Source organism: Mixophyes fleayi, chromosome 2 (assembly GCF_038048845.1).
Source record: "Mixophyes fleayi isolate aMixFle1 chromosome 2, aMixFle1.hap1, whole genome shotgun sequence".
NCBI classification, from domain to species: Eukaryota; Metazoa; Chordata; class Amphibia; order Anura; family Limnodynastidae; genus Mixophyes; species Mixophyes fleayi.
In genome coordinates, this window is record NC_134403.1 from 133,008,942 (window position 1) to 133,081,030 (window position 72,089).

At 41.0% G+C, this 72,089-nt stretch overlaps 2 protein-coding genes across 7 annotated transcripts; one reads left to right on the plus strand and one right to left on the minus strand.

The window, feature by feature from the left end:
- Positions 1 to 28,731: 28,731 nt before the first annotated feature.
- On the minus strand, positions 28,732 to 38,221 carry LIG4 (DNA ligase 4). The gene is made up of 3 exons (XM_075199992.1): positions 38,116 to 38,221; positions 33,648 to 33,715; positions 28,732 to 31,853 (listed from the first exon to the last, which is right to left on the minus strand). Exon 3 carries the CDS (start codon positions 31,843 to 31,845, stop codon positions 29,110 to 29,112), a length of 2,736 nt encoding a protein of 911 aa, XP_075056093.1. The 5' UTR covers positions 31,846 to 31,853; positions 33,648 to 33,715; positions 38,116 to 38,221; the 3' UTR covers positions 28,732 to 29,109.
- A 223-nt stretch (positions 38,222 to 38,444) lies between these two features.
- Positions 38,445 to 48,047, plus strand: ABHD13 (abhydrolase domain containing 13). Of its 6 annotated transcripts, XM_075199995.1 has the most exons (5): positions 38,445 to 38,553; positions 41,969 to 42,125; positions 43,585 to 43,672; positions 43,817 to 43,946; positions 44,613 to 48,047. In XM_075199995.1, exon 5 carries the CDS (start codon positions 44,640 to 44,642, stop codon positions 45,648 to 45,650), a length of 1,011 nt encoding a protein of 336 aa, XP_075056096.1. In that variant the 5' UTR covers positions 38,445 to 38,553; positions 41,969 to 42,125; positions 43,585 to 43,672; positions 43,817 to 43,946; positions 44,613 to 44,639; the 3' UTR covers positions 45,651 to 48,047. The 6 variants fall into 6 exon arrangements, with proteins under 6 accessions (XP_075056096.1, XP_075056095.1, XP_075056097.1 ...); XM_075199994.1 differs by lacking the exon at positions 43,817 to 43,946; XM_075199996.1 differs by lacking the exon at positions 43,585 to 43,672.
- The last annotated feature ends 24,042 nt before the right edge of the window (positions 48,048 to 72,089 follow it).

Here is a 72,089-nt window from a genome sequence, read left to right on the forward strand (position 1 = left end):
CACAGACTGTCTCATTGATTTATATATTAATGATCTGAGTTGTCTTTAGTGAATGTTATTTATATCTGTGTTCACCTATTAGGCTTGATACCAAGTGCAGAGGATTTAGTTTAACCATTTGTGTACAATTTATTATTATATGGGTATATATTATGTACTTATATAATTTTATTGATGTTTAATAACAATAAATTTTGATATATTCATTTACAACCTCACGTTTGTATTATTGGGAGCCCAGTGTTAACGATATCCAGCACTGTTTTTATTTTTGAAACTTACCAGTAGCTGCTGCATTTCCCACCCTAGGCTTATACTCGAGTCAATAAGTTTTCCCAGTTTTTTGTGGTAAAATTAAGTGCCTCGGCTTATATTCGGGTCGACTTATACTCGAGTATATACGGTACATCAAAATTAAGACTATACTAGATGTCTATATATTATTCTTACTATAAACTGTGATTGCTCAAATTAAATACTGGATTCAGTAAAATGTAGAACTTTCTCTCCCAACTTTACATCTTTTGTTTCTGGACATGTCTTTCCTTCCAATATATCCCTGTTTGTGTATACCATATTCCATACATTTTATCTGTAATTAAGGATGTTTACATAATCTCCAAAATACACCCCTTATAACAAAAGAAGATATCATCAAGCTTCTGCCTCTCTCTCTCAAGACTCATTTCCAATTTTTTCAAGCCCACCATGCATGCTGCTTAATACCTTGCTTTATACTACAGAGAGTTTTTACCTCATTGAGTACCTCAAAACAAGGGCAGATTGGAAACTTAAAGTGGCCATGGGAAAATGTCTTAAAGTGCCTTATGTAGGTGGGAACAAAACAACTGTAGGTGAGGCCTACACAAAGTAGACAGGCTTAGTACACCTTTAGCCATAACCATAGCCACAACGGTAGCAAGATGGAACAAGTACCACTGAGATACTTGTTAAATAGACTTGCCCATACAAAAGGCATTCGTCCCCCATTAGTGGTTATCATTGGTGAGAGCAGCATTATCGCCAGCATTAACCCTTTGAAGCAAGAAAACCCCCTTTAAAATATCAGCCCCCCCAGTGTGTGAATCGTCATTGAAGAATTCCTGACCAGCAATGTACACTAATAGGGTGATGAATAAGACCTATAAAATAGTTTGCTATTGAGACACTTAGCAGAAATGATTAAAATCAGATATTTTTGTTTAGGTCCAGTAATGTTGCATTGGAATTGGTTGTTCTTCTGTTCGTCCATGTTACTTCTGATCGGCAGCCATCAGTCCTTTACATTGCCTGCTACATCAAATTCAGCAGAAGCAGAGGAAGGAAAGGTGTGGAGAGGGGAGAAGTGGAAGACGAGGGGGAAAAATTGTGGTGCAAGTGGGTTGGTGGGGCAGATGGAAAAAAATGGTTGGCGGGGGTAAACCGATGGGCAGGGGGGGCTCTGTTTACAACAAACATGCCGAGAGGACGTCGTCGTGATGGAACTCTTACAGGTCACCCAAACCACACAGTTCAATCAAGAATATTATCATCACAATCAACATATAACAAAAACAACTGATATGTCGCTTGCATTGCACATGATGTATTCACTACAATGCTACTCTTTGGGTACTATTGAGGTGCAATGTGTGAACTGTGGTGCCCTGTACTTTTTCGTAGAGGAGATTAATGGCCATTTTTTAGATTCCTGTCACAATGAAAAGAATTTGCTGCCCGATGTGGTTGTTCCACCATATTTAGCAGAATTGTTTATGACAAACACCCTCAAATTGCGTTCTCTTCATAATATCCTCAGTTACAACTCTGCATTTGCCTTTGCATCATTCAAAGTTAATATTGCTGAGTTATCTGGCCACAGACCATACACCTTTAAAATACATGGGGGCATATTCAATTACTTTTCTGGTCTGCGGGATCGCACCGGAATGGTTAATCCACGGTACCGCAAAAACATGAATTTTCGTTCGCACCCCATAGGGTTGCGTATGAAAATCAGTGATAGTGCGGTACCGTATTACCGACAATACTGCACACTTTCTGCGGTAACGCGCGTTACCACGGACCGGAATCCTAATTGAATATGCCCCATGGTGTTGAATGAACATCACTTAATAGGAAGCTTGCTGCAATTACTATTAGTTGCAGTTATAGTTATTTATTAATTACACTCTGTTGTTAACATTTCTTCATGTAGTGTGGTGAATAAAAAAGTTATTGAATTCTGTTAATAAATAAAGTAATTTAGCCACTACATTTCAGTTTAATTTAAGGTTCAATTAGTTAGCTTTTAAGCATTGTAGTCCTTTAATAATTGGCCTTCCACCAGGGATGGGCTTGCAAACTATAGCCCGGGGGGCAAGACTCTTAGGAACATTTTTAAGGAAAATAAATGCATGCAGTCCAGTGATCCAGCCCAAGGTAGCCCACTATGGTACCGGCATGGGGGACATATGACCCCAGCCCAGCCAGCCCCAGCCTTCCACTTTTTTCACTAGAGGTCAAATTAAATGAGGCTTCTACACTAATTTCCTTACCAATTGGTTTACTTATAGTGCAAACCTTTGCTAGTCCTTGCGTTAGCCATGCGTTCCCATCAGGATTCAATGTAAAATTTTGGCACTTACCTTCAATTTTTCCAGGGCTATTCAAAAAGAATGAACCGATTTCATTATGCAATATTTTATTAAGGAAAAGTAGAACAAAACTCCAGCCAATTCACAAATATTCTACTAATTATCAAGTTTTATTTCCTGTATTACAAATGTTCAATGTGATTTCAGTTCTCAAGCTTCGCCATGAAATAAGTCATCGTCATGAAATAACTTAGAAACCTCCTCTTTCAAATGATCAGTGACTTATTTCATGATGATGCTTGAGAACTGAAATTACATTGAACATTGAATATTTGTGACTTGGCTGGAGTCTTGTTTTAATTTTCCTTAATAAAATATTGCTTAATGAAATTGGTTCATTCTTTTTATATAGCCCTGTATTATACCTTATTCTGTACCCCAGTGGCGGATCAAGGGGGGGGCGATCGGGGCATTCGCCTCCCCCCCTAGCAGCAAAAAGCTAGGTCCCAGCCGCCGATTAAAATGGGAGGGGCGGGGCTAAGCGCGAGCGGGGGCGGAGCTAAATGTGGGCCAGCCAATCAGAGTGGTCCCAGCCGGCGACCACAACGGGAGGGGACGGGGCCAATCACGGGCGGAAGGCGGGGTTAATGCAGGCCAGCCAATCAGAGCAAAGGAGGGGCGTGATTATGCAAAATTGCCCCCCCTAAACATAAAGTCTAGATCCGCCCCTGCTGTTCCCTCCCTTGTCTCCATATTTCCAGACAATCTCCATACCATTCTACTAAACTTCTATATACTCCAGTGATCTCTCAGAGCACTTTATTTCTGTGTCCAGACAAAAGACAGCTCTGTAGCCTGTCATTTCATTACTCTTGAGCACTTGATGTTACAACTAAGTGTTAATATATGTTTGGTCCATTGCACAATAAAATATGCATCTCCACTTTTTTGTGTCTGTTGTAAGCTGGTGTAAGCTGTTACAATCAGAACTTTCACTCCATTTGTCTTGAGTTGTTTCTTATTTCAATGTATTAATGCTTGTTTATTTCTTTAGCATATTGTACTGCAGAATATGTGTATACTTTAGAAATAAATGGTATTAAATATTTTATGTGTTAAACCTGGAAACATTATTGTCTATTATGATTGTTTACCCTGTAACGGTATGGTTGGCAATATTTATGTAACCAGTGATAAATACATGTACGTCACTTTAAGCAATTACTTACAGCTGAGTAAGGAAAAAACATATTACATATTTCAGGCAGAGAAGCAAGGTATTTATAGACATCAGCAACCCAAATAATAAAATAAAAGGGATGTCACCCAGTGACAGCTCTGCAGTAGATAGCAACAAAAAGATGTCAAACATGTCTAACGCATTAAACTGTGGCAATGTCTTCTCAACTAATGACAATCAGAGCTGCAAAACGTATTATGCTGATTTTAAAGGGTACATTTACATTACTAGCAAATAGGGCTGCCACCTATTGTACAATTGAAATCTGAAAACCAACGGGTAATGTGGGTTGTGCAATATTTTGTCTTTGTTTCCAAGCACTAGTATTTACACTTGACATTATTTAAACCGAATGTTCAAATATATCTTTTGTGCATTGGTTCTCACCAAAACTACATCAAACTAGCAGTGATAAAGAAATGAAATACCTGTACATCACTGGCATATGGTATTGAAAGGAAAAAAGTCTGACCCTGTAATCATTAATCACTAGAATGCTATATAACCTTAGTATACCTTAGTCCTACTTGTCTTCAGATTAAGCCTTTAGACAGTATAAAAATAATCTACATTTTGAAATGAAGCTATTTGATTAGCGAGTTTCATGCAAGTCATAAGCCACTTTATTTTTTGTAAACTGTTTTTTGAACGAATATCTTTGCATATATCAAAGTACAAAAGGAAGTTACATAGGGTAACAATCTGATATAGATACATATAAGAGTGTGGTGGTGTAAGGTATAAGAGTATGAGGTATGAAAAGGCACTTACCCTCCATCAGTGATAAGCTTTGGTTACTTACATTTTCATCATTAATGGGTAGGGCAAGTAAGAGGTCAAAGGCTGCAGCCTGAAGTAAACTTATTGTTTTTTAATAATATTTTATTACATTTTTAATACAATACAACAAGGGTGGAGGAACAGAATGGTGATGGGGGAAGTGAGGGAGCATCACAACAACACAAAAATTTAGACTATATCAGCCTTAAGATTTAAGTTATTGTTAGGGTTCTGTTCAAAACCAAGTCCTTAATTACAGCCATGGAGCCAGACACGTGATGTAAATGTTTTAAACTGTTTATTGCAGAAAAGTATAGTCCAGGGTAGGCAAAATAAACAGTAAGCAGTTCAGGCTGAATGGAACAATGGATTTCCAGATCTTGGCAAACAACAGGTAAATAATAATGAAATGCAGCAAATAACTTAACTGAAACCAGGAACAGAGACACATGCAGGTAATCCAGGAACAGAGACAAATGAGCAGGCTAGGAACTTCAAAGACCAGCAAAGGATTCTGGAAAAGGCAGGCATATATAGGCCACAGACAGGTGTGGATAATTAACTATCAGTGCTAGTTAACCCCTGATAGTAAGAACGGCCGAACAGCAGCTGCTCTGGAGAATCACAGATACTGCAGGGTAATGTGCACACAGGGTAACAAGGAAAATCATAACACAGGGTAAAATGCACACAAAGAAACAAGGCAGATCATAACAGTTATAGTATATTAAAATCAAGGTAAATTCTAATCTGTTAGGCATTGGAGAGATGAAGGGGAGGGATAAAGAAATGACAATATACACTAATAGTCTAGGAGAGATGTGACCTTTACCAGTCAAAATGGTCAGTCCATGCACTCTACACTGATAAAATTGGTTGGGTTGGTCATGAATTATACTTGTGTTTGAGTTTATATATATGCCAAACTTTGGTAATAAGAGCAGGCATTGTGGATGAGCAAGGTCAGGTTTCTACCAAGGACTATCCGACATCTAGCTTCTATAATTATATAGCGAGCTTCCAAATCCGCTTTGGGATTTTCGGAGTTTGTGGAGGAAGGAGATAAAAGGAGAGCTCTGGGGGGAGCCGAATCTGGGTGATTTTATTTGTTAGATCCTTAACATCTCTCCAGAATATCTCAATTTTGTGAGTTCCACCATATGCGGGAGAAAGTAGTCGGAACTTACTAGTTTTCGTAAGGTGGGAGGTATTCAAAAAGCCACCATTTTGTCCTCAAGAATTCATAATAATTTTGTTATTATGTCTTTGAGAATGTACTTATATACTCTCTTCCAATAAAAGACAATTCTAACATTTCAGTCTTGGCAGAGAACGTTAGTATTTAGGAAGAGAAAAAGAAAGAATATATCTTTAATGGAGCACTCTGAGATGTTTGTTATAATTAAAATGTATTCAATCTTTATTAAGTCTCATGAAAACTTTTTTTAATCCTGATTACATGGACAGTAGCAAAATATTAAAATGTATAAAACCAAATAAATTATGTGATACGTGCTATAATCGTGCAATAGAGTGAGTTAAAAATACAATAAAAAAATGCCCATGTTTTGTTGTTTGTATTCATGATTTTATTAATACAGACTTTAATTTTTGTATCATTCAAGGTTCTATATGGTTTCTCACCTATATGCTTAGCTAGACTTGGTGAGAATTATAGATTGTTCCTCTAATTTAAAACTGGTATATTGGTCTCTCTGTATAATTTCCTTAAGGGGTAATAGTGACTAAATGGTCTGCTATTGTATACCCTAATTTATTATTATAGAAGGGATAGGGGATGTTATGCAGTATGACCCTATTCACTGCAGACAATACATGTCGTATTTGAATGCCCTGGTTGCTACAGTATCGTTAAGGTTGTAGTTTTATTCATACATATAGCAAATAACTGACCCTCCTGTCTTGAATAGGCAGATTCTATTCCCTAAAATATGACTGAATTCATTCATATACTATATTGTGAGCCAACAGATAAACAATGCTAAACGCTGACACAGTTTTGTCAAGGCAAGCTAAGGGAATGCTATATTTGGCTTTAAATAGCGCTTCCTGTCAAGAAACATTAATGATGTCACTACCCATCAACCTATCATTGTTCTCCATTCACATCTATGTGGATATTCAAGACTAGAATTCTTATTGGCCAATCATAATGTTTGGTGTGTTATGTCGCTCCCTTCTTGGTATCCTATTGAGATATGAATGCAGTACAACAATAGGTTAATACCAATGTGATACCAAGAAGGGTGTGACTATAACATGCCAAGCATTATGATTGGCCGAGAATAATGCCAGTCTAAATTTGACTACAGTGCTGTGTGCATCAGCTCAGTTATTTAGTTTATCTATATGTATGATTTGACAACCTCGCTATGAACATTTATGGTTTGGTCCTCTCATTTATACAAGCATAGATTATGTGATTAATAAACCTAAATGGATAGTGAGTAAATCAACTTTGCTATACTTTTATATTTCATAAAACTTGCACATAATGACAAGTGAGGCTATTAGGACGAACGCACTTAAAGGGCGACAGGGTTTGTAACAAGGTGAATGATAACCTGGTGTGTTTTAACATGGGGTGGGGACCGACCAATGGGGGCCCATGTGGGAGGGACCTTGATAGAATATAGCAGGATGTACTTCCTGCTTTACTTCACTTGCAGCACGAGATCCAGAGGGAGACCCAGCAGCGAGGAAAACGGATAAGTCCCATTTTGTGGTTTATTCTTTGTTTTATTGTGTTCTTTTGCCCATTTCCATTTGCCTTTAACGTTCCCCCTCCCGTTATATTTTAAATCCAGCCTTATTCTTTTTCCCTTGTCCTTACCTGCCTCACATTCGGCCTGCCCCCTCTCTCCCTTCAGCCCCTCATTCACCGTTCCCGCTGTCACCCCCTCCCCCAGTTTGCCATTAGTTTCTTTCCCTCCAGCCTCCAGCATAATGCCCCGTCCCAAGAGAAATGCTCCTCGCCCGGCATGCCTCAGGTCCCCCTCTCCCACCCCCTCCCGCCGCCATCTTACAGCCTCAGCCTCAGCCTCTTCCCTCCAAACCCCCGCCCTCACTCCAGACATGCCGCTAAGCGGCGATAATGCACGGCCCCCCCTGGGATCCTCTCCTGGGCACTTCCCAGCATTTCGCGCCACTAGGCGCAGCGGCGCCCCCTCCCCTCTCCCCCCGGCCGGTTCGCGCATGCGCAGAACGCGCGCTCCATCGCGCCCGGCCGGATCCAGCAGCGCAGCCAGTCTAGATGACATGGCTGCAGGGGCAGCCAGCGTTGCTGTTAGGGAGCTTAGCGGGCAGCCTCAGCGGTCCCAGCAAGTAGCTGTCACCCCCCCTCCCCAGGCTAACACATCAGGTGCCATTTCAGCCAGCCCCGTTGAGGATAGGAGCCATTCCCATTTTAGATTATGCCCCATCACCCCTCCTGTGGCAGCCCAGGGCTTCAGGTCACGAGGTCATAACCCTCCAGCACCCCACCAATTGCATTTCCCTCCCAGCCCATTCCTGCCCCATAGTAGTGGTGGATCAGCATGGGGGTCACAACATGGCAGAGGTCAAGAGTTCAGCATGTCCCAAGGTCATACCTCGGGTCACGGGGAATACCGGCACCATGCGGGTGGGTGGGACACACTTCCTGCCAGGGCCTCAATGGATTTCAGAGACCGGTCCGAGGCGCCTGTATGGCCCTCTTTACGCCGGCAACGCCTGTCACCTCCAGCGTCTCGCCCATACACGTCACGAAGGGTCTCTTCCCCGGGGAACGTGGCGGGTGGGTTCACCCATGGGGGTCACGGGGTCAGGTCTGATAATATTATAGTCGAGTATCACCACTCCAGCGGCGGTAATTTAAGTCCAGGGCCTCTCCCCCTAGGGGGGCGGGCTACCTCCGGGTTTAGCGATCGGATGCGGGAGGAATTTTCTACGTTCCCTAGCCCTGACCATTTAGCGGCTCCTAACCCGTTTAACGTAGATAGAGACATCAACGCGGCGCAGCGGCGCTTGGACTATTTGCCCAGATCTCGGCTGACTGTTCCCCTTCCCGTTTCAGAGACTACAGTTACAAATCCGGAGACGAGGGTCGGTCGGAACGATCGTTCGGGGTCCGAGTCTCGTGACATGAGGTCGGCAGGGACCAGGGAGGATGCGGTCCGGGACACGTCTGGAGGACAGGTCGCGGCAACTGCACTCGGGGAGACGTCTGTCGGTGCTGGGAATACTGCTCTTGTCGGTGAGTCCATTTCCGTTAACACACATAAATCACACTTGTTGGCATCACCTGTCTTATCTACCAGCAGTGGGTCCTCCGGCTCGGGGGACAGGCCCAGAAAATTAATTAAGTTGTTAGAAACAGAATTGTTAGGAAAACGGAGTAAGCACACACCCCAATCAGGAGACACAGACCAACCAGCGGCTCGTAGCGAATTGGGGCAGGTAGAATCCCTGGAAATTACACACGGCATAAGGCCTAGCGTACGGGATAGAATTAGGAGGGGTAAGTACGTGGATATGTACGCGTTAACCGGCGAAGATAGGAAGGCGCTGGCGGCCGCCTGTGAGAGGTCGGGAATGGGGGAGGAGAAATACAGATCCTTCTCTAGATGGGTTAATGCCTTCTCCATTTTCGCTACAATATATGTAGAGACCCGTCCCAACGAACAAGCGGAGGTATGGAGGTATATGCACCTTATTAGTGGGATGTACGTAAAGGACGGCCCGGTAATTTGGAGGGCATATGACGAGCTTTTCAGAAAACGGATGAGTGGGCGTGAGAGACTTCCTCTGGGATCGAAGGACATTGACACCTGGCTGGAGTTAATGAGGCCCAGCAGTCAGTCTGCAGAGGGTAGCTCTGTCAGGCGGTTTCAAGGGCCGGGGAGGACGCAGAATGTCCTCCCCCCAAAAGGAAGGTGTTATGACTTCAATGCAGGGGCCTGTCAAAGAGGCTCAGCCTGCAGATTTAGACACAGTTGCACGTCATGTAACGGCCATCACCCTGCCAACGAATGCGCAAAGGCCCGCGGAAGTGGGGGACGGGGAAGAGGCTCTGGCTCAGCTCTGCCGAGTCAAGGGGCCGTCGCCAATTGATTTGGTTGAGCTGGATAAGTGGCTAGGGTGGTTTGATGATAAGGTGACTGGGTCCCTTCTCCATGACGGCTTTCATTTTGGCTTTAAACTCCCGGTCCAAGGTAGCGTTTCCTCGGCAGCTCCGGTTAATCTGAAATCGGCGCTCGCTTTCCCAGAAGTATTAGACGAAAAAATAGGGATGGAGGTTGGTTTGGGTCGCATGATTGGCCCGTTCCGACTTCCTCCTATTCCCAATCTGATTTTGTCCCCAGTAGGGGTAGTTCCCAAAAAAGCAGTAGGAAAGTTTAGATTGATCCAGCACTTGTCTCATCCTGCCGGTAAATCCGTGAATGACGCAATTGACGTTAATCTCAGTTCTGTCAGTTATCAGTCATTCGAATCGGCCCTAGCGCTGGTCCAGGAATGCGGCAGGGGCTCCTTGTTGGCCAAAGTGGATATCGAATCGGCGTTCAGATTGCTGCCCCTTCACCCTAAATCGTATCAATTCATGGGTTTCCGGCATCGTGGTGAATACTACATCGATCGCTGCCTGCCCATGGGTTGTTCGATCTCATGCGCACTGTTCGAGAAATTTAGCGGTTTCTTGCATTGGTGCATTCAGGCCGGGACAGGGTGTCGGTGGATCGCGCATTATCTTGACGACTTCCTGGTTATCGGGCCGCCTGGTACCACGGTTTGTCGAGATACGCTTTTTTCCACGGAGGCCTTGTTTAGGGTGTTAGGCGTTCCCATCGCAGCAGACAAGACGGAGGGCCCAACTACATGTCTCTCATTCCTTGGGATCGAGATTGACACGCTAGCAGGGATCTGCAGGCTTCCAGCAGACAAGGTTACAAAGATGTATGAGGCTATCACAGAAGTGCTAGGGGCAAACGTTAGTTCCCTGAGGTCGATACAGTCCCTGTTAGGGCGGTTCAACTTTGCCTGCCGTGTAATCCCCATGGGGAGGGTTTTCTGTAGGAAGCTCCAAAGAGCCACAGCAGGTAGGAGTAGGCCACATGCAGTCATACAACTATCCAAGGTGGTTAGGGAGGATCTTCAGATATGGCTCATTTTTCTTAGGGGTTTTAATGGCAAGCGTATTTGGCCGTCACCTCCAGTAACAAACGGGGAAATTAACTTGTTCACGGACGCTGCTGGGGCGTCCGGCTTTGGGGCTTATCTGGATGGACACTGGTGTGCGGATAGATGGCCCGATGATTGGCACAGGGATGGGACCACCAGGAACTTGTTGGTTCTTGAATTATTCCCGATTGTGGTGGCAATTGAATTGTGGGCACCCGTTTTGCGGGGTAGGCACATAGTTTTTTGGTGTGACAATTTGGGGGTGGTCCAGTCCATCAACAAGCAGAGTGCATCGGCCTACCAGGCAATATTGCTCTTGCGGCACCTAGTGTTGCGCTGTTTGCAGAATGACATTTCATTCAGGGCGAGGCATGTTCCGGGGGTGCAGAATAGCCTAGCAGATGCGTTGTCTCGATTCCACTGGGACAGGTTTCGCAGCCTTGCTCCTCACGCAGACTGTGTTGGTACCCCGTGTCCCCCTTGTGTTTGGCAGATCATCAAGCCGGCATAAGAGGCCTCGCGGAACAAGCGGTAGCTCCCTCCACCCTGAGATCCTATCAGGCGTCATGGAGACGGTGGTCGTTGTTCAGCAGGCAGAAAGAGCAATCCGAGGCAGGTCAGAGAGATGCTATGCTAGCCTTTATGTGGGACAGATATTCCGAAGGTGATTCTAAGACCTCTATGGCAGCTACCCTGGCTGGTATATCATTTATGGCCAAGCTGCAGGGTTACCCGGACGTTACCAAACATTTTTTAATTAATAAGGCCTTGAAGGGTTGGGGGAGAGTCCGTCCTTCTCATAGCGATGCTCGTTTACCAATTACCCTTAACATCTTGGAGGATTTGATACGGAGAGTGGGTTTGGTTACCTCGGACGAATACGAGAAGCTTTTATTTAGTTTGGCTTTTTCCATGGCCTTCTTTGGGGCTTTTCGCATTTCGGAGCTGGTAGCTAGGTCCAGAGGGCATCAAGAGTCTGGGTTGAGAGCAGAACATGTCAGTCTGGGTGAAGGGACCTTTGCCTGCAAAATAGTTAGATCTAAGACTGATCAGAGCGGGAAGGGCTCGTGGGTGCAGTTAGCTCCTCAACAGCTTCAGCATATCTGCCCGTTTAGGCTGGCGTCACAGTTTATGAGTAGGAGACCCCAGGCCAACTTGTTTCTGTGTCACAGTAATAGCATTCCGCTGACTAAATATCAATTTGCGACCATTTTAAAGCGGACCTTACAGTCTCTTAATTTAAACAGCAACCTATACGGGACGCACTCATTTAGGATCGGGGCAGCTACATCTGCCGCCTTGGCGGGATCTTCTAACGAAGCTATAAAAGCTTTGGGCCGCTGGAAGTCCACGGCTTACCAGTCTTATGTGAGAATTGACAAAGTTATTGATTGAATGTTGTGTTGTTTAACCAATTTGTTTTGATTTCGCAGTTTTTCTTTTCACACTTTCCTTCTCGCCTGAGCCTTCAAACCATCCCATCCCACTTCCCTTACCCATCCCATCTTCCCCTCCACTTGGTGGGCTACCCTGGGCTTTTCCGCTCGCCGCTTTAACGCGGGGGCGCGAAGGGATTTTCACCCGGGTTTCCCTGGGCGTAAGTCCTGATTAGTGGTGTGCAGCCGGGGTTTTTCCGGGTGTTGTTTACCTTCGCCTGGGTGGTCTGCTCCCTGTTTGTGTCTACCTTCCCTTACCCCCCTTCGTGTTACGTTTTTTCTGTTACAAGCACTTATCCTTCTCATACCTGTATACCACGCCTGTCTGTCTGCCCAATTCAATGATTTCATGCTAACATGGCTTCTCTGATTTCAGGTGATGGTGTTAGAACTAAGACGGTGTGGATCATCGGTCATTCGTTTGTTTTTTTGGGCCGCTGGCCACCCCAGGTCAAAAAGTATCCCGGATAATTGCGGCACGGTGATTAGATGGTGGGGCAAAAGAGGTTTAGGCTGGCAGGACCTTATTCCGTGGTTGATTAGGCTCATAAAACAACAAGGCCCACCGGACGTTCTGGTTGTACATGCGGGAGGTAACGATTTAGGTAAGGGTAAATCATTAGATCTCATCGTTAAAATCAGAGAGGACCTGCGTCAAATACACGAGGCGTGGCCAGACATCATTATTGGTTGGTCAGCTCTCATTCCCCGATTAGTATGGAGGACAGCCATTCCTATAAAAAAGATGACGGCTATGGTTAGGAAGCTAAATAGTGCCATCCGGAAAATAGTACGGTCCATGGGGGGTATAGTCATAGACCACCCGGGGTTAGGGGTAGAGGCACCACATCTTTTTAGACGGGACGGCGTTCACCTTAATGAAGAGGGTATGGGTTTCTTTATAGACAGGATTTACGGGGGAGTGGAGGCGTGTTTCGGTTAGTTGGTGGCGGGCTGCGGCGTCTGTAGGGCGCAGCGGGGTAGGAAGGCACTGCGTTCAGCGGCTGATTAGTGGGCGCACTGGTAGTTGGTCGTAGGTCACTGCCCCCTTTGATGTAACAGTAACTCCTTTTGGTCCTTCGGTGAGGAGGGTCCCTGTCCGGCTCGGTGAGGGAGGGCAGCGTGAGTTGTAAGGGGCAGTCACTCTGACGCCAACTCAGCGCTATGTATGTAGGGATTTGTTCCCCCGTGTTTTTGCGGACTTACGGCGGTTTGCGCCAGTCCATTAAGTAATCGTGTGTGATCAGCTCGTGAGCTGTCCCGCAGTGCTCTTTCTCCGCCACCATAGGTTAGTTAATATAAAATCCTTATAATAAAATTCCTGCCAAGTTTAATAACTTATTCAGGTCTCTGTGTCTTTATTTGCATGCTATGGTGTTAAGTTAAGGTTAATGTGAAGTTTGTGGTAACATACACAGTGAGCCCTTTATGACAAGTGAGGCTATTAGGACGAACGCACTTAAAGGGTGACAGGGTTTGTAACAAGGTGAATGATAACCTGGTGTGTTTTAACATGGGGTGGGGACCGACCAATGGGGGCCCATGTGGGAGGGACCTTGATAGAATATAGCAGGATGTACTTCCTGCTTTACTTCACTTGCAGCACGAGATCCCACCCACCGATCCCTCAAGTTACTCCGGGGTTTTTTGTCAATGGTGGGGTAGGAAGGCACTGCGTTCAGCGGCTGATTAGTGGGCGCACTGGTAGTTGGTCGTAGGTCACTGCCCCCTTTGATGTAACAGTAACTCCTTTTGGTCCTTCGGTGAGGAGGGTCCCTGTCCGGCTCGGTGAGGGAGGGCAGCGTGAGTTGTAAGGGGCAGTCACTCTGACGCCAACTCAGCGCTATGTATGTAGGGATTTGTTCCCCCGTGTTTTTGCGGACTTACGGCGGTTTGCGCCAGTCCATTAAGTAATCGTGTGTGATCAGCTCGTGAGCTGTCCCGCAGTGCTCTTTCTCCGCCACCATAGGTTAGTTAATATAAAATCCTTATAATAAAATTCCTGCCAAGTTTAATAACTTATTCAGGTCTCTGTGTCTTTATTTGCATGCTATGGTGTTAAGTTAAGGTTAATGTGAAGTTTGTGGTAACATACACAGTGAGCCCTTTATGACAAGTGAGGCTATTAGGACGAACGCACTTAAAGGGTGACAGGGTTTGTAACAAGGTGAATGATAACCTGGTGTGTTTTAACATGGGGTGGGGACCGACCAATGGGGGCCCATGTGGGAGGGACCTTGATAGAATATAGCAGGATGTACTTCCTGCTTTACTTCACTTGCAGCACGAGATCCCACCCACCGATCCCTCAAGTTACTCCGGGGTTTTTTGTCAATGGTGGGGTAGGAAGGCACTGCGTTCAGCGGCTGATTAGTGGGCGCACTGGTAGTTGGTCGTAGGTCACTGCCCCCTTTGATGTAACAGTAACTCCTTTTGGTCCTTCGGTGAGGAGGGTCCCTGTCCGGCTCGGTGAGGGAGGGCAGCGTGAGTTGTAAGGGGCAGTCACTCTGACGCCAACTCAGCGCTATGTATGTAGGGATTTGTTCCCCCGTGTTTTTGCGGACTTACGGCGGTTTGCGCCAGTCCATTAAGTAATCGTGTGTGATCAGCTCGTGAGCTGTCCCGCAGTGCTCTTTCTCCGCCACCATAGGTTAGTTAATATAAAATCCTTATAATAAAATTCCTGCCAAGTTTAATAACTTATTCAGGTCTCTGTGTCTTTATTTGCATGCTATGGTGTTAAGTTAAGGTTAATGTGAAGTTTGTGGTAACATACACAGTGAGCCCTTTAATACAAACTGTGAGACATTTATTCAAAGGTAATTTGATTATTTGCTATTGAAAAAGTGTTGGTTTGTTGTCCAATGACATTCTGAGCTTTTCCTCATTATCACAGTTTTTTTTACACTGACTGATGGAGACATCAATTGAATAACTGAATATTGTATGCGTTTACTGATATATTTAGTGTCTTACAATCCCAACATATTAATGATGAACTCTAATTGGTTTTGAATAATAATTTGTAACATCACTAAAGCTACTATTTGTGTGCAATTCTTCTCTTACATTGGCAGTACATAATATTTTATCCCAGAGCCACATCGATGCTTTTCTCAAACATTGGGTAAGATTTTCCATTTCAACATTCAGCTTGTTGCCCTGATTATCTATTTTGGGTTACAAATCACCTTATGTAGCCTTGGAAATGTAATGTAGATTTTAGTTTACTGAAAGCCCATGAAATACAGTGTTAAATATTAAATGTTAAGATTACCTTCCTAGATATAATGCATCATTTTAAAGTATTGCATCTGTCAGACTCGGAAGAGATGTTTGTCTTTATGCTCCCGTTTCACCTGGTACTTATAAAAAAGGTTCCAGACTGACAGCATCAGTAATGTAACTGGAATTAATGGCTTAGGTGTTGGAATACTGAACTGCAGCAGAGCCTGAGACATTATCAATTGTAGCCCCAGCAGGAGCATGGCTTTCCTCCCTCTGTGAAGCAATTAGCTGTGTGCAAAGTAAGAGGAATTCAATATATTGTTCGTAGTAGTGGAATTCAATGTGTGAAAATGCTCATGATTCAAAAGTGATGTAAGATTGGTTCTGGACAAATACAATGTGAAAACAAACACATTAGAAAAAGAAATTACCCCCTCTTTCAAATCTGTCTTTACATAGGCTGTCTGAAAATAATTAACAATGATCTAGTTATAAATCTAGTTTAATTTGACAAATAACATATACAAGGTTTTGAATCATAATATATTCACCAAATAAGCCAACATGAAGAAGCAAGGTGTGAAAGAGTAAGTACACACCTTGGTTGGAAGTGCTTGCAGAACTACCTTTAGCAGCATTAACCTGAAACCATCAAATTCTGTATCAGTCTTTTACAACCTATATGAGGAATGTTTGAGGGCATTGGTTTATGCACAACTCTCTTAAGGTCCCATCACAGCATCCCAATAGTGTTGAGGTCTGGACTTTGACTTGGCCACTGCAAAAAAAATATTTTTGTCTTTTTCAGCCACTCTATGGTAGATTTGTTGTTTTCTTTGGGATTATTTTCCTGTTGCATTGTTAGGAACAGCAGATAACTGCTGTTTTCTTTTTGGCTGCTGCAGTGTTGTTTTCAGCTTGGGTGTCAACACCTGAACTCCTCTCACCTGCAGTTCTATCTGACACCTGCCCTGATTGGCTACCACTGGTTTAAATACCTGTCAGCTTCACTCTGCCTTTGCCGGTTATAGCGTTCACACTCTTGCTTCTCCATGCTCCTGGTTCTGTGAATAGTCTGCCTGTTTTCCCTGATAGATATCCAGGCAGAGTTCACAAAGGATATCAACCTTGCTTGTTTGCTCGTGACCCTGACCTCTGCCTGAATACCGACATTGCTTGTTTGCTCGTGACCCTGACCTCTGCCTGGATTCTGACTCTGCCTTTACATCTGAGAGATCTCCATCCTGCCGCAGGATAGTGGTGCCAGCTATTCGCTCCATCAGACTCACAAGTGTCAGCAGTATTTCACAGTACAGATTTACTCTTCAATCTTTCTCCAGCATTGTCCTTGACACTGTGTTGCTCTCTAGCTCCATTTCACACAGGCCACAGCTGGTACTACACCATCCTCTACTCCACACAGCAAATCTGTTATACTGGTGGAGGTTGGTACTGCATCCTGTTGCTAACTCAGTGTCAAACGCAGGATTTGCAGAGGGGGTTTCCACACCACGCGTGCAATTTTGACAAACATATATTTTTAAGATGCAATTTTTAGGAGGCATATTTTTGTTCGTCCCATAGGACTGACACAAGTTTACTTGATTATTAAGACAGTCACCTCTGTGTTCTGGGTGAATCTTGTTGCTATAGAATCTTATGCTATATTAAAAGTTGTATCATAAGATTGTAGTTACTTTTTCACACGTGGCTTGTTTGTGTTGCTTATTTTTTGTTCAATACATAATGCCAAGTAAAATCTGTTATGGGTTACATAGCACATAAGATTAGATTTGCCAAATTTTAGGACTTGGTAAGGACTATATGATTGTTTATGATCTAATATGTAAAACTACTGATTTGAAAGAGTACATGCTCTTTTTCACATGGCTCTGTGCTAATATAACATTATCCAAACAACCTCAACAGACAGCAAAAATACAGTATGCACTATCCCATTGTATTGGAATTTGGTTGGGCAATTGGATTCTAAAAATACTGAATTTTGCTCAATTCTCCACTGCCTTGATAAAGATCACATATCAAAATACATTTATGACTACACTGGTGGTGGGCTCCTATCAGAAAGCAAAATAAACTTATGTGGAAAGGAGCATATATATATATATATATATATATATATATATATATATATATATATATATATATAGTGGTTTGAAGTTGCCTGGGATCCTAAAACTATTATACTAATGAAAAAAAAAAAAGTTACAAAAACTTCTTTTGTTCATTTGTTTCAAGTGAGTGCATTGACAAAAGCGGCTCACTGGCAATATGACATATATCTCTCCACAAGAAGCTTTCTCCACACCGGCTTCATCCTTGCAGCGCTAAAACGCCATTGGAACACATGAGTATAAGATTACTTCTACACATTTGGTAGTACGCTACTACATTAAGCATTTAATTTACTACTGCATATTATTTTATTGATACGTGATGGAATAATAGAAACGAAGCACATCTTTTGGGCACAAATCCACGCAAGATTAATTCAACATGTTGAAAAGACAGAGGGATATATTTACTAAACTGCTGGTTTGAAAAAGTGGAGATGTTGCCAATAGCAACCAATCATATTCTAGCTGTCATTTTGTAGAATGTACTAAATAAATGATAGCTAGAATCTGATTGGTTACTACATGCAACATCTCCACTTTTTCAAACCCGCAGTTTAGTAAATCTAGCCCAGAGACTTTTCAAGTAGTGATATTTACATTTATATATTTGTTTATATACTGTTTTGATTCCCTCTTGTGATTTATTCTAATAGAGAGAACCATTTTATATACAGAATTTGGTCTTGTGTTATTTTTCAATGATATACACATTCCCAAAATCCTTCTAGATTCCCAGGTCTGTCTCACTGTCACGAGTCTTCGCTGCGGAAACTCGTTTACTCACTCTAAGGGTCGCGTCCTGGCTGTTACCTTGACAGATGGGATGTCACTTCTGGTTTACATGTCCCGCCTGTTACCAGACAACAATTAGAGCGTTTTCCCCTTCACCGCCGTGGCCTAGCTAAACTGACATCCAGGCGAATGCGCACATCTGTTATTTAATTAATCAGCCCCAGGACGCTGATTACTCTCTTCATGGCTCCCTCTGGCCACACTATGTATTTACGGCAGGGAGGGCTTAGCTCCTTGCTCTGATTGCTGACCTGCTATCCAATGGATACTTGCTGTCCTAAGATTCGCTTACCTGTTGTGACCTTTTGGCTTGTTTACTGGACTCTGCTTGTACGCCTCTGCCCCTTGACCTCAGTCTGTTTCTGGACATCCCTGTTTGCTACCTGCCCCAACCTTTAGCCTGTCCTTGGACTTTCCTGCTTGCTTCTAGCCTACAACCTCTGGCCTGGCCCCGGCTCCTGCCTCCAGTATTCCAGTTTCCTAGTCCCTGTGCCACGGCTAAATTGGTTAATTTCTGAAGACCACTTGAGCCTGGTTCTAAAAGTTTTATCTACTAGGTGTGGTTTTTACACTCACAAGTACTTTATTCAATTCATATAGCCAGTTCCCCAAGTCCTTTATTTAATTACAAACACATTATTCAGTCATGTATTGCATTCATATGCTCCTATCACTAATCATATATCCAATTCATGTGCATTCCTTAATTTATTCATCATTTATTTATATAGCACCATCAAATTCCATAGCGCTTTGCAATTGGAAACCAACACAGTAATAAAACAATACTGGTAATACAGACAGGCAGAGAGGGAAGAGGGCCCTGCTTGCAAGCTTACAATCTAAAAGGACAATGGGAGTCTGATACATGAGGTCAAGTTCCACACAATGCATATTGGTCCAGCCAGAATGCAGAGTTAAAGAGTGCCTAGTGGGCCATATTATCCAGTCACAAAGCAAAGTTGGTTATGGGCTCAGAAGGTTGTAGTCTTGTGTTAACTGTGTAAAGGGAGGTAATAGAGTAACCTAGGGAGATAGAGAGGGTAGGTGAGGAATATTATAAGCTTGCCTGAAGAGGTGGGTTTTCAGAAAAAGCTTGAAGGTGTGAAGACGAGAGGAAAGTCTTATTACACGAGGGAGTGAATTTCTATAAAGTGGGTGCAGCCCTAAAATAGTCCTGTAACCGGGATTGGGAGCATGTGATGAGAGTGGATGAGAGACGCAGATCTTGTGTAGAATGGAGGTATCGAGTTGGAAGATATTTTGAGACAAGGGAGCAGATGTATATAGGTGCAGGTTTGTTGATGGCCTTGTATGTTAGAAGTATTTTATATTGTATTGAGTAAAAAAACAGACTACCAATGTAGAGACTGACAGAGTTGCTCTGCAAAGGAAAAATGATAAATGCGTGCAAAACTGATCGTAGGGGTAAGAGTTTAATTTGGGGAAGACCAGTAAGGAGGCAACTGCAATAGTCAATGCGAGAGATGATAAGTGCATGAATTAGAGTTTGTGCAGTGTCTTGTGAGAGATATGTGCATATTATGGAAATATATTTAGATGTATGCAGCATGATTTAAATATAGAGTTGATGTGGAGAACAAAGGGTATGTCTGAGTCACACCTAGTCAGCGAGATTGAGGATGGGATATATGGTCATGTTGCCAACAGAAATAGAAATGTCAGGTAAGTAACTTTTTTGGTGGGTGGGAATATTATTAGCTCTGTTTCTGAAATATTGGATAGGAGCTGGCGAGAGGCCATGCAAAATTAAATAGCAGTAAGACAAATCAGTAACGTGGTACAACACAGATGGCGAGAGATCTGGAGAGGATATATTTGTGTATCATCTGCATAGAGATGATACTGAAATCCAAAGGAATGTATTAAGTTTCCAAGAGAAGTGATATAGATTGAGAAAAACTGAGAAATTAAAGTTTTTTAGGCGATTGTAGACAATTCACTCAAGAGGCTTGAAGAAGCACGGGAGCTGGGACGGTTATTTGAGAAGGAGTTTTTCAGAATAGGAGTTATCACTGCATGCTTGAATAATGAATAAAAGTTATCAAAAGAGAGAGATTACAGATTTTAGCTAGAGGTGGAATGAGCACAGGAGGGATCTACCAATTTGAGACAGAATAGGATCAAGAGGACAGGAGGTAGAGTAGGAAGATAAGATGAGAGTAAATACTTCACCTTCATTTGAGAGATTAAATGAACAGAGGGTGTCAGAGGGTGCTGGGAAGAAACTAAGCCGATACCATTTATAGTCTGAACGTATAAATCTTGTCCTTGATGTAGGAAGCAAGATCGTGGCCACTGTTAATAGTTTGGGTTGGGAGGATTGAGAAGATATTTAAATGTGTTAAAGAGGCGATTGAGGTTAGAAGTCTGAGCAAAGATGAGAGATTGGAAGTATATTTGTTTAGCAATGTCCAGAGCATTTCGATAAAAGTGGCAGATAGCAGTATATGTGAGAAAATCATTGGAGATACAAGATTTACGCCAATGACGTTCTGCTTTACAAGAACGTTTTTGAAGATTTCGTGTTACTTTATTGTGCCATGGCTGACATCAACGTAGAAAATGAAGAGCCACTTAATCAAGGACTATTGCTAGAGTTTGGTGAAAATGAGGCATTGCCAAATCAGGGGAGGAGAATTTAGAAATTGGAGAGAGGTGGAAAACTGTTGGAAGATTATTATAGAGTTAAGATTTCTGCGGATATGAGGAGGCTTGATAGAGAGTGACAGCTGAAAGTTTAAAGTACTGGGAGTGACCATGTAGCTGAAAGGTGATGATCCGAGAAGGGGAAAGGACTGTTAAGGAAATCAGAAACTGAGCATAGTCTAGGGAAAACAAGATCAAGGCAATAGCCATCCCGTAGAGGATGGGTAGAGGATTGAGTAGAGGATTCAACCGACTGGGAGAGGTTAGAAAGAGTAGTTTGGAAGGAGCATTGGATCGTGGATTAGCAATGGGAATGTTAAAGTCAACCATGATGATGGTAGCGATGTCAGATGATAAGAAATGAGATTAAAATTTGAATAACATGTACTTCTAAAGATGTGAACATGAGTGACAGGACATTTGGTAGAACAGGGAAGGTGCTTTGTGGGGAGAGAAATAGTCCAAACCCACTTCCTTGTCTGCCTCCAGGTGTGGGTGAAATGGAGGCCACCATGTGAAAGGGCTGCAGGTGAAGCAATGCCTGATTGCGTGAGCCATGTTTCTGTTATTGACAGAAGGTTGAGGTTGTTTGAAAGGAAGGAGTTGTGTTTGGTGCTAAGTTTGTTACAGACAGAGGGGTATATTTACTAAATTGTGGGTTTGAAAAAGTGGAGATATTGCCTATAGCAACCAATCAGATTCTATTTATCATTTGTTTAGTACATTCTACAAAATGACAGTTAGAATCTGATTGGTTGTTAAAGGCAACATCTCCACTTTTTCAAACCCGAAGATTAATACATATACCCCATAGTGTGCATTCCAAAGGGCACATTTAAAGGACTTTGTAAGAGGTGGGAGACAGCTGATGTTTGAGGTTTGCTGGATTTCAATAGTGTTCATATACACTATATGGATAAAAGTATCATCATCATCTATTTATTTCTATAGCGCCACTAATTCCGCAGCACTGTACAGAGAACTCATTCACATCAGTCCCTGCCCCATTGGAGCTTACAATCTAAATCCCCTAACATACACACACACAGACCGAGAGAGACTAAGGGCAATTTAATAGCAGTCAATTAATCTACCAGTATGTTTTTTTGGAGTGTGGGAGGAAATCGGAGGACATCCAAGCAAACACAGGGAGAACATACAAACTCCATAAAGGTAAGGCCATGGTCAGAAATCGAACTTGTGATTCCAGTGCTGTGTGGCAGAAGTGCTAACCACTAAGCCACCGTGCTGCCCACAAATAATTTGACCGTTTGACCATTACAGCAAAAGGGACTGTAATGGCATTGTATTCAAATACTTATACTTTAATACAGAGTTGATCCACCTTTGGCAGCAATAACAGCTTCCACTGGTCGTGGAAGGCTTCCTACAAGATGTTGGAGTGTTTATGTGTGAATTTCTGCCCATTCATTCTGTACAGCATTTATAAGGTCAGGCACTGATGTTGGACAAAAAGGCCTGGCTCGCAATCTCCATTCCAGTTCATTCCAAAGGTATTCGATGGGGTTGAGGTCAGGGCTCTGCGTGGACCAGTCAAGTTCTTCCACACCAAACTCATCAAACCATGTCTTTATAGTCCTTGATTTGTACACTGGGGCACAGAAATGTTGGAATAGCAGAAAACAGCCCATATCATTATCCTTCCTCCACCAATCTCCCACCTCCACAATCTTCACAGCTGGCATAATGCAGTCGGGCGGGTAACGTTATCTCAGAATCCGCAAAACCAAGACTCGCCCATCTGACTCCCAGAGAAGAGTTATCAGTCATTCCACAGAACCCGTTTTCCACTGCTCCAGTCCAGTGTGCTTTACACCACTCCATCCGACGCTTGACATTGGTGATGTGAGGCTTGCATGCAGATGCTCGGCCATGGAAACCCATTCCATTAAACTTCTGCCACATATTTTTTGTGTTTACATTAATGCCAGTAAAAGTTCCAAACTCATCAACTAATCAGCAGAGCGTTAGCGACTCTTATGCCTTAGCTGTCGTTGACACCGCTCTTTGACTTTATGTGATCTTTTACTTCATTGCTGAGTTGCCGTTGTTCCTAAACGCTTCCACTTTTTAATAATATTACTTACAGTTGACAGTGGAATATCCAGCAAGGATGAAATTTCACGAACCGTCTTATTGCAAAGGTGGCATACTATCACAGTACCACGCTTGACGGACACTGAGCTCTTCAGAACGACCCATTTTGTATCACAAATGTTTGTAAATGGAGACTGCATGGTTTTTGCGTCTCTACGCGACTGCGTGCTTGATTTTATACACCTCTTGCAATGGGTCTGATTGAAACACATCAATTCAATAATTAACAGATGTGGCCAAATACTTCTGTCCATATAGTGTATTTTCCAACGGCCTTATGAAAAAGCTACATATCCATATATATATATATATATATATATATATATATATATATATATATATATATATATATGTGTGTGTATTTACTTATTATGAACTGTATTGCTATTTTAAATGTTCATGGATGTTTAAAGTTATTTATTTTGAAAACCCTTGTGTGATTTGACTAAGATGGAGGCACTGCACTACTATTGAAGAGAGAACGTTTAAACCACCCATAGACAGGACACACTCATTGGTACACCTACTCTCAGGCGCAGTCCCTGCACTGTCCATACGTGCCAGGGACGTATGCCTGCCTCCAGTGTCGAGCCACACCCCATTGCCTAGCACTTCCGCATTCTGGCTGACGCTACGCGCGCATGTGCCATGAACTCGCCTCCCATTTCAAGGCAACAGGATGTTTCGCTCTTCTATATGTCGGCGGGCAGGTGATTCTCTACCTATCAGGGGCTACCCTCCTATATATAAAGCCCCTCCTTACCTCAGTCTGGTGCCAGAGTATTGGTTCACCAGCTCCAGCGTTCCTGTCGAAATATCATAAAACAGCGCTGAGTGAAATTTCGGAAATGTCTCTGTCAATATCAAACAGCATGGATTGATGAAAAAATAACAATTTATTTAACTAATGCATACAATAAATGTATAATACATAAAATCAAAAATGACCAGCTGATCACATTAAAAAATGTAACAGATAATATCAATGCTCCAAAGTGGTCTGTAAGGGAGTATAAAGATTATTAATGACCACTATGTCACTCCTCCAATGCCTCCCGTGTTCACCGAGCTGATAATAAATGGAACACATATTTAGGGAAATCTGTAAAGCAGGTGTGACTGCTAGATCGAGAGTGTTCGTAGTACTAAGTCCGTGGAACCTCTGAGTGAACCATAAATTCGGATAAATCAGACAAGTTGTAAATGGTCTCCAAAGTAAGTATCTACGAACAGAAATAATAATACACTTCCTCCAGTGGTGGATACACCGAAAAATGGAGACGATCAAGTCTCTAATCAATCACTGTTAAATCTCCAAATGACATGAATAGATCAATCTCTCAATGTGGAGAGATAAAACTTCATCCGGTATAACCAGCAAGTGTACCAAATACCGTTACAAGATGAATCCACGAGATCGATCCTAATCAGTCAGTCTGACTAACAGTTGACCACCGGATGGTCTGGACTCAGATCTCCCAATGTCTCCCGATGACGGGCCACTTCTCAAATGTAATGATTATCCCAGAACCGGATAGTGAGATGATAATCGTAGCTAGCAGCACACCACTCGATCTCCACTTCAAAAAATGAATCGATTCAACTGGTCACGTGACCTGACGCGTTTCATCACCAGTTGGTGATTTCATCAGAGGTACTACAGTGTTCCTGTCTCCTGTTCCTGCTATTGTTGCATTTGGCTCTGTATCCTGGCTTGTTCCCGACTATTCTCCTGTCTTGCGAATTGGTACTTCTTGCAAATCTGGATTCTGACCTCTGGCTTGCCTCGGACCATTCTCCCGGATTATCCTTTTGTATTGTACTATCGTTTGGAATCCGACCCGGACTGCACAACCATTCCTGTTCTCTATCCACTGCACTGGTAACTAACTTGGAGACCTGCACACTTCACTCAGCCAAGTCCCTGAATACCAGGGGTGCGTTAGACTCCATGCCTCCCTGTTTAGTTGCGCCAATACCAGTCAGTGACGCCCACAGAGTCTATAACTGCCCACTGTAGTGGACATGAAGTGTTTATGCTGGGCCCTGAGCTGTTATGTAGAGTACAGGTCAATTTATGTCAGACACATAATTATGATTCATAAAGGGCAGAGAGAGTACTCACAATGGTAAAGGTACAGAAGCATCATAAAACATGGCTGAACATTTGGTCATGATGACAATCTGATGATCAGAAGGTCCTTCTATGTACTGAAAACTAGGAGCTGAAAAGGGTATTCAGAGACTGGGTAACTGAAAATTAGACTAATTAGAGATTGGAAAATTGGAGGTTACTCTCGCTTACGCTTAGAAATGGAACTTGTCCCTCAGAAACAGATATCATACATAACAAAGAAAGATGGCATTCACACTCAAACTGTAACCAAAGTAGCAGATCAGTTCCATCAATTATTGTGACAAGGTTGTATTTCTTAATGCAAAGTTTAGTTTAAAATAAGTGCAGGAAGCAATGTCCTTGCCAACTGGCAAGTCCGCTGGCTAATGGGTCCCCATTGTGTTAGCAGAAGTTGTTTTCTGACCTTGCTTCATTACTACTATAGAGATTTTCCGGTCCCTTAGACGATGTGCGGTTTTCCATTATCCACAAGAATCAGAAGGTCCAAAAATATAAAGTGGGCCTCCATCCCTGCACAATACTCTCATATGAAACCTGTTAAGTAACTACTATGATCCAACCAATGTCTTGTTGTTATAGAAACAGCAGCATGGTGGCTGTAACAAACTTGGATTTTTAAGCACACTTGATTTAACTGTATGCTCCATTCCAGTAAAACAAAGCGATGTTCTCCCATAATTACCTTCAGACGTCCTCCTTACATGCCGTATTGCAGGGATATGGCTGGAATCAGAGTCTAAGCATGCACACATGGTAATTAGAATACTCATTAGTGAGCAGCAGGTTCTACCGCTCCATTTTCTGCTCCCAGCACCAAAATCCTCCCTTGCGTCTAAGGTGGCAGAGGTCAACTGTAAAAGGTATCATCTATAGATAGCAGATGTGCTCAAACTCAGTCTTCAAGAGCTACCAACAGTTCTTCTTTTCAGAATTTCTTTAATCATGCATAGATAAGTTAATCTATTTTAACGAGTCAATAGCTATCCCATGTGTTTCTACAGATAAAAATCCTGAAAACACAACCTGTTTGTAACTCTTGAGACTTACATACAGGTTGCTCTGATATACAGCATGTTATAACATAGTGTAACACTGCAGCTCCTTGAACAAGTGTCCTGGGACTATAAGACTCAGGCACACTCCACTAACTGGGCACCCCAAGTGGGTTTCTTCAAGATTCTGCAACGAGATCATCTTTAATACAGTAATGTTATAGAATGCTATGTCAGGGAATGTAAAAAACAATTGGGAACAATTTGAAAAAATTCCAAACTGATGAAATGGAGATTGTCTGTGATAGTCTGGTTCCAGTGTAGGAAGCAGACAGAAGACTAGTACCCATCGTACTCCACATAGGTCAAGTGCATGTGGACACAGATCCTGCTCTGACAAAGAGGGCCAGGTGCCCTTGAAATTAATCAGTTTGACGGAACTAATTTTAATTGGACAATCTGCTACAATCTTCACAATCATCATGATCAACATTTATTTATATAGCGCCAACAAATTCTGTAACGCGTTACAATTGGGAACAAGCAGTAATAAAACAATACTGGGTAATACATACAGAGAGGTAAGAGGGCCCTGCTCACAAGTTTACAATGAACCTCAGTTACAACTGGTCAGTGTGATCAAGATGTTTGTATTAACAACCCCCACATGCACAGTGCCTGACTGAAGCGAAGTGAGGGGAAATCGCTATAGAGGATGCGAATACTAAAACATACTGTGTAAGGTTATAGTAGTAACCTTTTGAAAGAAAAAAATTCCTTTGCTGCAAACCCCCTTACAATTCATGCTTTCTCCTCTCACACTACTTGTATACAAGCAACAGATAGAGGAAAGGATGCCCCTGGCATCACATACCATGCAGCACAATATCGCTGATTGGTTGTGAGCAGGGTATTCCGTAATCACTGGATGTGTTCACAGCCTATCAATGACGCAGAGCAGTAGCATGGTGAGTTACACAGGACGATTCTCACCTTAACACGTGGCAAGGGAAGAGCAGAAAGAATTAAAGGAGAGAGTTATGGGAGAATTACATACTTAGGGATGGGTTGTGGTGGGGGATAATTCAATTACAGGGAAGGGTTAACAATAAATGAATTACAGGGAAGGGGAAAACAGCATATATGTATATGTCACGGCTAATATCATAAGTTATCGAAAGTTGATATTATTAGGTTAATCTCAACAATAGTTGATTTTCTGACATTATCACTGTACATTGCAGATAGAAAATAAAGATACAGTGAGAGCTTGTGCTCAATGGTAAATATAAAGACCAAAAAACACAAAAACAAAATTAGGAAGCCAGAACATAAATATTTTACTATGATGTATATTGACTATATTTTACCAATAATTTTTTTTTACCTTACATTTTTATGCAACTGTATTAAATTATTCAATAAGTACTAATGGAGGTTATAATTTGTACTGTTGTAATGTATTATTCAATTATTCATTGGTGTATTTTTCCTACTTGAGTGATTTCACTTTTTTTGAAAAAAAATGGTTTAGGTTTCCATTAGTTCTTTTGATACATCTGTCAAGTGACCCACCATTACGTATTAATTGCGGTGACCACAAATTCAGTGTTCTCCCCAGCACCTATTTCCCGGGTGGTCCATTGGGCTGTTTCTATTATGGTAGAATAAACCATTGTTTTCTCCCATTATAAAAGGCACTATGTGACCACTTTAGCCAGCAGTGTGTGTTAGACCACTGACCACCAGTCCTGGCAGGTGTGGGCAATGAGCTCCAACGTTTTTCATTATTATTGCAAAAGTATTTCAACTGTCCCCACGCAGCAGCTTGTTAATGCCACCCGGCTGCCAAAATTTTCTTGGGAGAACACTGAAGTCAAACGATTCAATCAGCTTTTCTCTCAGTTATCATAAAACATTTAATACAACACAGTTCAACGGGTAAGATAAAATACATATTAACTATTCACAATGACAGTTTATTAGTGTTCCTAGAAATATGCTTCCTTTTATGCTAGGAATTGACTCTTAGGGGGGAATTCAATTTGCTGTGATGTTCTGCTGCACACTTTTATGGTTACTACGGTAAAAATCTCCGCCTCATTTTCCTTGCACCTCTATGGGGCATTGAAATCTCCGCCGCAAAGTGTCTCCAGAATGCCCACGAGACACTTGGATAATTGAATTCCTTCTTTTGTGTTAGATGCATCACTACAAGATATTCCCAAGCAGACCATAACAGATATCCTAGTTGTGGGAGGTTGCTAGAGAGCCAAGAATTACAACGTTATTGCACCTGGAGATACATGTCCACTGCCACTGCATGCACAGCCCAAATGCAAAACTGCGCATGCGTCAACTTGGGAGTGTTCGGCCATAACAACCAGTCTCAGGAGCAAGAACTCCCTCATTCACAATATACATAAAAAACACACAGGCAAGAGATACACAGAGTAATATATAGCTTTATTAAATAGACCATGATTAAAATAAAGAAGATAAAAAGCATATCATAAAACAGAATCATGTTAAAAATTTTCAAAGCATTTTTGTTCACATCTAAGAGCTGCAATTATAGTCCTATTTAACTTAAGAAGAAAAGCAGAGTTCACTAGGGTTTATTTCTTCTATCATTTTTCTTATTTTATGCTTACCCTTGACATTTAAAAACAATTTTACATATGAGCAATAAAATCTGAATATGAAACAAAAAAATTTAAAATATATTTCTCAAGCATGATCATAAAATAATATTTAAAGGTAAAACATTTTCATTCTATACATTATGATACAGTACAATGTAGTATTAAAACATTTGATCACAGTTACATTAAATAGCTATGTTCCATCTCTAACTTTTCATTCTTTAGTGAATCAAATACCCATAAAACTGAAACTATTTTAAATTTTCTTTCAAAGCTCCTCCTTATAATTTTAATTTCTGCTAAACGAGACAAGTCATCCCCTACAACTACATGAGATACCCCTTCTTCAAGATGGCTCACTACTTTTGCTCCATGAAAACGTAGCTCCAGTGCTCTGATACTTAAACTGGAAGTTTGAATTTTAGTGCTTGGGTCATTGATTTTTGTAAAAACGTCTACATATACAACACACTGACGGAATATGCTGTGAGAATTGTTATCCCATGAATAGCGTTGTCCAAGGTCAGCAATCATGTCCGCATGTATTTTTTCTTTGATGTCAGGCATTCTGGTAAAAAGGTCCTTCAGCTCACTCGCATTAGTATCTGTGACATAACTGTCACCGTAGCGGTCATATTCATAAGCAAAACGTTCTTTGGTGGATGGACACATATGAATCATATGGTGAGGTTGCCAAGGTACGAAAGTTTTCATTTCAAAGCACTCAAGAAGCCAAGGTGCTCTAACAACATCATACTTATTTGATGAGATAATGTTTTTAACTCTAACATTTGTAGCTCCTACAATAACACAATAGGTGTCTTGCCCAGGATTCTGCACTACTACGCCACCACATGAAGCGATCATACTCTCTAGATCAGCCTTTGGATGTTCACCTGTTCCACTCATCACACAAAACTCAACATCTTCAAACATAGTTGACTGTTTTGAGATGCTTGTAAGATCAGGTGCTTTCAGATGTGAAACCACCCCTATTACTTTCCTAATCTTAGGAGCGGTTTTTCGTTTTTTTTCTTGTGGTTCTTCATTAATATCCACGTGCTTTGAAGCCAGTTTCCCAGAAGCTTTTTCTCTAAATTGGTCCAAGTCATCAAGCGTCATGCAGTCATACCATTCCTTATCGTCTCTAATCTTCTCAATTCGGGGGAAACGGAGAGTACAGTTTGTTCTGTACATATCACTATGCACAATCTCTGCAGCCTTTATTTGAACAATGACAGAGTTACAAGGTTGGATAAAAACTTCAGGCTTTTCAGTCCCACACAAAATATTGTTAGGTGGATCTCTTTTTCGATAAGGAATCCAGTGGGGAGCCAATTTTAAACCAAGGTCATACAACTCCTTCATAGTATAACCAGAGCCAACACGACAGAAGGAATGAAAGACTGATGGCTTCTCCCCAGGTGCTGGTGTCTCTGCCACTGCACATAAGAAGTGGGACATCATGCTACCACGTAGTCCCTTGCCCCAATAGCCTCCAATAATTAGAAGATCCAATTCATCCATCAGGCCATTTACATATTCAGGTTTAAGCTTTAACCACCCTTCTCCACGTTTATCTGGCTTATAGATAGACATTGGGTCTTTAACCATAATTCCTTCTTCCCGCTTATCTATTGCTTCATTTAGTGCATCCACAACATTTTTCTTGGTACTGGCTTCTGTTTTATGAACAATGTGAATTCTTCCTGGAATTGGGGTAAATATATCACGAAGGATATTGTACCTTTTTGTAAGTGATTCATGAGCTAACTTCTGATTATTAAACATCAAAATATCAAACACACAGTAACATGTCTGGAGGTCAGAATCATCAACCATTCGCTTTATATCAAACTTGTTACCTTTCTGCATGAATGTTTGAGTATTTGGATTATAAGCCATCATCTCGCCATCTAAAATGCAGTTTTGCATATCAATGCAAAATACGTTATGAATAAAAGGAGTTAAGGAACCTTCAAGGGGAGAGGCTCCAAACTGCTGGGTGTAGTCAAATCCATTCCGGGAAAAATATTTATACACGTCACCATCTTTGTGCATCTGCATTCTCTCGCCATCAAGTTTTGTTTCAATGTAAAAGCTTTGGTGGTTCATCTGTTTTTCTATATGCTGAATGTTAGCGATTGCAGCAAGCATTGGTTTGAAAGCAGAAAACATGGAAATGGAAACATCACCGAGACACACGTTGGGGTCATGTAGCTGTATACACACTTTCTCTAGATTTGTATTGACGTTGTATAGCTCCGCAGCATCATTGTGAAAGATGGAAAAAACAGTTTGCTGGCTAAAGCCAAGTTTCATGTCCTTTATAATCATTCTTATAAGCCACTTTTGTTCCAGAGCAGTGGTGTTCGCAATCAAATAAAGTAGGCTTTTCTCTATGAGATCCTTCTTTCTAGCTGCATTGTTGTTTGCAATTGAATCTAAATGTTCATTTACATCCTGTATGGACAAGCTTCCTTCTTTTCGGCATCGTGACTTGAGGACAAAGAATGCAATTGCAGCAAAATCTCCAGCATCAGTATTCGAGCCGGTTGGGGTTCTATAATTTAAAAGCTTTAAAGCATCTTTGCCTTCTTTAGGCAATCCCAGAACTTTGATATATAGTTTAGCGAGCATGGTCTCTTTAATTCCATAAGCCATCCGCTCTCTTTCCAGTTGTGGGAGGATAAGTCGCATAGCTGGGTAGAAAGAGTCTGTAGTTTTAGACTGACTTTTATGAAGAGCATCATGGAATTTCCTCCATGAGTCAACAAACTGCTTAAAAATATTTATTTTATCCGGTCGTTTCTTGCATTTTTGAATCCTTTCTAAAGTACTGCATAGATCTGCAAATGGGACTTCTGATGCTACCGTTCTTTTGGCCACAGAATTTAAGGAATGTGCAGCAGACATCAGGACTTCTGTAATAAAACAAATTGACAAGCTTTTGAAATGTCTTTGAATTTGTATAATGTAAACATTAAGGAAGGTTTGTATAAAAATATTATTGTTACAGTTTCTGATTGCACAGTCCACAATTGAGTATTTAACCATTGTTTCTTAGCTATTGTCTTCACACAGAGACCTGCTGTAAGTGTAATTAAGGTGCAAATTGTCTGACAAGTCAGGGATATATATTGAACACACTAATATACAAATATATCCTAAAAGGTGTTCCCTTATTTTGATGCCTAACATGTTCAATTTATCATAGTTTAGAAAAAGTTTTAGGGGGATATTTTGTTGTGTATTTTTACTTTTTTTTTTCTTCTTAGTCCCAGTAGCTCTCATTCCTGTAAAGGGAACCTGATGATCATGTATTGTGTGGAAGTAGAACATCTTTGCTACATAGTATGGTATTGTATGCTGTGCAGCCAAAATCAAGGCAAGTTCCAAGGTGTTACTTTACTATTAAGCAAACTTTGGTACCTTGGAACACAAGCACTAAAGTGTTTTATTTGTGGGGTTCCCCAAGGCTGTGTTTTCGGGCCATCAATGTTTACCATATTTATAAATACCATACTCTTAAGTCTAAAAATCAGCTTCTTTACACATGTATGCAGAGGACACCAACTTATATGTACACAACACATTTTATTCTGACTTTAAAATGTACTGCAATCTCTAGTAGAATAATGGTTAATTGAAAACAAACTCTGACAAAACAGTGTGCATGTTATTTGGGACAAAGGCTAGACTTGAAAAATGTATTATGCCTGATCTGCTGATTAGAGCAAACTTACACTAATCTGACATCATTTTCCAGATATACATATTTGGGTTTATAGAAAAATCCTACATTTTATTTGGTATGCACATAGACACCCTGATATTGATTCTATTCTTAAGCATTCTAAACTGAGCTCTAACTCTGATGACTAGAAAACACATACAATTGTTAATAGGCTAATGCCTATTATAGACTATGAGGATGCAGCTTATGGTACTGTTCCTCAAATTTACCTAGACAAGCTTTATACACTTTCAGCTCAATGTGCTGTTTTATTTTGCTGTGTAACTACAAAACCCACCATCGTGACATGTTATCAGATCTAGGCTGGTTTTCCCTAGAGTCCAAATGTAGAGTATATTTTGCCTGTTTATCAATAACTTTCTGGACAAATTACCCAAACACTGGGACAGACATCTTACCCCATCCATTTACAGCACTTATCAACTCAGATCTACTTCCAGAAGTCTGTCAATGAAATGTGCAACTATTGCATAGTGTTTTGGTCAAGTCCAAACCTATAGTGATAGTTCCACTGCATTCCGCTATTAATTATTTCTACTGATTTTGTAACAAATAAATGATAATAATAATAATTTTGATTTGTAGGAGATATTTAGAATACATATATGTTGACTTTATATTGACAAATGAGCCAATTTCTTATATTTCTGATAGGACATAGACAAAGGGTATTTAATGATATGTTTAATCACATAATTAACTGATAAAATACATAGCATGTGAATTTGTTTCTATAGAGACTACAGCACTGTTTCCCCTTCAACTTTTTTGTTGATTTTTAATTGGGGTTTAGCAATAACCCCTTGGAATACCAGTAATGTCTCATGATATTAAAGAAAAGGTTTTTCTAATTCAATTAGTTTTCCCTGCTTATACAGCACTATGAAATATGTTGGCACTATGCAAGTAAAATATAATAATAATACTACAAACCAATAAAATGGCAATGAAAATTCCTCACTTGATCTGGCTGGAGTCCTGCAGATGACAATACGTGGATCACAAGAACAAGCACTCGGAGTTTATAGCCTGGAGATACAAAATTACATGTTATAACCTGGTTGGCATATTGATAACACAATGACAGCAGGTTGGAGTCTTAAACAAGGTCATCCCATATCAATCAGAGCAAGCTTATTATCACCAACAAAGGACATATATAAAAACTGGCAGGGGATTTCAAGCAGCAAGTTTAGGACACAGTAGGGTTTTCTTTGATATATGTGACTTTTTTCCATGTCAGCATCTTGATTTAAAGGATTAATACACCTTTAGTGGACGTTCTATAAATGAATACCTTTTTTTTTAAAAAAAAAAAATGTCCTACCTTTTATTTTTTCTAATCTCTGAAGCAGCATTCAAACATCGTTCCTATGAACTGCCCCTGCTGCCATATCATATAATTTTCCAGATACCAACAGATTTCACTTCTCCAGCAGTAAAGGCTATTGCCACTGTGATACCATGCATATTATAAATTACCTAAATAGCCAGGTTTATAGAATTCAAAACAAAGTGTTTCAGAATCTGTCCATGCATGCAAAGGCAGTAGCAAAGGTTTTCAAAACAATAACCTTTAACAGTTCAAATTATGACAAGTATTAGTAAACTAACTACTGAAAGATCTGAAGCAAGGTGGATGTATGGTTAACTGATTCAAATGTACACTTAAGGCAAGGCTGGAGAAATGCCAGATTGCCAATGAGCTTAACAAATTACTGCTGTACCTAACTTTTATAGAGTACTTTCTACCGATGGCAATAGATGTACATCTTCCCTACTTTCTTAAAATATTTTGTTTGCTCTTTCTGATAGATTCAATTTCCCGCAAACTTCATTATCTCTGGTAAAGAGAGGACAGGGACAAGGGGGCATATGAATATTTTGCCCAGGGACCCCTTAGGTCTTGGCACAGTACTGCTTTTGGGTATACATGAAAGTAACAACATTTATTTTTTTTTAACATACACACACAAAATCCTAAAATATATACACGATCAATGAAAAAAGCACCCAGCAGTTTCAGATGTGAAATCACAACCAGCCAATCAGAAGTGGTTAACAAGTGCTCGTGACCATAATCAGCATGTGTTTGCACTAGCGCAAGCAGGCACTAGTGTGGATGTGTGCAGCTGTCATTTTTGTGGCCATGCATAGTGCAAATTCACACAATTTATGCTACACAAACGCACATACATACATGCAACTTTGCATTAGTTCCAATATGTTCTTGGTTTTGAATTTTTTTTTAATGTTATAGTGATAGTTATGATAGTTATGTTTAAATATAGCTTCAAGAGAAAAGTTATTAATTATGTCTAAAGTATGGCACAGTAGTCCATTGTACTGCTGGAATTAAAGATAAGGTTTAATAAAAATGATATTTATGTTTAAGATTAGTTCAGCAATGCATTTTTTTTTAAATACCTAGTTTTGATTATACAGTACTATGTGCTGTTTTACAATGCCAAAGTGTACTTTGTAAGTGTATGACTTCCTTTTAGCCAGTAGATGTCACTCTTGTTATTGCAGTCTATATAAAGCATTTGGCCAAAGCTATGTCAGTAACAGGTTTTTTTTATAAAACTAAAAAAATACTTTTTGCTAATTTTTCATGCACAGCAGTGGTGGTTCACTTGTTTTAGTTTATGTAACAGGCAACTTTTTTTTACTTGTCCTAAACTGAATAATTACATGTAGTTTATATTTATGTTTATATTTTTGTCTCAGTGTCCTAACATTAACAGCAGGTATCATTAATAAACCAACAAGTTATGTTGTAAAGCCTTGCATTTGGTTTAAAACGAGTGTTAGAAGCATGTCTCTAAGCTTCCCTGCAGCATAGAGCACTATGTACATAGCGAGGGCTTCATTATATTTTACAGATCATGTAAATTTTGACATTGCTTACAGCATTAATGAAGTGATTCATACTCTTGTCAGAAAATGTTTGTACTCAGGTCCATTTGCTTATATTATTTTTGTACCATCAGCATTAAACTGCATTTAAAGGCAGTTGAGAATATGAGTATGAGGTCTTAAAAAGCTGCTTTAGAGACGCAGAGGGGGTATTTATCAACATAATGCAAAAGTACAAATGTGCAGTAATGAGACATTAGCTTTAATTCTTTAGCATGCACTAGACTGATTAAAGTTCATTACTGTCCATGTGCATAGCCCCAAGTACTCAGAATAAACAACAAATCACTAAAAGGAGAAAAAAAACATTATTTTAATGCTTAATTTTTTGTATTGCATCGATTATAGGACACTACAATTAGGCCGCATAAACAAGAAAGTTCATATTAAGCATTTAAACATCGTTCTTAAAGTCTATAAAAATGTGCATTCTCAATGCATTACGTCAATGTTGAATTGCCTGCAGCATTCACAAGCATTATCGGGTTATAAATCACAACCGAGTTCTATTTGAGTGCTCATTGTCATAGGCAAACCAAGGGAAGTTTCCTAGTGCCTGGAAACCCCACTTCAAGCCTGGGGCACTGTATAATTGAGGTAGTTGAACCCTGCCCCCGCTTCACGCGGCTGTGCTTGAAAAGGGAGAGCTGCATGCACCTAACAGTAGTGCACTCAGCATTGCCTATGTATATTATGGGGATAGGAAAAGTTGGAGAGCAGCCAAGCACTGTGTAAAATTATAGCCACGCCCCCATGCATGCTGTTCATGCCCACTGGCGGCATGGTGTGGAAACCCCCCCTCTACAAATCCTGCTTTTGCCCGATTGTATAAGCACATTGTACAATGTGTTGAAGAGAACTTTTAAAAACATGCTTCTAAAAGGTATCTTAAATATAAAGACAAAGTACAAGGCAAAGGCACATAACAGAAATACATATTTTCATGCTAACTCAAAAACTGCATCATTTCACCTAATTGATTAAAAATAGCAATCACCAGAGATTAGGATGAATCTGACATCAAAAACATGGCAGGGTCCAAGTAAAAATTCTAAATAAAAGTATTTCTGTATATTCATAGTTAGCATAGATTGTAAGATGTGCATTTTGCAAGAACAAGACACTATTGAATTTAATAGCTTTAAAATATTATGTATCGCCAAACTGAATAGTATATATGAAGTATTTGGTTTTTACATAATTAAATGTGTCAGCCATGCAATGTTTCACTCCCCTGCAGCAGGTTTTCAAATTTTCTGACTAAGCAAAATTTCGGACCCAGCCTTGAAGAGTTGCTGCCCAGAAAGGCAGCCTGTTGATAGGTGGATTTATACGCATAGTAAGTCAAATGACTGTATTTTCAGATTTTTTTTATCCCATCCGGAATAGTATTTTACCTTCATGGTAATTTTACAGAGCTGCTGAATTGGTGGCACTATATAAATAAATGATGATTATGATGATAGAACCATTAACTATTATAACGTGGAAGTAATACATAAATAAAACACATAGGGTAAATACACATAAATATTGTGAACAGTGGAAACATTTCAAATATGTTCATGTCTAGAGCCAACTAACAAAAGAAGAGATCTAAACTCAAACTAATATTGAACTTCAATTGATTCAAATAATGATCCAATACAGAAGCACCATGCTAATGGTAAACTAGGCAGAAGTTGGACATTTTAAGAGCGGTAATTTCTTACGATAGAATATGTAAAGGATTATTTTGGCAAGTGTCAAAGTCGAACATAAATAATGGAGACAAATGGATTATGTTATAATTGTTAGCAATCATTAATAACTTAAGTTGTAATCTGCAAAGTAAGATACAATCCATTGTTTTTTGATTGTTATCCTTAATTTACAGTCGGTTTCTAAACACTAATCTTTGTTGATCCAATATATTTATTGTTTAATTATAACGGAAAAAAAAAATCACTTACTAATCACTTGTTACCTATACCACAGATTCTCCCCCCATTCCACCCCCTAGCCCTCAATTTGAACCAAATGAACTTAAAATATTCATTTAGTGTGCCCCTTTCAGCATTGCACCCTAGGCGGTCGCCTCTATTGCCCAGCCCTAATTACAGCCTAATGCAAACATGGTATAGATCAGATGTAATGTGTCTCTCTAGCTGTTGTAGAACTAGATGTCCAAGCATACCATTCTGAGGCTTGTAATTCCACTAAGCCTGGAATAAGTCTAATAAAGACACCAACACCTAACTTCAAACATTGTGGCAAGTCATATACAACAACAGTCGTACATGTATGTAGATTATGTAGATGTTACGATAAAACAGCAGAGAACCAGATTTGATAAAACAACTCTTCCAGCTCCTGTGAATCTAATGCATAAAAATCACATTTCAGGCATGTCCAGACTCGTCTCCTCTCTCTGGGTAGTAACTACCACACTGCACCTTACCGCCGCTAGTCAGGGCAGGTGTTACAGAGGAGTTGTATTATACTGCCATCTCCCCTCTTCCGGCTCTCACCTTATTTCTAGTCTCCAGCGTCATTTAGGAATGAAGAACTGTCATGAAGAACTGTCAGAAACGTAATCACCAAGTGCCATTACAGACCTCCTCCAACTATACTTTTTAGTCGTTTCACGTCACAGACGTGCGACATTTTTGAATTATTAAGAGGCACAGAAATGGAAATTGTCTTATAATGTTATCTCTGCTTCCACGTGTGCAGCATATCTAGAGCCATGTAATATTGTTTTTCTTCCATTTGCGACTCTTAAGTTATAAAGTTGATGTTGCCCTTAACTAAGATGGTGCCGCGGAGCTCATCATGTGATTGTCGTAAGAGTTTAACGTTATGTGACGTGTTGGTCCGGATCCCGGAAGAGGAGCGGGAAGTGGTAGCGGCTCGAGATAGAGTGTGATGGGATGAGAGGTCGCGAGCAACCCGCAAGCCCATGCCACGTGAGCAGAGTCTACGCAGCTGGGGAAGAGGCGCGATGTCACCTGTAGCGGTCACACTAATATAGACTGCAAGGTGTTGTGTCAGTGTCCTGTAGCCGCCACTAATATACACTGCAAGGTGTTGTGACAGTCACTCATAGCCATCACATTAGTATAGACCGCAAGGTGTTGTGTCAGTGACATTCTCCTATAGCTGTCACACTAGTATAGACTGCAAGGTGTTGTGTCAGTGACATTCTCTTATAGCAGCCACACTAGTATATACTGCAAGGTGTTGTTTCCGTGACATTCTCCTATAGCTGCCATACTAGTATATACTGCAAGGTGTTGTCAGTGATATTCTCCTATAGCAGCCACACTAGTATATACTGCAAGGTGTTGTCAGTGATATTCCCCTATAGCAGCCACACTAGTATAGACTGCAAGGTGTCAGTGATATTCCCCTATAGCAGCCATACTAGTATAGACTGCAAGGTCTTGTGGCAGTCACTCATAGCCATCACATTAGTATAGACTGCAAGTGACATTCTCCTATAGCAGCCACACTAGTATAGACTGCATGGTGTTGTGTCAGTGACATTCTCCTATAGCCGACACTTATATACTGCAAGGTGTTGTGACAGTCACCTCATAGTGTTATCTGTGACTGTCTCCACTAGCTGCCACTTTAGTATAACAACTATGGGTTTTATGCAATTGGGTATATAGGCAGCAGTGTGTTATAGCAGTGACAGCCATGTATCGCCAAAATAGATTAGACTGCAGTATGGTATGTCAGTGGTAGTTACCAATAGTCATTGCGTTTAGTATATATGGTTACTCCAGTAATAGTCACCACATTAGTATGTAGTGTTAACTTAGCACCCTGTAGCCATAATACTGGTATAGCCTGCCATGTGGTTATGTCACACAACTATATCCATAATACAAATATATAAAGCCCTTCTGTGTAATCAGGAGACCAAACTATTGAGATTCGTGCCTAGACACCAAAGGTCCTCACACACTGTACATCCCTGCCTCATCTACACCTATTGTACTGAATTCTCAGAGTTAAATCTCTGCTACTAGTCTGTGCCAGTATTAATTTCCTGGCTGGTATTGTTTTCTGGCAACCCATCTGAATATACTTCATGACTGTTAGCCAGTAATAGAGCAGAATGGGATTAGGAGCTTTGATGGGAAGTGATCTTCCTACTATAGTCACCATATTATGCTGAACCTTTTGTATAATATTATTTTGGAAAATGTACTTGACTGTACTTCAGCTAAGTAAACCTTTTACAAGCTCAATTATTTAGAGCACATATGTAATATTTTGGGGGTTTATACCACTTTGTCATTGTTTTGTTTTTCACTAGAACTTTCCTCCAGCCCTTGAAACATTGTTGCATATGCACTGAATAAATAGGCCTGTATAAAACTTGGTGTGCACTCAAGTGTTTTTACTGTATGTGTATTTTTACAGTCCTGTGGTGTGCTAAACCTATATCTGTACCAGCCTAAAAAGTGAAGGCAGTTAAGCAATGACAAAAACATGAAACACATTTAGCTAATTTGTGGCAAGTATACAAATTAAATTAGTTTAATTTACATTGTGTACTGGCCACCGGACCGACTTGTATTAGGTTTGTGCACTAGCCATAACAAATGCCTTTTATGTATAACCACTACCATCAGGACAGGGTCTGTTTTTTGTACCGAATGGAACTATGTTCATATGGTACTAGTCCTTAAGAAGTGCACTGTTTTATATATGTGCTACAATAATTGTTTCTTTTGTATATAAGTTACCAGAAAGGGTTTTACTTTGTGTATTGACTACCAGATCTGCATGCTTTGTCCTATCCACTAGAATGAGCTATTAATACTGGTTAAGTGGGCTGTGGCTCAACTGTATACTTCTGAAATGAGATCTGGGTGCTTAACTGTATCCTTTTCATATAGGAGCTGGGTTGTTTATGAAAGCACACAGGTCCTCTGCTACATATATGTATTGTTTGTGCTTACATAGCAGCATGTTTTATTTTTTTATTTTTAATTTGGGCTACTATCACCTAAATTAATCACAACATTTATTATGCCATAGTCCTTTGTTATACTACAGCCCATTCATGACTTTTGTGTAGTGCTTTGACTAAACCACTCTTACTTCTACCTTTTTTAACTTGTGTCCTATGTGTTGTGTGTGTTAGTTACTGTTACTTGCCATCTCCTAAAGCTGCAACAATACATTATAGACTGCAGTCTGTTATGTGAGTTGCAACATGAAGCTAGTGTGCCATAAAGGGCATTGTAATAACTTATACTTTCATGGCAGAAAATAACTTACAAGTCCAGCTAGGACTGGCCCTTTCTTGTATTGTACCCTTTATAAGGCTAGGATAAAACAAACCTTACACAACATTACTGTGGTGTCACACATTGTCTAGAAGTTAGTCTCCCTGATATACTAGTAAATAAAACTTATCTTATTAAATTATACTCTTCTAGAGGTGACACCATACTGTATTTTAACATATATACCTTAAAAACATGGTAGGTTTTTTTGGTTTTGTTTTTTAAATCTAATTAACATTAATAAGTATATACATTGAGAACTGCTTCACTCATATCAACCAACTGGCACTGCAGCCGTCCAGGGAACCTTATGGATACGTTTGCACTGATCACTGTATTTATTTAAAGTTCTGCAGGGGGTATAGCCGTGGAGATCTGAAAGTTATAGTCAGAGATATGGCATTCCTGGACCTGAGAACCCCACACATATGCCAGTTTGAGAGTCATTCGATATACAGATGGGATAATACAGCTAATGTTAAATCATATTCACCATATAATAGTCCATTAATGGCCAATATTACGCTCAAGGATTCCAGAGGCTTTTCCATTATTCCAGACTTCTACTTGATCAATGAATGGATATTGGCTACATTGTAAATCCACCGAATGTGTTACAGGTTCCAACTCATAGAATTTCAATCGTGACCGTGAAATTACGTTATTGTCAAGGGTATTCATAGGTCCTCTCTAGTAGATTGCTATTTGGCACTCAGGGATATTTGTTTATTATACTATTACACCTACAGTCAAAGCAGAGTTTATTGCAATAATGCTTTTTGTAGTTAATTCAAACATCCCAACTTATTTACAGCCAAAGAGATCTGTAATAATATGGCACATATTTATTTAATCTGTACCCGTGGTGCAAAACTTACTACAAGAAACAACCTCTGTTTAGTATCTCCGTTTCTCTGTATTAAGTATTTCTGTCATGATCTGCCTACAAAATTTTACCTAGTAGTTTTGATAGCACATTGTTATTAATAAAAAATAATAATATTTGGTGTTAGACAGTTCTGTCTGACTTTTATTTATCACTTGCATATTAATACATTTCCAATCATCCAAACAGGTCCCGTTAATCATTGTGGACAAGTGGCTGTTGCATCATCCAGGGCTATTGACCTTACAACTTTGCCGAAGGATCACAGTCAGCCAAAGAGCTGTGTAGCCAGGCAGTCTTTACGTTTTTTTTTTAATCTCTTCCATACTGAATATTTACAACTCAGGTATGTTGGAAACAAAACTTAAATTGCACAGAATGAGTAAAGGCCTTTTATATGTATTTCTCACTGACCACTGAAATGGTGCTGTATGTTACTTTCTAAAACAGTTATTTCCCAAGTTTTGATGTTTCTGGGTGGTATAGGCAGGAGTGTATTTTGAGTAAATTAGTTTCTTGACTTTTTTTCTTAAGTATCTCTCCTGTTTTTGTTTTTTGTGGAGGTTTTTTTTTGAGGGGGTAACAAAATTAATAACATCATTATATTTGTATATTAAGTATTGTTAATATGTAGTATTGTTAATATACTGTATAATATGACCCATCTCCTGAATAAACGTACACATTAAGTAAAACACACATGGCATTATAGCAACTGCATAATTTCACCTTTTGCAATGTCTGGAGTGGAATATAGAGCTGACAAAGCCCTCTGCTTTTGGCCAGCTTGCAAATCCATCCCTACTTTGTTGGGGCCCGATTTCATTAAAGATCCCAACGAGGGAGGGCCCCACAATTCTGATTAAGGCAAGCACCTTTTTTTATTTTTTTATAATAATAAAAAGTGAAATAATCATTTAAGGAACCGTTTGTAATCTTGAAGAAGTAAGAATGTTCTGGTAGTAGAAGGAAGAGAGAGACTGTAATCTGATGTCTATTCCAAAATGTTGAATGCTACAACTATATAATGGAAATAAATATTTTAAATCAAAATGTTCCTGTTGTGGCTAAACACATGCTGGGGAAGATATACCAGTTGTTTACCCAGTTTATACAGTGTTGCTTTTAGATAGTTTAACTTCATTTTTAGGTGGGGATGTACTTGTCCAAAGTTAGCATGTTTTTTTAGATTTATTTTATTTATTTATTTTAATGAAAATAAGGACTTTTTTGCTCTACAATGCTGTACATTTTTACCATAAACCTTTATCATGGAGGCATATTAGCCATTCCTTCAGCCTTACAATGCTGGTATTCTAAAGATCCTACAAAGGCCATAGTAGTGGAGGGTAAACACGGATTCCCTGTCACAAGGTTGGTGTTGCAGCCCACATTAGCTCCTAACTTGTCTCCTCTTGAGTGGGCTCTATTGAGGAAATGCATAAAAATGAAAGAAGGAAAATATCTTGCAAGCTACTTGCAAAATTTTAATCCACCATAGATGCACACAAAACACCATTTATACTAATCTGCTGGAGATCCATTATGTGTCAAACATGAGGGCTGCCAATAATTGGAGACAAGAAGATTGAGGTAAACTATCAATGGTAAAACATTTGGTATACTATATGATATAGTACCACCAACATGGTTTTCAAGTGAGAAATAAATAAATTAAAGAAAAAAAAAACCATAAACTGGGAAGTCATTTTTCTCCATTAAACTTAATTTTCAAGTCAATGGCTTTTTAAATGTATAAAAGGCAGTTCTAAATATACCTCTTTTTCTCATTATCACTGATGTAGGGAACCCTGAAAATTCCTGTTTCAAGTGTTAGCAGAGCAGTGTGGTGTCATATTGTAATATTACTGATTGTGGTCATGTATAGATAAGGTACTTGCTATTCTGATTAGATACTTATAATGCAGGGATCTGTTTTTAATATATAAAATAATATTTTTGTTTGTACATAGCTGTCTGCAGCTTTCACTAAATACATTGATTTATCTTTCTGGCTCACCTCTTTGTCTTCACTAGGCCTTTACATCACACAGTGGTGTTTGTTGTTGCCTTTGGATATGACACTGACTAGCTGTGCATTGGGCATAAACATATTCACAGATCAGTTCTATGCCAAGATGATAAAACTTCCTCACTTTGAGACATGGTAGGAAGCAACAAATATACTTGTAAAATTTGGAGGAGGCCTTGCAAAGAAATGATTTAACATTGTCTGAAGGTAGAAAACCCCTTTTAAAGATATTTGTTTGAATTTTATACATACCTCTAAATCAGAATATGGTTGTGTCCACTAATATTGATGAGTCATGTAGCTGTCCTAACGTTCTGGGGCTGATGTACAGTACAGTTGGGCAAAAAATGAACAAATTCCTCTTCCATTGCGTCTGCACCTGGTTTACAATAAGTCGCCGACATCAGCACGTACTGCACCTGCCCTATAGCAGGTTCAAAGTAACAGGCTTAAATGCGGGTTTCTACCGGTCTGCATGAGCTATGTTTGCGTGAACACACCTTTAGTGTACTTGGCCTGCTTTTACAGTCCCCATGCCTTCTCTGTCCTACCTCTCCAGGCACAAGCAGTTGTAAGTGCCAGAATCATGCAAGTCTCCCTAGGATCATATGAGTGCGACCACTTTCTGTGCATGTGCAGAGCGATTTCACACAAAATACGCTACGCAATCTGGAATACGTCCCTCTCTGCATCAGCCCCACTGTGTGTCTATAAAATAGTGCATATAATACAAGAAATGCTATATACATATGTTTGTAAATATGCTACTAAATGTAATCTACTTGTGTAAATGTTTTTCAGGGCAAACGTTGAAGAGCACGATCCATAATGGAAAAACATTGGGTGTTTTGGGCTTGTGCGGAGAAGTGGTTACTGAAATTAGGATCTTGGTCATGGGGACTGTGCCGAATAGGTCTACTGCCCTTAATATTAACTTTTAATATGTATGGTGGTGGTATTCTGCTCCTTCTAATATTTGTCTCCATAGCAGGAATACTATTTAAATTTCAGGATGTATTGCTTTACTTTCCTGACCAGCCTTCTTCATCACGACTTTATGTACCAATGCCCACTGGAATACCACATGAAAATATAATTATTAAAACGAAAGATGGTGTACATCTCAACCTCATCCTTTTGAGATACACTGGTGATAACTCAAGCTTTTCTCCAACTATCATTTATTTTCACGGTAATGCAGGAAATATTGGTCATAGGTTACCAAATGCATTATTGATGCTTGTCAATCTTAAAGTCAACTTGCTCTTAGTTGACTACAGAGGATATGGAAAAAGTGATGGAGAGCCTAGTGAAGAAGGCCTTTACCTGGACTCTGAAGCGGTGCTTGATTATGTCATGACTAGACCTGACATTGATAAAACAAAGATAATTCTATTCGGACGTTCGTTAGGGGGAGGAGTGGCCATTCATTTGGCATCTGAAAATGCACACAGGATTTCAGCGATAATGTTAGAAAATACTTTTCTTAGCATTCCCCATATGGCCAGCACCCTGTTTTCTTTTCTTCCTATGAGATACCTTCCTTTATGGTGCTATAAAAATAAGTTCTTGTCCTACAGGAAGATTTCTCAGTGCCGAATGCCTTCCTTGTTTATCTCTGGGTTATCAGACCAATTGATCCCTCCATTCATGATGAAACAGCTCTATGAATTATCCCCATCCCGGACTAAACGATTAGCAATCTTTCCGGATGGGACACACAATGATACCTGGCAGTGCCAAGGCTACTTTGCTGCACTTGAACAATTTATAAAAGAACTGACCATTAATCACTGTCCAGAAGAAAATGCAAAGACTTCAAATGTGACAATAATATGAATGCCAACTTCTTCCCGTTGCACTGTCTATTTAGTTTGTGAGAAGTGGTCTAAAGAATGCCATTTGTACTGTTTATCTAAACATAAGAGGGTAAAGTAAACTTTGAGTGCATCCATGATGTAGCTTATCATTTCAGCTTTCTCTCTATAAAGGTTTCTATTCGGTTCTAAGTAAACTACATTTCTCTATAATGAGTCCGAAGTCAAATAATGTTCAGTGCATGCACTGTTTTAACATATCCTTCATTTTGAATATTGCTCTAATGCTGTTTCGAAGGTAGCATTAGCATTATCTAGAATGGTATAAAATATTATCCTTTTTATGGTTTATATACTTATTTTAAAACACAAAGCCCTAGTCACAGCCACTTATTCCGAATCCCAAAACTGAACAATATGTCTAAGTCAATTAAAATAAAATAAAAAACTGCAGTAAGGGGAAATCTGTTAACTTTTGGAAGGTCAGATACAAAACATCTAGTATGTCATTAGTTTGGAAGTTTGTTTTCAGAATTAAGCAACACTTAAATCTTGCAATCTTATTAGAGGTAATGAATCTTATTAGAGGTAAAGGCTAGGGTCTAAGTACCTCTTTGCATTTAATATTCCTCTCCTATTCATCTGTGTGTACGTCGATAATTAGCCAATCAGATTATTGGAATGTTCACAGCATAGTCAATCAGAACATCAGCAGGAGAAGAGTGTGATGTGTGATCTGTGCATTCGTGTGATTGTGTGAGTACAAAGCTGCATGTGACAGAGGCAGTGTTATGTTGTGTGTAGGGAATAGTGGTAAGCAAGACTCCACAGACCAGGAGTTAGTGGAAAGAGCAGGGCCCCCAGTATCAAAGAGTACTTATTTGAGGCTCCTATCACACTGACATAGGAAGATTGTGTTGTCAAACGCCCCTTTGTAGTGAAGCAAAGTAAGGATTTGTTAGAATATAAAGTGGTAATGGCAATATAATGGCTGCATTATACCATTACAATGGTTAAACTTACCCCATATATATGCAGTATGTGTTAGATGATTAGATTATGTAGCATACTGTATGAAATATATCTTTTTGGCTTCTTGTCACATACCATTACATGTTCTTTAATGTTCTGTGATAGCCAGAGATTGATTTATAATAATGTGTGCTATCCATTCGGCAGTTAATGTTTGATCTGCATGCTTGTATTATTTTCCTGTTTCTGTGTTTTAACTTTGTAATGCACATCTTCACCTCATTTGTGTATAAAATGGTTACCTGGAGCAGTTTGGGCTGGTTTCATTTAAATATCCTATCATTGGGAAATACTATATTTTAGGGCATACAACAAACTTCCCATGCCACTTTTGTGTTACAACATATTTTTTGTTTTATCCATTGCAATAAATGGTGAAAATGGAGTTTAAGCAATAGTTACTTCTATTTATAGTTTGGTTAATGTGTGTGTTGTAGGACTTGTTAAATAATGATATTTGAGATATATATTTATTAGTAATTCAACTCTAATTGCCTTCCATTGCAGTACAGTAAGACTCCCAGCACCTAAAACAAATCACATTGTTTAGGATCGGTATGTAATACTGCACTCAGAACACTTAGGGGCATAATCAATTCCTGGCGTTCTAGCCAAAAATCTTGCGGCGCGCGCACTATTACCGTTATTACGGTAGTTTTCTCGCTGGATTTCAGCTCGCGGCTCAGGGAGCTGCGAGCTGATATCTAGCTTACTATTACCGTATTAACGGTAATAGTTTTAACGCCGCGGGGAAACTAAAGAATTGAATATTCCCCTTTAGAGCTTTATGTGTTGAGAGAAAATCCAACTGAAGGCTGCAAATTTGTGCCTGGACAAACCATATTGTGATGCAAGGGGGTGTAAATGCAATTTTATTTTGCATGCAGGGAAATGCTGTCTGCTTTTTGCATGTAATGCACATAATGGGCAGCTTTATTTTAATACCACAGTGTAGAGTTGAGAGGGGTCGGGCCCTGTTCCCTAATTTAAATTAAATATTTAAAATTTGACCCTACTTCAGCACAACATGGTTTCACCAAGGTGTACAATTGCACCTTCTAACTCCTAAGTCTGTATGACGCCCTTAGTGAGATGATGAATTGCATTGTAGTGGGGGGGGGGGGGGGGGGTTGTTTGTGTTTTGACCAATTTGTGTTAAACAGAATGCCTGTGAAATTACATATTAATTTAGGTGACAAGTCCTTACTGAACCACTTATGGACTTGATAGAAGTATTATGGCTGAAGTGATATTATGTTCACAAACAAATTGCAAGGGCTTATACATATTTGTAAGAATGTTCACTTTGTATGAAAGCTGTTTTAACACCACAGTTTTATTCATGTGAAGATGTACATATTTAGAATAAATTATTCATGTTTTCAAATTGTTTGACAGCAGCTTGGTTTGTGTTCCTTTTTCTCAAGTTAGGTATTTCTAAACTGTGATGTAGAAAAATGGGTTGCATTTGCAACCAAGTCACAATTTACATGCTCCCGGTCCTTTGACCTTGATGGTCCTGATGACCATATGCGCTACCTCATAATTGCGTGTTCCTGGGGAACAACAGAAATGGGCAACTTGCAAGTTGTGAAATCCTCCACAGTTAAGTAATTTGGTAATATTGCTTTGAAATGTAACAATTTCCTTGCTAAATGCTGGTTAGCCCATAATTTGAGGTCACACTATGGGAGGCAGATAAAAGATATAATCAACAAACAAAGGGGCAGAAAAGGTTGATTGGCAGACTAGAGGTCAAATAAAGGCATGGATCAAAGAACAATACAAAAGAGGGGACTGAGTCCCCACCACTTTAGTAAAGGCAAACTGTTTAAAGAAGAAATGGCTATGGACAAAGTATATTGGATGTGAATCTTTTAAATATGTATAGTAGGTGTTCTAATGATGGAAGTTTAGTTCAGGCAACTACAGCTATATCATGGTATATAAATGTAATTCAACAAAGGCATTAAATGTCTGACCATAAATGGTGTTTAAAGGGAGATATGAGTCAAAACCCATGAAAGTGGAGAGAGAGCAAAACCACGTTAAATAATTTGAGGATCACTTATAGTCAAAGCACCAAATGCAATCTTAAAGCTGGGAGCTGCTAAAGTTATCTTCTGGATTTACCACTAGTATTTGTGAACATGGTATCAAGTAGATTAATATTTAGCATGGTAACATTGTTAAATGTAAAGTTTATTTTCTTGTTTTTGTTATATTTGGTCTCCAAATGTACAAAACTAGTCTGTAACATTTATAAACATTGTATTATCAACCTGAACTGTAAGAAATACTTTTTTTTTATTTATTTTTTTAAGTAAATTTACCAATTTAAGCTTTTAAAGCAATTGTCATATTTAAATCTGTTATGAGGAATGATTATCATTTATTGCTGTCCCAGTCTTTGGATAACGGAGAAATTTTCAAAGATGTCAACATTGTATAGTACTGCATTAGGCAGCTTGAATAGCAAAATTCATTTTGTAAAACGGGGAACAAAATCCTAGGTAACCTTGGGCCTAAAATATACTAAATGTACCTACATTTCGAGTTCCTTAACAGATTATTACCGTATAGATCTTAAGTTTTGCAGTGTCATTCAACTGTATGATTTATAAATGCCATGGTAGCCAAATCCACTGTCTTGCTAAACTTCTGCTGTCAACAGCCTGGGTGTCCAATCAGGTACAGTAGATTCTGATCTTGTGATTATTTAATTTATAGGCTTGTTATTGGATCTCAAAATGGGATGTAGTTGCAGTGTTGACAGTCACAATGCCTATTCCATAAGATCGACACAGTTAAATGTCGCCAGTTACCATGTCTACATGTTCATAATTTGACACCGTTAAAAAGGTGCCATGTAAAATCCAGACAGTGAAAAAAGGTCAACATAAAGCTCTTTAAAATGGCAATATACTATATGGACAAAAGTATTTGGCCACACCTGTAATTATTGAATTAAGGGGTTTCAATCAAACCCGTTGCCAAAGGTGTATAAAATCAAACACCTAGCCGTGAAGTCTCCATTTGCAAACCTTTGTGATAAAAATGGGTCGTTCTGAAGAGCTCAGTGGCTTCAAGCGTGGTACTGTGATAGGATGCCACCTTTGCAATAAGACTATGAAATTTTATCCCTCCTGGATATTCCACAGTCAACAGTAAGTGATATTATTAGAAAGTGGAAGCGTTTAGAAACAACAGCAACTCAGCCACGAAGAGGAAAACCATGTAAAATCACAGAGCAGGATCAACGACTGGTAAGGCGCACTGTGCGTAAAAGTCATCAAATGCTGATTCCATAGCTGAAGAGTTCTGAACTTCCACTGGCATTAATGTAAGCACAAGTACTGCGGGAGCTTAATGGAATGGGTTTCCATCGCTAAGCGGCTGCATGCAAGCCTCACATCACCAAGATCAATGCCAACCGTCGGATGGAGTGGTGTAAAGCACACTGGACTGTGGAGCAGTGTAAACGTGTTGTGTGAAGTGACAAATCGCGCTTCTTTGTCTGGCAGTCAGATGGGCGAGTCTGGGTGTTGGCGGATGCCAGGAGAACATTACCTGCCTGGCTGCATTATACCATCTGTGAAGTTTGGTGGAGGAGGGATAATGGTATGGGGCTCTTTTCAGGATTTGGGCTAGGCCCCTTATCTCCAGTTACGGGCAATTTTAATGCTTCAGCATACCAAGTCATTTTGGACAATGCTATGCCTCCACAACTTTGTGGCAACAGTTTGGGGAAGGCCCTTTTCTATAATAACATGACTCTGCTCCAGTACACAGAGCAAGGACTATAAAGACATGGTTTGATGAGTTCAGTGTGAAGAACTTGACTGGCCCACACAGAGCCCAGACCTCAACCTCATCGAACACCTTTGAGATGAACTGGAACGGAGATTGCGAGCTAGGCCTTTTCGTCCAACATCCGTCCCTGACCTCATAAATGCTCATAAATTCCACACCCCTGTGCGGTGGGTGGGGAATTATAATGTTTTGATAGCAACAAAGCATTTTGTCCTTGGTGCACTCAGGTCCCAGAATGCCCAGGCAGCCATTGTCTGGGAATATTGGTGCGCATACTCAGGGCCCACTGGGGCCTGTAGTGCACCAAGGAAAAATGTAAATAAATCAAACTTGCTTTTAAAAATTGTTTTAATTAAAATAAAAGAAAAGAAAAAAAATACACCGCTTATTTACTGTCTTTATTTCCCACCTACATCCAGGATCTTCATCTGTAATAGATCCAAAACTCAAAAACCTTGATAGACAACACAAGACTAGTTCATAATAGCTCCCGCTGCAAAATTAGCCCTTGGCAGCAGTAGTCCTATTTATAACATGGGGATTTCCCACAGGTTGAACTCAAGTCTAGTGCAGTTAATAGTAGAATCGGGAACCCCTACGCTTTTTGTCCCTCTGATTTTGCTAGTACCAGGTTAGCAATGCTGCCTCACAGCATGGGGTCCATGGGTTCTATTACAACCACTGTTATGTATGGTGTTTTTATGTTGTTTCCATAAGTGTGTGGGTTTTCTCTGGGTGCAACGGCTTCCTTCTACAGTGCAAAAACTTATTGTTGGATTAATAAGCTTCTGATAAAATTAATCTCTTTGCGTGGTAGAGAATTTAGTCTGTAAAATTAACAATAGTGCTGTGTAATATGATGGTGCTATGTAAAGAGAGGTTATTAATCAGAATACATTCTACACCATTGTGATAACTTCTGATGTAATCGGACAGCTGTCAGATATGTGGTGCTTTTTGTTTTTGTTAATAGACCACATCCAGATATTAATGTCACAGAAGGCCTTTATGAAAATGTAGGTGAATATTATTTTAAGGACTGAGTCTCTGCTGCTGATTGTGCAACTCTCATACAAAAAAAAACCCAACATCTTGCTTTTACTCAATAAAAAGACCACAGATCATGTACGTGTGTTTTTCGTGTTTTAAAACGGGACAAAATAGAAAGAAAAATGGCTTCAATGACAAGACTGTTTATAACATTCAATAACTAAACATACTACAGATATAAAAATGAATATTCATTATTAATGAAAGTGAGGTTATGAAACCATGTCTTTACAGTCTTATGTATTAATATGGTTTTACCAATATATGCTGAACAAGACGTACACCTTCAAACATTTAAATGGTCATAAAGAGGTGAGAGGAGACAGGATATTAGCATGCATGCTTCTATTGAAAAAAGGGTGGATAAAGGAATTACATGTTGGAGTTCTGGCAATAAGGTTTGTTGGCTAAAGCTATCTTGACTAATTCACATTTGGACTCTGAAACATGATACTTCCCTTTTTAAATTTAGAAAAGAGATGCAGCCAGATAAAGGTATTAGAAAACCCTATTGGAGATGTGTTTAGCAGAATCTATCAAAGGTGTTACTGAATAATTTTAGGTCTGCAATGATACAGACATTAAGGTGAAATGCAGTGGCATAAGTGTCCTTGAGCCCCAATGCAAAGTTTTAACCACCCTTAGCTATCTCCTTTCCCAGTATCTCCCTTGGTCTACCCTATCACACTTATTCTTGCCTCTTGTCTTATATTTGGGATACAGTTTATAGATTTGACAGCGGAAACCTTTGGAGAGAAGATGATTCTTGAACAGAACTTCTCGAAGGCTGAAATACTTAGCATTCAGAGCTTACATCAAGGGCTTCTTCTAGGTTACCTTTGCCTCCATAACTATCTGCAAGTGATACTGGGAGGCAGTGAAAGCGGCAAGACCAGAATACCCCTTTGCTCGATTTGTGGACAACTGTCCCATCCAGAGAGGAGAGGGGTGGTGGTGGTCTTCATGAAAAATCCCCATATGCCAGGAATGGACATCTCTATCTTCTTGCGCTGATTTTGCACTGTGATTAAGGATTCCTCCAAGATCATGGATGGCAATGGCTTTTGGACAGTCAAATGGTCTGTCATTGTCAGTCAGTCAGTCGTCTTTCTCAGGAAAGATGTCTGCGACTGACTGACTTTCCAATACCTACCACAAATCTTGTCCCTGGGCAATTCTGCTGTACTCCTCCACTATGCCGATCAACTAAGCAACTGTGGGAGGGCTCACCATATGTGGAGAAGATGCAAGGTGTCAGGCTGCAGGAAATGCTGAATTACAGGTCACTAGACCCTGGATTACCCGTGAAAACATCTTGCAACCACTGTGGCTTGGCCAGCCACATCTACAAGGACTGCGCCTAGAGGACCAGAAACTTCACTGTAGCAGCAGGAAAAGGACTTCTGGAAGGTGGACCAGCTCCTACCCTGCAGCTCAAGCCAGCACAGAGAAACATCAACAGCAGGGTAAGAACCCCCTCCTGCTCCCACCCCTTACTTGCTTCTCTATTCCCCCCTACCAACATACCACCTCTTTCCCCTGCAGCAGCACTAACCTGCCCCCTAGATGCTGCAGTAACCCTGCAGTCCTCGTCTTGTGCAGGTAAACAAAAAAATTGAGGAAAGTGGAAGGGAAAAAGCCCAGCTGCAGACTCCGATCCTCCGAGAAACTAATGGGCGAGGTCAGGTTTCAGACACCAAAAAGGTGTTGAAGCTGAAGTAGTTCCTGGAGCTGCTAAACATTTGCCTTTTCGACCAGCTAGAAGAGAGAGGTCTGCATCCATCTCACCCTGGAGACATGGCAGGCAGGTCAGACAAAGCTCCACCCAACAGAACTGGTAACGAATGTACTGTATGCACTAGTCACATTTTTTATTTTCTCCTACATAATGGTGTCTTTCTCCCTTTGCACCATTAATGTGATGAGCAATAAGGATCAGTTTAGGTGACAGTCTTTTTTTTACCTGTCTTACCAGTCAGAAATATGATTATCTGTCTTTCTCTAGGTCCTATAGACATCTGGACAGACAGTGGTCTCAGTCTCTCTAGGGTCTCCATTTTTATTAGAGAAAGATTCTGGTCAGGAGTTTGTCTCCAACAGATTGCTTATTGCAGAAGGCTCCTGGGCAGTTGAGCATATTGGACTGTGTGTATTCCACCTTATGAATGAGTGTTTGGAGCTTTTCCATACTCTGTGGGCACAGCTTGCAACCACCCCAGATATAGTGATGGTGAGAGATTTAGACTTCCCCATAGAGGAGGACACATAATCTTCCGTTCCAAGGTGGAGAAATGTAACTTTTTCAAGAAACTCCATGCTGGCCACACACCCCTGACTGAACTGTGACACTAGCATTAACAAGGGAAAGAGGGCATCAAGAGAGTTGTCAGAGACTACTAAGAAAACATCTACTAAGATGACAGACACCACTGATAATTTCCGGTCGGGTATCATTGACACTATTGATCTTGCAGGTAAAGCAGCCATGGACGTTCCCCTGTTGCTAGATGAACTGCTCTACCGCTAGATCTTTTAGGTCGGGTAAGTCCCTGAGAAGTGATGGACTCACAATGAAGCTCTTATCTACTGCTGTGGGATCGCATTCGCTCGGATCTTTTAGTGCTGTATAAGGAGATGGTAGTGGAGGTCAGAATGTCTCCTCGCTGAGTGAGGGAATGAATATGTTCCTGTAAAAGCACAAGGGGGAGAGATGTGAGCTTAAAAATTGTTTTCTATCTCTCCTGAACGTGGACTACTAGATCAGATCCTTGCCAGAGTACTAGCCAAATGATCCATTGCATAAAACATCGCCGTACACAGAGTTCTCATGAGTTTATGCATAGGGCACTGCATAGCTTTGGTTTGGGAGAAATGTTTTGTTTGTTCACCTTATGTACCTTGAAATTTACAGCTCAGTGTTGGTGAACGGCTGGAAGACTGACCCCTTCCCAGTTCTTTCTGGGGTCAGACAAAGCTGCCCGCTTTCACCTCCTTTTGTTTGTTGTATAGTACTTGTAGCGATGTGCATCAGACATAACCCAGAGATCAGAGGGCTTACTGCACTGGGTCCCAACAGACAAGAGGCCAAGTGCTCGCTCTACGTAGATTGTGTCAGTCTTCTACGCTGACCAGCGTTCAGTGACGACACTCATCCAGTCCTGCAAGAACTTCAGCTGAGCTTCAGGGACAAACGTCAACTGTGAGAAGTCAGAGGTCACGCTCTTTCAACAGTGGCATCTGATATCTCCTGCTTCACTTCCCTTCACAATCAAATCCGGCTTCTTCAAGATTCTGGGAGTCTGGTTTGGTGGAGAGAAAATGGCCCTGTAGTGTTGGAAAGCAAGACAGCTGATTGTGAGACATAAAATCTCTTGCGCATCAAGGTTCTTTACTTAAGCAGTACTTGGTCCAACCATGGCAACCCTTACTACGGTCTGCAAGACCATCACAAGGACAGTCTTGCAATTCATCTGGGGCTCCAAAATGGACAAAGTAAAGAACTCGGTTATGTACAAGGAGCCCCTCTAAGGCAGGAAAAGGATACCTGATATCCCCAACATGCTGCAAGCCTTCTCATGCAACTTTATCCGCAGGGCTCTGCTTAAAAAGCACAGCAGCTCTGCTGGATACTCCATGTCTTGCTCCACCTGTCCCTTTAGGGGGACCATGGCTGGGACAAGTGGGACAAGTCGCTCCTTTACAATTGGTCCACTCCCTGGTTCTACCTGGATATTGGACAATTTTGTGAGGGAGCACCACCTAGAGCAGGCCTGTCCAACCTGCGGCCCTCCAGATGTTGTGAAACTACAAGCCCCAGCATGCTTTGCCAGTAGACAACCTGTTGATAGCTGGAAGGGCATGCTGGGACTTGTAGTTTCACACCATCTGGAGGGCCGCAGGTTGTACAGGCCTGACCTAGAGGAAATTAAACCAGACTTGTGGAAGTCCAAAACTATCTACAAGTTCAGCAGAGCTAAAGATGTGATGGAGTCTGTTACATAGCTCCCTCAAGCAACTGCAAAACATGTTTGGGAGAATGTAGTCACTAAGAGGCAGACTAATAGGCATAAAGGGTATATTTACTAAACTGCAGGTTTGAAAAAGTGGAAATGTTTCCTATAGCAACCAATCAGATTCTAACTATCATTTTGTAGAATGTACTAAATAAATATCAGATTCTAGTTATTTATTTAGTACATTCTACAAAATGATAGCTAGAATCTTATTGCTTGCTATAGGCAACATCTCCACTTTTTCAAACCCGCAGTTTTGTAAATATACCCCAAAGAGTTGGCATTGATGGGTGTTAAGTGGGCTTTCCCTCTCAGGACATCCATGAACTCCTGGAACCTGTGCAGACATGTTCACTGCCCATTGTCAGCAGGGAAACATCTCAGCATATCATTTGGGATTGCCCTTATGCACATGCCCTTTTGCTACATGGGAGGTTTCTGTCCTCCCTGAGCTCGCACTCTGGAACATTAACTCAGAGACCATGTGCCCAGGACTTGCCTTTTATACCATTCTGTATTTTATGACTTATTTCTTGGGACCCACACTTGGCACTTTATGAACTGTTTTGATGAAGCTCTATAGCTTGCCAGGAATCTCCTCATTTTGAAAATTGAGACGAAGTCTATCCAAGACTGTCACATGCTGATCAACAGACGACTTCTTCCTCAGAACTGTCCTTGAAGGAATAGACTACAAGATTCTTCTCCTTCCCTTCCTCCCTCTATGCAGTGGTGAATCCAGAGGTTTGTTCCAGGTGGCTATATGCGACCGCGCACTGTGTACATGTGCCTGTCGGCTGAAAGGCAAATATGCGTATATGACCTTATTGATTAAGGACAGGAAAGAAAAAAAAAAAAAAAAGAGGAACTTGGCATTTTGGCAAAATCATGTTGTATTGGAGAGGAAATGTAAATTTAAAATGTGGGGACAGAATTATAGTTTGTTTAGTGCATGTCCTAGATCAACTTTAACATGTGTGTTCATGAGGTAAAGTTACCTCACGAAAATGAGTTTGACCCCTCAACTCGTCAATAATGTCAGTATACCGAATTTCAGCCCTTTTTGAGGTTTTTTTTCCACACACACTAAGAATTTAGTAGGTCAGTTAACCTGTGCATGATACTCATGCATTCTAGTCAAATCAAGCTACTTAAGGTGTTAAAAACTCCCCACTGTCACCCCCGGCAACCACCAACCACTCCCAACTGTCACTTCTCCTTCAAGAAATATATAGGTCAGTGTATAACTCTGCCCAGCAGGTGGCGCTGCAGCTTGGTTTTTTTTACACACACACACACACACACACACACACACGCACGCACGCGCTTGCGCCATTAGACATTTATATTATAGATGTTTAGAATCTGTACACGATAAATCATCTATTTATATAGCGAAACTATATAGAGAACTCATTCACATCTGTCCCTGCCCCATTGGAGCTTACAGTACACACGCACGCATGCACGTCAATTTGATAGCAGCCAATTGACCGATTAGTATGTTTTTGGAATGTTGGAGGAAACTGGAGCACCCGGAGGTAACCCACGCAAACACAGAGAGAACATACAAACGCTACACAGATAAGGACGTAGGTGGGAATCGAACTTATGATTGCGGAGTTAATGGTTTTAAAATATTTAGTAACATGCAAAAGATAAAAAGTGAAATTTGGGGTATTTCCCAAGCATCAGATGTAGAGGAGGTATCGCTAACCATTTAGGGCTTGAATCATTAAGGAACGTAAATCCGATACATGCCGTATTTTGCGTTAAATTGTCCTGCGCATGCCCAGAAGCAGACTATATGCCAGAGAACGCAAGTGTATGCAATTCATCTTCGACTGCAAAGGCCATTTACAACAGGCTACAGTTTCATGGGTAAAATAGGGTAAGGGAATGGGCGTATGCACGTAGTCATGGTACAGTAAGGGCGTCCCAACCTTAAGTGAACGCAGCAGTGCCCAATTCAAGCTTTGGACATCTCTAGGGTACGTGTTTTTCAGTCATATTGCCAGGGCCGGATTAACGCAAGGGATTTCTGGGCATACAGCCCAGGGGCCTCGGGCTGCTGGGGGGCCATAATAAAGATTTTTGTGTTATATAATTAATAATATTTTTCATAATGCCGGCGATCAGCTTCTTCATTGGGTCGGGGGCGCCTCTGACTGTCACTGTATGTGACCATTCCCTCCCATATCTGTTAGACAGCTAACAGCAAATCTAATACTGGAAGCTGCCCTGCTGTCAGCGCGGGTGCAGTGTGCTGCTTAGTAAGGAGGTCTTGCAGGGCTTTTCTACTGACAATATGAATTTGTTCTTTGCTCCCAGCTGACAGGTTTCTCTGCTGACTGGGAACCACTCCCACTGTTCAACCGCCAGTTTTTAGTCATTCCTCTCACACCTGACTCTCTCACTTTTCTCTCTCTGAGGTAATTCCTCTTCCTTCCTACAGTCACTCTCCCCTTGGTCTGTTGGGAACAAGGAAAGAGTGACCGTAGTATCAATCCCTGACAGTAGTGCAGATGTTCGGGCCATCATGTCTGCTGGCACTTTAAATGTATTTTATTGAGGTCAGTGAGACTATGACATATACTGGGAAGCCCCCAGTAATATCGGATTGGGCATAAGTCGCTTGAGAAATGGGAGTCTCTCAGTACCCGTAGCCCAGGGGCCAACAATGTCTTAATCCGGGCCTGCATATCACTTGCACCTGTTACAGGTTAGGTGTAAGTGCCGAGTAATAGTGACAACGGTTACGTATGCATGCTAGAACATGTTTGCAAGTTATGTACAGTATACATTAGTAACAACATTATATATGTGTAGCACCAGCTTTCCCGTAGATCCGCTGGGTGTCTATGAAAAGTGTATTGTGACCTGTGGGGTTTCCTTTACTTCCATTCTCAGTTAGCGCAGTGCCTCCACCTTGGTCTGAGTGCAGTAGGCTCTTCGTTGGATAGTGTTCTTGACAAGCAACACCAGAGGGAGCCCAAGGAACTAACTAACTAACAAAACCACAGGCGCACACAGAAAAATACAGCAATAGGCAAATTGTTTTATATATCAAACAAATTAGAATATCTCTTATATAAACCTTATTTTAAAAGTATCCCTTTAAAACAGGTGAAATATTGTAAATGTACAAGAATACAATGCAATACCTTATCCCTTTCTTACCCTAGCTAAGAGGTACCTCTACCTTAAATGCTTTCTTGCAATTATTCTCCAACTGTAATAATGTCTAGCAAAAGTACATTCTAAACTCAACACATATGCATCGACTAACTTAACATGTTCTACATCAACATATGCATATGTAGCAATAAAATGCAATTAAGTGGTCTTATGAGAAAATTAATGACAAGCAAATGTCTCTCCCACTTCTCTATCTCAGAAGCAGTAGACTATGGTAGAAAAGGCTCCAGAATAAAGTCGCTGGGGTCAGGTGGAATATGACTTGAAGAAGTTAGGCGTGTGCACACTTTCCTCCTTGTCTTGTCCTATTACATAGGCCCAGTCCTGCAGTGACCTATCCCTTTTCTCAGGGCTGGACTGGGACTAAAAATTGGCCCTGGCATTTAAAGTATACAGGCCCACCTTAGTTCCAGCAGGATAGAAACTGTGCGCCTTGAAGGGCGTGACCACATTGTGTTGTGGGTGTGGTCAACATGGGGCGTTGATACATTATAATAAAACATTACATTTTTCACGCCCTCCCAGCCACATCATGCCAACCCCTCCCAGACACATTATGACACCCCCAGCCCACTATACTTATCTATGCTTCTGGTGAGCAGGGAAGCTCTTAGTCTCACAAGATTACCAAATCTTGTGAGACTTAGAGTTCCTCGGCTTGCTCTGCAGGCTGTGTCCTATCCAGGGACTGGGAGCAGCTGTCCGCTCCCTCCTGCCAACCAGAGCTGGATTTAAGCTCGGGAGGCACGGATATTTAAGACAGGGGGCCCCTATTCTATAACATGGTTATCATTTTAGACAAATGTTAGACAGATACACAGGCAATACTGTTAGTTGCACGCAGCTCTGCCTTCACAAGCAGTACAGTGTGAAGTGGGACATGCCTCCCAACTGTCCTTGTAGTTGGACCAAATCTCAAACGAGACAGTCACCAAAGTTCAGGACAGTTGGCAGACAGTCCTGCTCTCTCCTACCTGTTCTTGTCACTTTCACCAACTGTGGCTGCTGGTGTCTTTAGTTGCTGCTTGTCTGGATCCTAGAATGTTGGAGGCCCTATTTGGGAAAAAAATGGGTACATGTAATTTAGAAAACTACAAGCAGCCCTGGTGTTTAATTAATACAACCTATGTTTTATAATTAAGCATCCCTCCAGCCTCAACATTAAAATACTAGTATTCACATTTAATTTCCCTCACACAAAACAACCCCAGCAATAAATTAAATAGCATTTACATTAAAAAAAATTGATATTAAGCCACATTAGTGCCCCCAAATCATATCATGCTATATAATAGTGCCCCCAAATCATATGCCACACATTGGTGCCCCCAAATCATATCATGCTATACAATAGTGCCCCCAAATCATATTGTGCTATACAGTAGTGCCCCCAAATCATATTCTGCCACAGTGTGAACATATTATAGGTTTTAGTGTACTTACCTTCTCATCTTCTTTTCTATTCTCGTTCCTGTCTTCTACTGTCGGCTCCTTAGACAGCACGCAGGACCCGGCCAGTTTGAAAATGCAGCTCTCTGTGCGGCACCTGTGATGTGGTGGTTGGTTCCTGGGGAGGAGCCAGCCTCCAGGAAGCCTGTCACTGACAGGCTGTCAGTGTCGGTGCACTGACTGCCCGGGACCCGGCCCATCTGACCATCGGCAGTTTTTGCATTTGCCAGAAGTGCCTTCCCTGTACTTCACTGTAATGAATGTCACTTGTCTGAGGTTCATTTTGTTGTTTAGTGCAGATGTTCACAATATATCTCAGTCTCTGAGCCCCAGCTGCCTTTACCTATCACTACTCCTGATAGGTTATCACAGTCCTGCAAAGGGATGTACAAATTATCTTTGGGCGTTCCCACTAAGTCCCTATCTACCTAATAACAAGATTCACAATACTCGGTCCCATCAAATAATAAATAAAAAGGTGGTTGTTTATCCATTTAGATTCCATTTTACCCTCAGACCTTTCACAGGCAATTTCAGCTGTTTCTCTCACAAGGCAGGATTGACAAGTTTGACTGGGCTCTCCCACTTGTCAGAGCTGATATTCCCCTGTCCCTCCTGGCTGTTGCCTCCTGGGCTTATTTTCTTCAGACACTTGCAGGGCTTTTCTACTAACAATATGAATTTGTTCTTTGCTCCCAGCTGACAGGTTTCTCTGCTGACCGGGAACCACTCCCACTGTTCAACCGCCAGTTTTTAGTCATTCCTCTCACACCTGACTCTCACTTTTCTCTCTCTGAGGTAATTCCTCTTCCTTCCTACAGTCACTCTCCCCTTGGTCTGCTGGGAACAAGGGAAGAGTGACCGTAGTATCAATCCCTGACAGTAGTGCAGATGTTCGGGCCATCATGTCTGCTGGCACTTTAAATGTATTTTATTGAGGTCAGTGAGACTATGACATATACTGGGAAGCCCCCAGTAATATCGGATTGGGTATAAGTCGCTTGAGAAATGGGAGTCTCTCAGTACCCGTAGCCCAGGGGCCAACAATGTCTTAATCCGGGCCTGCATATCACTTGCACCTGTTACAGGTTAGGTGTAAGTGCCGAGTAATAGTGACAACGGTTACGTATGCATGCTGGAACATGTTTGCAAGTTATGTACAGTATACATTAGTAACAACATTATATATGTGTAGCACCAGCTTTCCCGTAGATCCGCTGGGTGTCTATGAAAAGTGTATTGTGACCTGTGGGGTTTCCTTTACTTCCATTCTCAGTTAGCGCAGTGCCTCCACCTTGGTCTGAGTGCAGTAGGCTCTTCGTTGGATAGTGTTCTTGACAAGCAACACCAGAGGGAGCCCAAGAAACTAACTAACTAACAAAACCACAGGCGCACACAGAAAAATACAGCAATAGGCAAATTGTTTTATATATCAAACAAATTAGAATATCTCTTATATAAACCTTATTTTAAAAGTATCCCTTTAAAACAGGTGAAATATCGTAAATGTACAAGAATACAATGCAATACCTTATCCCTTTCTTACCCTAGCTAAGAGGTACCTCTACCTTAAATGCTTTCTTGCAATTATTCTCCAACTGTAATAATGTCTAGCAAAAGTACATTCTATACTCAACACATATGCATGGACTAACTTAACATGTTCTACATCAACATATGCATATGTAGCAATAAAATGCAATTAAGTGGTCTTATGAGAAAATTAATGACAAGCAAATGTCTCTCCCACTTCTCTATCTCAGAAGCAGTAGACTATGGTAGAAAAGGCTCCAGAATAAAGTCGCTGGGGTCAGGTGGAATATGACTTGAAGAAGTTAGGCGTGTGCACACTTTCCTCCTTGTCTTGTCCTATTACATAGGCCCAGTCCTGCAGTGACCTATCCCTTTTCTCAGGGCTGGACTGGGACTAAAAATTGGCCCTGGCATTTAAAGTATACAGGCCCACCTTAGTTCCAGCAGGATAGAAACTGTGCGCCTTGAAGGGCGTGACCACATTGTGTTGTGGGTGTGGTCAACATGGGGCGTTGATACATTATAATAAAACATTACATTTTTCACGCCCTCCCAGCCACATCATGCCAACCCCTCCCAGACACATTATGACACCCCCAGCCCACTATACTTATCTATGCTTTTGGTAAGCAGGGAAGCTCTTAGTCTCACAAGATTACCAAATCTTGTGAGACTTAGAGTTCCTCGGCTTGCTCTGCAGGCTGTGTCCTATCCAGGGACTGGGAGCAGCTGTCCGCTCCCTCCTGCCAACCAGAGCTGGATTTAAGCTCGGGAGGCACGGATATTTAAGACAGGGGGCCCCTATTCTATAACATGGTTATAATTTTAGACAAATGTTAGACAGATACACAGGCAATACTGTTAGTTGCACGCAGCTCTGCCTTCACAAGCAGTACAGTGTGAAGTGGGACATGCCTCCCAACTGTCCTTGTAGTTGGACCAAATCTCAAACGAGACAGTCACCAAAGTTCGGGACAGTTGGCAGACAGTCCTGCTCTCTCCTACCTGTTCTTGTCACTTTCACCAACTGTGGCTGCTGGTGTCTTTAGTTGCTGCTTGTCTGGATCCTAGAATGTTGGAGGCCCTATTTGGGAAAAAAATGGGTACATGTAATTTAGAAAACTACAAGCAGCCCTGGTGTTTAATTAATACAACCTATGTTTTATAATTAAGCATCCCTCCAGCCTCAACATTAAAATACTAGTATTCACATTTAATTTCCCTCACACAAAACAACCCCAGCAATAAATTAAATAGCATTTACATTAAAAAAAATTGATATTAAGCCACATTAGTGCCCCCAAATCATATCATGCTATATAATAGTGCCCCCAAATCATATGCCACACATTGGTGCCCCCAAATCATATCATGCTATACAATAGTGCCCCCAAATCATATTGTGCTATACAGTAGTGCCCCCAAATCATATTCTGCCACAGTGTGAACATATTATAGGTTTTAGTGTACTTACCTTCTCATCTTCTTTTCTATTCTCGTTCCTGTCTTCTACTGTCGGCTCCTCAGACAGCACGCAGGACCCGGCCAGTTTGAAAATGCAGCTCTCTGTGCGGCACCTGTGATGTGGTGGTTGGTTCCTGGGGAGGAGCCAGCCTCCAGGAAGCCTGTCACTGACAGGCTGTCAGTGTCGGTGCACTGACTGCCCGGGACCCGGCCCATCTGACCATCGGCAGTTTTTGCATTTGCCAGAAGTGCCTTCCCTGTACTTCACTGTAATGAATGTCACTTGTCTGAGGTTCATTTTGTTGTTTAGTGCAGATGTTCACAATATATCTCAGTCTCTGAGCCCCAGCTGCCTTTACCTATCACTACTCCTGATAGGTTATCACAGTCCTGCAAAGGGATGTACAAATTATCTTTGGGCGTTCCCACTAAGTCCCTATCTACCTAATAACAAGATTCACAATACTCGGTCCCATCAAATAATAAATAAAAAGGTGGTTGTTTATCCATTTAGATTCCATTTTACCCTCAGACCTTTCACAGGCAATTTCAGCTGTTTCTCTCACAAGGCAGGATTGACAAGTTTGACTGGGCTCTCCCACTTGTCAGAGCTGATATTCCCCTGTCCCTCCTGGCTGTTGCCTCCTGGGCTTATTTTCTTCAGACACTTGCAGGGCTTTTCTACTAACAATATGAATTTGTTCTTTGCTCCCAGCTGACAGGTTTCTCTGCTGACCGGGAACCACTCCCACTGTTCAACCGCCAGTTTTTAGTCATTCCTCTCACACCTGACTCTCACTTTTCTCTCTCTGAGGTAATTCCTCTTCCTTCCTACAGTCACTCTCCCCTTGGTCTGCTGGGAACAAGGGAAGAGTGACCGTAGTATCAATCCCTGACAGTAGTGCAGATGTTCGGGCCATCATGTCTGCTGGCACTTTAAATGTATTTTATTGAGGTCAGTGAGACTATGACATATACTGGGAAGCCCCCAGTAATATCGGATTGGGTATAAGTCGCTTGAGAAATGGGAGTCTCTCAGTACCCGTAGCCCAGGGGCCAACAATGTCTTAATCCGGGCCTGCATATCACTTGCACCTGTTACAGGTTAGGTGTAAGTGCCGAGTAATAGTGACAACGGTTACGTATGCATGCTAGAACATGTTTGCAAGTTATGTACAGTATACATTAGTAACAACATTATATATGTGTAGCACCAGCTTTCCCGTAGATCCGCTGGGTGTCTATGAAAAGTGTATTGTGACCTGTGGGGTTTCCTTTACTTCCATTCTCAGTTAGCGCAGTGCCTCCACCTTGGTCTGAGTGCAGTAGGCTCTTCGTTGGATAGTGTTCTTGACAAGCAACACCAGAGGGAGCCCAAGGAACTAACTAACTAACAAAACCACAGGCGCACACAGAAAAATACAGCAATAGGCAAATTGTTTTATATATCAAACAAATTAGAATATCTCTTATATAAACCTTATTTTAAAAGTATCCCTTTAAAACAGGTGAAATATCGTAAATGTACAAGAATACAATGCAATACCTTATCCCTTTCTTACCCTAGCTAAGAGGTACCTCTACCTTAAATGCTTTCTTGCAATTATTCTCCAACTGTAATAATGTCTAGCAAAAGTACATTCTAAACTCAACACATATGCATCGACTAACTTAACATGTTCTACATCAACATATGCATATGTAGCAATAAAATGCAATTAAGTGGTCTTATGAGAAAATTAATGACAAGCAAATGTCTCTCCCACTTCTCTATCTCAGAAGCAGTAGACTATGGTAGAAAAGGCTCCAGAATAAAGTCGCTGGGGTCAGGTGGAATATGACTTGAAGAAGTTAGGCGTGTGCACACTTTCCTCCTTGTCTTGTCCTATTACATAGGCCCAGTCCTGCAGTGACCTATCCCTTTTCTCAGGGCTGGACTGGGACTAAAAATTGGCCCTGGCATTTAAAGTATACAGGCCCACCTTAGTTCCAGCAGGATAGAAACTGTGCGCCTTGAAGGGCGTGACCACATTGTGTTGTGGGTGTGGTCAACATGGGGCGTTGATACATTATAATAAAACATTACATTTTTCACGCCCTCCCAGCCACATCATGCCAACCCCTCCCAGACACATTATGACACCCCCAGCCCACTATACTTATCTATGCTTTTGGTAAGCAGGGAAGCTCTTAGTCTCACAAGATTACCAAATCTTGTGAGACTTAGAGTTCCTCGGCTTGCTCTGCAGGCTGTGTCCTATCCAGGGACTGGGAGCAGCTGTCCGCTCCCTCCTGCCAACCAGAGCTGGATTTAAGCTCGGGAGGCACGGATATTTAAGACAGGGGGCCCCTATTCTATAACATGGTTATCATTTTAGACAAATGTTAGACAGATACACAGGCAATACTGTTAGTTGCACGCAGCTCTGCCTTCACAAGCAGTACAGTGTGAAGTGGGACATGCCTCCCAACTGTCCTTGTAGTTGGACCAAATCTCAAACGAGACAGTCACCAAAGTTCGGGACAGTTGGCAGACAGTCCTGCTCTCTCCTACCTGTTCTTGTCACTTTCACCAACTGTGGCTGCTGGTGTCTTTAGTTGCTGCTTGTCTGGATCCTAGAATGTTGGAGGCCCTATTTGGGAAAAAAATGGGTACATGTAATTTAGAAAACTACAAGCAGCCCTGGTGTTTAATTAATACAACCTATGTTTTATAATTAAGCATCCCTCCAGCCTCAACATTAAAATACTAGTATTCACATTTAATTTCCCTCACACAAAACAACCCCAGCAATAAATTAAATAGCATTTACATTAAAAAAAAATTGATATTAAGCCACATTAGTGCCCCCAAATCATATCATGCTATATAATAGTGCCCCCAAATCATATGCCACACATTGGTGCCCCCAAATCATATCATGCTATACAATAGTGCCCCCAAATCATATTGTGCTATACAGTAGTGCCCCCAAATCATATTCTGCCACAGTGTGAACATATTATAGGTTTTAGTGTACTTACCTTCTCATCTTCTTTTCTATTCTCGTTCCTGTCTTCTACTGTCGGCTCCTCAGACAGCACGCAGGACCCGGCCAGTTTGAAAATGCAGCTCTCTGTGCGGCACCTGTGATGTGGTGGTTGGTTCCTGGGGAGGAGCCAGCCTCCAGGAAGCCTGTCACTGACAGGCTGTCAGTGTCGGTGCACTGACTGCCCGGGACCCGGCCCATCTGACCATCGGCAGTTTTTGCATTTGCCAGAAGTGCCTTCCCTGTACTTCACTGTAATGAATGTCACTTGTCTGAGGTTCATTTTGTTGTTTAGTGCAGATGTTCACAATATATCTCAGTCTCTGAGCCCCAGCTGCCTTTACCTATCACTACTCCTGATAGGTTATCACAGTCCTGCAAAGGGATGTACAAATTATCTTTGGGCGTTCCCACTAAGTCCCTATCTACCTAATAACAAGATTCACAATACTCGGTCCCATCAAATAATAAATAAAAGGTGGTTGTTTATCCATTTAGATTCCATTTTACCCTCAGACCTTTCACAGGCAATTTCAGCTGTTTCTCTCACAAGGCAGGATTGACAAGTTTGACTGGGCTCTCCCACTTGTCAGAGCTGATATTCCCCTGTCCCTCCTGGCTGTTGCCTCCTGGGCTTATTTTCTTCAGACACTTGCAGGGCTTTTCTACTAACAATATGAATTTGTTCTTTGCTCCCAGCTGACAGGTTTCTCTGCTGACCGGGAACCACTCCCACTGTTCAACCGCCAGTTTTTAGTCATTCCTCTCACACCTGACTCTCACTTTTCTCTCTCTGAGGTAATTCCTCTTCCTTCCTACAGTCACTCTCCCCTTGGTCTGCTGGGAACAAGGGAAGAGTGACCGTAGTATCAATCCCTGACAGTAGTGCAGATGTTCGGGCCATCATGTCTGCTGGCACTTTAAATGTATTTTATTGAGGTCAGTGAGACTATGACATATACTGGGAAGCCCCCAGTAATATCGGATTGGGCATAAGTCGCTTGAGAAATGGGAGTCTCTCATTACCCGTAGCCCAGGGGCCAACAATGTCTTAATCCGGGCCTGCATATCACTTGCACCTGTTACAGGTTAGGTGTAAGTGCCGAGTAATAGTGACAACGGTTACGTATGCATGCTAGAATATGTTTGCAAGTTATGTACAGTATACATTAGTAACAACATTATATATGTGTAGCACCAGCTTTCCCGTAGATCCGCTGGGTGTCTATGAAAAGTGTATTGTGACCTGTGGGGTTTCCTTTACTTCCATTCTCAGTTAGCGCAGTGCCTCCACCTTGGTCTGAGTGCAGTAGGCTCTTCGTTGGATAGTGTTCTTGACAAGCAACACCAGAGGGAGCCCAAGGAACTAACTAACTAACAAAACCACAGGCGCACACAGAAAAATACAGCAATAGGCAAATTGTTTTATATATCAAACAAATTAGAATATCTCTTATATAAACCTTATTTTAAAAGTATCCCTTTAAAACAGGTGATATATCGTAAATGTACAAGAATACAATGCAATACCTTATCCCTTTCTTACCCTAGCTAAGAGGTACCTCTACCTTAAATGCTTTCTTGCAATTATTCTCCAACTGTAATAATGTCTAGCAAAAGTACATTCTAAACTCAACACATATGCATCGACTAACTTAACATGTTCTACATCAACATATGCATATGTAGCAATAAAATGCAATTAAGTGGTCTTATGAGAAAATTAATGACAAGCAAATGTCTCTCCCACTTCTCTATCTCAGAAGCAGTAGACTATGGTAGAAAAGGCTCCAGAATAAAGTCGCTGGGGTCAGGTGGAATATGACTTGAAGAAGTTAGGCGTGTGCACACTTTCCTCCTTGTCTTGTCCTATTACATAGGCCCAGTCCTGCAGTGACCTATCCCTTTTCTAAGGGCTGGACTGGGACTAAAAATTGGCCCTGGCATTTAAAGTATACAGGCCCACCTTAGTTCCAGCAGGATAGAAACTGTGCGCCTTGAAGGGCGTGACCACATTGTGTTGTGGGTGTGGTCAACATGGGGCGTTGATACATTATAATAAAACATTACATTTTTCACGCCCTCCCAGCCACATCATGCCAACCCCTCCCAGACACATTATGACACCCCCAGCCCACTATACTTATCTATGCTTCTGGTGAGCAGGGAAGCTCTTAGTCTCACAAGATTACCAAATCTTGTGAGACTTAGAGTTCTTCGGCTTGCTCTGCAGGCTGTGTCCTATCCAGGGACTGGGAGCAGCTGTCCGCTCCCTCCTGCCAACCAGAGCTGGATTTAAGCTCGGGAGGCACGGATATTTAAGACGGGGCCCCTATTCTATAACATGGTTATCATTTTAGACAAATGTTAGACAGATACACAGGCAATACTGTTAGTTGCACGCAGCTCTGCCTTCACAAGCAGTACAGTGTGAAGTGGGACATGCCTCCCAACTGTCCTTGTAGTTGGACCAAATCTCAAACGAGACAGTCACCAAAGTTCGGGACAGTTGGCAGACAGTCCTGCTCTCTCCTACCTGTTCTTGTCACTTTCACCAACTGTGGCTGCTGGTGTCTTTAGTTGCTGCTTGTCTGGATCCTAGAATGTTGGAGGCCCTATTTGGGAAAAAAATGGGTACATGTAATTTAGAAAACTACAAGCAGCCCTGGTGTTTAATTAATACAACCTATGTTTTATAATTAAGCATCCCTCCAGCCTCAACATTAAAATACTAGTATTCACATTTAATTTCCCTCACACAAAACAACCCCAGCAATAAATTAAATAGCATTTACATTAAAAAAAATTGATATTAAGCCACATTAGTGCCCCCAAATCATATCATGCTATATAATAGTGCCCCCAAATCATATGCCACACATTGGTGCCCCCAAATCATATCATGCTATACAATAGTGCCCCCAAATCATATTGTGCTATACAGTAGTGCCCCCAAATCATATTCTGCCACAGTGTGAACATATTATAGGTTTTAGTGTACTTACCTTCTCATCTTCTTTTCTATTCTCGTTCCTGTCTTCTACTGTCGGCTCCTCAGACAGCACGCAGGACCCGGCCAGTTTGAAAATGCAGCTCTCTGTGCGGCACCTGTGATGTGGTGGTTGGTTCCTGGGGAGGAGCCAGCCTCCAGGAAGCCTGTCACTGACAGGCTGTCAGTGTCGGTGCACTGACTGCCCGGGACCCGGCCCATCTGACCATCGGCAGTTTTTGCATTTGCCAGAAGTGCCTTCCCTGTACTTAACTGTAATGAATGTCACTTGTCTGAGGTTCATTTTGTTGTTTAGTGCAGATGTTCACAATATATCTCAGTCTCTGAGCCCCAGCTGCCTTTACCTATCACTACTCCTGATAGGTTATCACAGTCCTGCAAAGGGATGTACAAATTATCTTTGGGCGTTCCCACTAAGTCCCTATCTACCTAATAACAAGATTCACAATACTCGGTCCCATCAAATAATAGATAAAAAGGTGGTTGTTTATCCATTTAGATTCCATTTTACCCTCAGACCTTTCACAGGCAATTTCAGCTGTTTCTCTCACAAGGCAGGATTGACAAGTTTGACTGGGCTCTCCCACTTGTCAGAGCTGATATTCCCCTGTCCCTCCTGGCTGTTGCCTCCTGGGCTTATTTTCTTCAGACACTTGCAGGGCTTTTCTGCTGACAATATGAATTTGTTCTTTGCTCCCAGCTGACAGGTTTCTCTGCTGACCGGGAACCACTCCCACTGTTCAACCGCCAGTTTTTAGTCATTCCTCTCACACCTGACTCTCACTTTTCTCTCTCTGAGGTAATTCCTCTTCCTTCCTACAGTCACTCTCCCCTTGGTCTGCTGGGAACAAGGGAAGAGTGACCGTAGTATCAATCCCTGACAGTAGTGCAGATGTTCGGGCCATCATGTCTGCTGGCACTTTAAATGTATTTTATTGAGGTCAGTGAGACTATGACATATACTGGGAAGCCCCCAGTAATATCGGATTGGGCATAAGTCGCTTGAGAAATGGGAGTCTCTCAGTACCCGTAGCCCAGGGGCCAACAATGTCTTAATCCGGGCCTGCATATCACTTGCACCTGTTACAGGTTAGGTGTAAGTGCCGAGTAATAGTGACAACGGTTACGTATGCATGCTAGAACATGTTTGCAAGTTATGTACAGTATACATTAGTAACAACATTATATATGTGTAGCACCAGCTTTCCCGTAGATCTGCTGGGTGTCTATGAAAAGTGTATTGTGACCTGTGGGGTTTCCTTTACTTCCATTCTCAGTTAGCGCAGTGCCTCCACCTTGGTCTGAGTGCAGTAGGCTCTTCGTTGGATAGTGGATAGGGAAAAAAACCTTTATTTTTTAATGGGTTTTTTCATTAATGATCATATTATTAAGAGGTGACAATAAATGAATCCTTTTTTTTCTGTGCATTCTGGTGGGACTTTATAGCCACATATATGTATTGTGCTCCTGCAGTTTTTTGTGTCTGTCAGAACGTGTGTACCTTGACCTGTATTCAACAAGAGATGTTTCTTCAGATCCACTTGTAGTTGAACACAGACATGTGTATGCCCGAATTACGTGTGGGTTTTTTTTGTTTTTTTTTAAAAAGCACAAACATTCAAGTTACTTGTCTTAATGCATAGGACCTTAATGAATAATGCCGAGTTAAATTATTGTTGGGCATGATTTATAATCAAAACTGCCCATAAAAATAGAGTATTTTCACCCATATGCTGAGTTCAAGGCATCTCAAGAGACCTCTAGCTCTGAACCTGTAACATATACGCCAGATTTACAGCAGACTTACACATTACCAGGTCATAATTACAAGACTCATTCTCCATTAGGTTTGTAATGCAGCAGATATGATCTAAAATATACCCACAAAATTCTATAATATATATGATCGACAAAGAAAGCACCTATCCGCTTTCAGAGGTGAAGTTACAATCAGCCAATCGGGAGAGACTAACTAGTGCTGGTGACCATTAAGATCAGTGTGTATTTTCCCTCTAGCAGGTTTAAAAGATACGTCTTCTGATTGGCATATCTGCATCTAAGTGCTGGTCTGCCTCAGCTGCTGCTCAGTGAACATGCCCTTACTGTATTCGGACTACCTTAGACTGCACCTCCCCATACCTGCTCTCCAGTTGTTAAGAGGTGCAAGTGTAGATAGTCCAACTCTGCATACACACGTGCTGCAAGAGCAGTACAAATCTGTGGATTTTATGTTATGCAAAAATGCATACTTTCAGCTCATCATCAGCCCCTTTGTTAATTTTATTAAACAGAAACTGTGTGACACACACAGTTTCCTAGTCTTAAACTGTCACTCATTCGCTAGATGCAATGAAACAATTAGTGTATGTACCAACTAATTATGTAAGCCCAGGTACCAAGCACCATGAGTTAAACAAGTGCAGTATATATATATATATATATATATATATATATATATATATATATATATATATATATAGATATATATTTATTTATTTCTAAAAATAATACATGTGAGTGTGTGTATATGTGTGTGTATGTATACACACACACACATACACTCTATATGGACAAAAGTATTCGGACAGCAGCGATAACAGCTTCCACTCTTCTTGGAATGCTTTACACAAGATGTTGGAGTGTTTCTGTGGGAATTTGTGCCCATTCATTCTGTAGAACATTTATGAGGTCAGGCACTGATGTTGGACGAGAAGTCCTGGCTCACAATCTCTGTTTCAGTTCATCCCAAAAGTTTTCGATGGGGTTGAGGTCAGGGCTCTGTGCGCGCAAGTCAAGTTCTTCCAAACCGAACTCATCAAACCATTGTAACAGATTACTGGATTACTACTACTAATCTTGATTAGCACTGG

Bases quoted from the DNA above. Each gene is read 5' to 3' on its own strand.
- ABHD13 (XM_075199995.1), top strand. From the start codon at position 44,640: ATGGAAAAACATTGGGTGTTTTGGGCTTGTGCGGAGAAGTGGTTACTG.
- LIG4 (XM_075199992.1), bottom strand. From the start codon at position 31,845: ATGTCTGCTGCACATTCCTTAAATTCTGTGGCCAAAAGAACGGTAGCA.